The sequence below is a fragment of the Terrapene carolina genome, unplaced genomic scaffold, assembly GCF_002925995.2.
Source record: "Terrapene carolina triunguis isolate 2854851 unplaced genomic scaffold, T_m_triunguis-2.0 Scaffold629, whole genome shotgun sequence".
Taxonomy (NCBI): domain Eukaryota; kingdom Metazoa; phylum Chordata; order Testudines; family Emydidae; genus Terrapene; species Terrapene triunguis.
The window spans coordinates 14,606,705-14,678,793 of NW_020664980.1; the positions used below are offsets into that span (position 1 = coordinate 14,606,705).

At 45.9% G+C, this 72,089-nt stretch overlaps 1 protein-coding gene across 1 annotated transcript; it reads right to left on the minus strand.

The window, feature by feature from the left end:
- Positions 1 to 2,833: 2,833 nt before the first annotated feature.
- GLRA1 (glycine receptor alpha 1) lies at positions 2,834 to 46,802 on the minus strand. Its single transcript, XM_026659332.1, has 9 exons — positions 46,666 to 46,802; positions 44,650 to 44,780; positions 34,612 to 34,679; positions 21,292 to 21,515; positions 16,467 to 16,549; positions 15,294 to 15,431; positions 14,449 to 14,663; positions 13,064 to 13,210; positions 2,834 to 3,124 (listed from the first exon to the last, which is right to left on the minus strand). The coding sequence occupies exons 1-9, from the start codon at positions 46,800 to 46,802 to the stop codon at positions 2,834 to 2,836; spliced, it is 1,434 nt and encodes a 477-aa protein (XP_026515117.1).
- Between the last annotated feature and the right edge of the window lie 25,287 nt (positions 46,803 to 72,089).

Below are 72,089 nucleotides of genomic sequence, written 5' to 3' on the forward strand. Positions count from 1 at the left end.
GCCAAGGATGGATCCAGAATCCATTTCACATGACCAAAGACAGACAAATGCATGCAAGGCTTTTCCCTGTGCTCCTCAAGGGGAACACATGGGGGTATGGGGCGTGTTAGCTGCAGGGTCTGCCCTGGTGGCAGACAGGTAGGAAATTCCCTCAATCTGCTCATTCACTTCAGGTCATGACAAGCTGTTGAGAGCAATTCCCCGGCACACAGCTGGCACAACAGGCCATTCATGCCGCAGAAGGTTCAATAATTCAACAAGCAAACTCAAGCCAGCAGCAGTCTTGGTCCCCAGCCAAGACTCAAAGTCATTTTCAGATTAAACATCGGCTCTGCCCGACTGCTTTGTATTCCAGTGACTTCTCCCTTCCTGGGAACGCTCTGTTACCCGGTGACAGAAGAACAAAATCCTCAACGTACAAGATTTATGCTGCTTGAGTGGAGGGAGGAGACTGCAAGGGGGCTGGGATTTCACTCCTGGTCCCCATCCCAGCAATTATAACGAGCCCCTGAAGCTAAGCGGTACCTCTTGCCAAGGCGTTAGAAAATACTGCATTTTGCCCTATTCTGTGCAACAGACACACTTTTTTTTTTTTTGCCTTTTTTTCTTCTATTTTTAAATAAAGTGCATTTAGTGCTGGTGAAAGGGGCTGGCCCGGCACCCCTGCAGACTGATGTCTGTCCACAGAACCCGTAGCGCCTGGGCAGCCATGGGCAAGCTTTCCCCACCCTCCCTTTCCCAAGGTGCATCTGGTCTACGCTAGAGTGGCGTTCAGCCTCCACCCTTGGCCTCTCTGCTCTAAGGCTGGCAGTTGTGACATGGGCTTGTGGACTGGGAGCTGCACTGAGCCCACCAAACCCTTTCACCGCTCTCCCATCGGATGGCTGGTTGCGACTGACCTGGGTCAGATCCGAGTTGGTGTCCGAGGCGAGAGGCGCTCTCTATTCCATCCCTGGTCCAGTAGACCTGTATAAAACGGGCTGGCATTTTGCTTTGCGTTGCCTTGTATCACAGGTAGCGATGCAACTCCTGAAATCAAACGCCTGCCTCCTCAATGGATAGAAATGGATCAGTCCTGCCCCAGGCCAGTTGTTTCCAGCTGCTGAAAGGCAAATCCTGAGCAGGGGTGTTGGAAACCTCCCGAGGCACCTCTGATTTGTCTCCTTTAGTTCAGCATTCCGGGTCTCTACATAGCAATCAAGACCCAGCCCGGGTGCTTCTGTGCCAACTGATTGTCTCTTCTTTCCCGTTCGCGGCTTCGCTTTTCACCTGACACACTAAAGTGCGCAAATAAATAATAATAATAATAAAAAGATACAGCCAGGGCAGCTCGGTTACTGGATCGAAGATGGCCCCAAAGACAGGGATAGGACAGCGACTATTGTGCTCACCTGCACTGCTCCTCAGCCTGTCTTGGAAATGCCAGCAACAGAGCTGTATGAAATGCCCCATCCCTCCCCCTAACACCGACATTACGCCTGCATCACAAGCTTGCCTGAAGGGCAGCCCCCCTACCTATCTGCCAGCGTTCCCGTCCCCTCTTCGGATGCCTGCCTCCAGCAAGCCCCCTTCCCACCCCATGTAAATGTTAATGGCCTTCCCTTCTCCTCATCTGCTTGGCTTCCTCGGGGCTCCCACGGGGACCGCATCCACCCACCAAACAATAGAGGGGAAAGAAGCCTTGTTCCTCTTTCCTTGGACATCAAAGCTAAATGCAGCACTAAAAAGTTACAAAAATATAGTTGGGCCATCAACCCAGTCTCAATATTCTTATTACTGCTATGCAATGCCAGAAAATAACGACCGCCCTTTCTGTACAGTTACCACCCTCCTCCCCACCCCAGCCTGTACCAATACAACTCAATTCCACTTATTTCTCTATCTTCTTCCTCACTATGAGGGGTGCAGCATTAGAACACATGGATTTTTTTTAAAGCTCGATTGAAACACAATTGCTATTTGTTTTTCCCATTCTCCCTCCACCCCCCGTCCCAAACAAATACGGTTGAAACACAAATGCTGTTTTAAAACCATTTTGTTACTTGTGCTAAGGGTAATTTCTGCCTCTTGAGATTGTCATTCTTTTGGTTTGCTGAAAAGGACAGCACATTCTCGCCCTTTCTAATGCCCTCATGTTTTCAGATTTCTCATTGGGTTAGTCTCTAAAGGGGATGGGGACTATATTTGCTTTAACTAAGAGAGACAAAATATTTGATTTTCAAATCCTTGGCCAAAGGAATGACCCACAGCCTCTTCCTTAAAGTTCCCCCAATCCATCCCAACTTGAAAACACAGACACCAAACCTAGGGAAGCATAAATGACTCTCTTGTATTTATTTTTTTTTTTTTTTTTTTTTTTTTTTTGCGTGCTTGGCTGGAAACTGGTATGGCCTTTATATAGCAAAAATCAGATTTAAGCATCATTGCAATATCTTCTGCACATGGAATCATGAATCATTCCAGTGGCTTTAGAATTTAAGCTGTTAATAGGCTAAAAAAAAGTTTTGTTTTTTTTTGCATTATAATTAAGCATGAATATATATTTAATATATTACACTGCTTGGACTGCCGCTGTAGCAATCCGAACCTTCCTATGCTGTAAAACGCCTAGCCCTCGGCAATCCCCCAATTCAAGTTTTGGAAAACTTCCTTCCCCAGCCCCTGGTAATCCTCAGTTTGTATATTTAAAAGTCCCCCCCACCCCCATTTATTTTAAAGTAGATATTGCCACATTCTTAAATTCATGCATTGCTGCATTGCTATTGCACATGGGTATAGAGGATTGCTTTCTCCCCTCTCATCCCGTTTGGCTCTCCTCTCCGGGCGGCCCTGCTCACTGGTTGTGCACGTCCTCTCTGCGGACGATCTTGTAGATAATCCAGTAGAAAATGTTGAAGATGAGGAAAGCCATGGGGAAGCCGATGCGCGAGATCTTGTCGATCTTCTTGGCTCGCTGGATGAAGAGCTTGCGCATCTCGTCGGGAGACCTGCAGGCGGCCGGGGCCGGGTTGGTCGTGTTGTTGTTGTTGGCTCCTTTGACCGAGATGCCGTCCTTGGCTTGCAGGCAGGCAGGGCCCATCCCATAGGCAGAGAAGTTGAATCTGCCTTCTCCGGCTTCGTCCTCCTGAAACAGATTCATCATAGGGCTCTACTTAAAATAAGATGGAGACAATGCACCCTTGCTATAAGGCTCTCCACTGATGGCCTTCAACTCCACTGGTGGACACAGCTTCCTTGATGTATTGGACAAGCCCCTTGTCTTAGGAGATCAGCCTTATAGAGGGGTGCTCTCTGTATTATGCACAGATGCAAATCAGGGGATCCAGCTGCAGTTGGAAAATGGGATTGACTTCTCTTTCCTTAAGGCTAGTCATTGGGTTTTTTGTGTTTTTTTTCCCCCCAACACATCCCCTGTTTTGCTTCTGCCCTCCTCCCCCCATACCTTCTTTTTCGGCTTGCCCAGAAGGAGCGGGCTCCATGTAACTCGTATAGTAAGAGCCGCAACATGAGAATTCCTATGGAGTTACATGGACTTGGCAGTGTCAAGGGCCGTCCATGAAAAGATCTCTGCAGGTGTTCTGGAATTAGCAACGAGCCCACCTTCCATTTCTTTATCTGTTCCTCTAAGTCTCATTGTGGCCCTGATTCCCCTCTTTCTCGGGAAAGATGTCGACATGGTTTCATCTCCTCCCCATTTAAGGAAATAGTCATCCCACCTGCAGTTCAGTAGTGTGCTGACATTTAGTGCTAGGCGACTTGCTCGCTCAAGAGTCTGCGCTGCACAATCCAATGCCTAAATAACAATACTGTGTCCTTAGCTGTCACTCCTTTTATCTGCACCGCTTTACAAAGGAAGGTGTTGGCCCCATTTCCCAGATGGGGAAAGTGAGCCGTGCAGTGACTTGCCGAAGGTAATACAGCGAATCAGTTGCTGAGTCAGGAATAGAAATCAAGGTCTCTTGACTCCTGGTTATGTGTACTATCCACTAGGCCATGCTACTAATGATGCTCAAAATCCAACAGTCAGCCGGCAAGTCCATGTAACTTCTGCCCTAATCTCTGAAGAAATGCATCCTCTCCCGGTAGTGCTTTAAAGGGACTGAATCTATAAAAGTGCAGTGATGTGGCACCAGCCAATTCCAAGTCCTCCCTGATCTTTCTAAACATGTCCCCCCTCCCCTTCCCCGTCAGTCCTTCTTTGCAGAGTGTCTTTTATGGATGGCCCCTACCTTGGGCGTGTAGCTGCATGGCATGGGTGAATTACACACTCCCAGCTGGGTAACTACAAAGTGGAGCCAAGAGCACGTCAGCACAGCTGAGCAAACAATAAAATAAAGCCTTGCTTTTATTTTTTAGACAAGCTTAGCAAGCTGGGGAGGGGTCCGACTTACTGACATGATGTACCTAGTCCCCATCCCTCGCTGGGTTCCTTCTGTAGACCCTCACCAACATCCCCTCCCCTCCTCTCCTCCTGGGGGTGTCTATTTGTATGGCTCCCCTTGCTATAGTATCTGAATGCCTACTTATCGCCTCCATTTTACAGATGGGGAACTGAGACACACAATAGCTTGCCCCAAGTTGGGAATTCAGCCCATCTCCACCAAGTCCCAGGCTAGCACTCTAATCACAGGCCCATCCTTCCTCTTTTGTCTCAGGGCTGGGTTCTCTGCAGCCGCATTCCCTTCCTCGATACTCCACTTCCTGCCATACCAGGGAGCCCCTCTCCATTACTGTACTGCTTTCTGCAGTGGTCCTAGATATCTCCTATAGGGCCCAAAGCTCCTGAATGTCCAGCTCTGAGAGGAGATGAGAAACCTCCTCGGTACCATGCACGTTGTTCCCAGACGGAAGTAATCAGAGATGAAGGAAACTTTCCCATTGCCTGCCCCTTGATGTCGATTCCAAGGAGCCTCCACCCACATGGCTCTGTGCTGGGGTCAGGAAGATGAGCAGGGGGCAAGGCACCTTGAATCAGAGAAATGTCAGGCTGGAAGGGCTCGAGAGGTCATCTAGTCCAGCCTCTGGCACTGAGGCAGGACCCGGTAAACCTAGAGCATCTCTGACAGGTGTTTCTCCAACCAATGATGGGGATTCCACAACCTCCCTTGGACGCCTGCTTTAACTCTTAAGTTTTTCCTCACATTTAACCCATATCGCCCTTGCTGCAGATTAAGCCCTGGTCAGTTGATGCTGAAATCCATGGGAGTTAGGGTTGCCAACCCTCCAGGATTGTCCGGGAGTCTCCAGGAATGAAAGATTAATCTTTAATGAAAGATTGTCATGTGAAGAATCCTCCAGGAGTACGTCCAACCCAAATTGGCAACTGTAGTGGGAGTGAACAGGCCTGCGTGATAGGGGCCTAGCAATGCAGGTTTTCAGGGCCAAATCCTTCTGTTTCCAGTGGGGTAAACTTCTTCCTGAAGTCAATGGGAGTAACAAGGGACTGAATAAGGATCGACCTTAATGCGAATCAACTCAGGTATGCTGAGGCCAAATGCTCTGTTCTAAATCAGCCTTTGATTTCAGTTGGGAGGGTTTGCTGAAGTGCTGGGAGTTTTGCCAGTGTAAAGACCGCAGGCCGAATTCTCCTCTCACTTACCCTGGTGTAAATCAGGAGAAGCCCCCCCGGAGTGAGTGGCGGTACACTAGTGCGACACTGCGGTGGGATCTGAATTGGGCATTGAGTCGGAACATCGGGGTCTGGCTCACCGTCATTTATATTAAAGCCTAGAGGCCCCAGCTGATATCAGGGCTGCGTTATGCTAGTTGCTGTATGTACACCTTGCGAGATACTCTGCCCGAAGCACAAGCATTCTCCATGTTTGCTTTGGGAAGTTCTGTTGATACTTTTGAAGACCGGGATTCCTGAATCGTGGTGGTGCCTCCCCTTGTCCCTATCTGTCCCTCCATCAGGCGGGGGGAGAGACGGAGGGAGGAAGTGAAGAGCTGAGCCAACATCACACACAAACCAGGAACACACGGAATGAGTGAATCTGGGAGACAGTGAGCAGCAGAAACCCGCCCGAGGCCGAGCTTGTCGCAGGGATAACCCTTCATGAAACACATCCCGACTCTCTGCAGAGCCCATTAAAATCTCTGTGTGCCACCCCCTTGGGCATTTCTGTGCCTGGGTAACATTGGCCTTAATTAGAACCAAGAGAAAAGGAAGTGCCTAGTTCATAGAATTATTATTTCTACCATTTTAGTACCCCCCCCCAATCCAATTTGTTTACTAGGCAGATTTAAATTATGGAGACCCTGGGAAACGTGGTTTATCAGCCAGCAAGTGGATTTTGCTATTTTAATCTACGTGGTAGATGAGGCATCAGCAATTAGCATTGAGTAGAAACTGGAGCGACTGATTTCTGAAGTGTGGGGGCCACTTTTAACCTCCACATGACCCGGTGCCTCTCTCAAGTCATGGAGCTTCTCTGAGCCAGCACCGTCATGTTCTCCTTTGCAGCAGATAGGCGACTACTTCCTACTGTTGCCAGCAGGTGGCAGGGAACCAAAGCAAGAAACCCATGGCTGCCAGTTAGCACAGCTAGGGATGTGCTCCAACTGCAGGTGAGGCAGCTATCAAGCCGGGCCGGCTTTAGGAACTGCGGGGCCTGATTCGAATACCCGGCGGTGGTCCGGGTCTTCGGTGGCACCTCGGCGGGGGTGGGGGGGTCCTTCACTCACTTACTGAAGGACCCCCCCGCTGCCAAAATGCCGCCGAAGACCTGGAGCGAGTGAAGGACCCCCCGCCGCCGAAGTGCTGCCGAAGACCCGGAGTACCACCAGGTGAGTAAAAAAAAATTAAAAAGGCACCTAAGGCACGGGGCCCTCTTAGGCGCGGGGCCTGATTCCAGGAATCGGCCTAAAGCCGGCCCTGATATCAAGTACTCGATGAGCCACAGGGGCAGGCCCACACCTACATCATCTCAATGAAGACTGAAGTAGAAATCTCAATGCAACTAGCATGCAGTACAAACACCGTATGCCTGATTTTCAGAGGTGCTGAGAACCCAGACCCCTCCTCTAATAATCAGGTGCACGGTGCAAGACCCATCTCAGTCTTAACTTTGGAGTCCTGACTACCATCTCCACTACAGGTGTGTCAGGCAGGGACACACACACACAAACACACACATATATCAAATAATTGTGAATAATATTCACTGCAAATTTCGCCCTTTTTGTCCTTTATGAATCATTCATGGGCCAGTCTTGATTTTCTGCGAATTTATTCTTTATTGGGGAGCACCATGTCTCCAGGGCCAAATCAGCCAATCGGGCCTTTTAATGAACTAAAATGACTTTAACTGGATGAGGATGGCAGCAACAAGAATAAAACCCACAAAGGGATCAAGCTGGCATTACCCTGTTCAGTCTCCAACTCCAGCAAATGATGAAACGTCAATAGTGCTCTGTGAGACCAGAATGTTCTAGACCTTGAAGGGGCAGTAACTGCATTGTCACCACAGTTTTTAAAGCTGCACACACCATAGTACGTAGTTGCCAAAGGGGGCTTGGACAGTCAGTCTATGGCAGTGGTCTCCAAATTTTCAGGGTCGTGCCCCCCCTTACCCCTGTCTGCCCCCCATCCCCCTAGGGCTGGGAGCAGGGACAGGAGTAAGGGGCCCAAGGCTGGGGCCGCAGCTGGAGTGGGTCTGGGTCTGGGAATGGAGTTGCAGCCAGGGGCTGACGCCGGGGCTGGGAGCAGGGCCAGGTGCACAGCTGCAGTTGGGCCATGGTCGGGGGCTGAGGCTCGGGGCAGGGCTGGAGCAGAGCTGGGAGCACAGTGGGGCTGGCTGGCGCTCCCTGCTGCGCCCCGCAAAACATTCCTCCATGTCCCCCTAGTGGGGTGTGCCCCCCAGTTTGGGGACCTCTGGTGTATGGGGTGTTCACAACTTGTTGCCTTTGGCTGTTTGCTGTTCATTATTTGTGGTGTGTAACTGGTCATATGATATTGCTTCTGCTCCCTGATTGGCCAGCTTTCTCTCTCTCTCTCACACACACACACACACACACACACACGCTCGCTGAATTTCACAAAGTGCCTCCCTATATAAATTGTGACATTGCAAATAGTAATGGAATGAAAACGTCCCTCTTACATTGATTGAGCCAACTTCTCTATCTGCTACTGGCCTTGATTTACACCTGTGGCAATGCATAGCCAAGTTTTTACACCATTAGAAATGCGCCTCCATCCGAGTTGCACGTGCTCTTGGGGTAGTGGGGAGCTCAGCAACCTGACCGGCATGCAGAGATGCTTTTTCGCAGGTACAAAACATGACTGAAAACGTGGCTCGTTTAATCACTAACTGCATATTTTGTGGGCTAGATATTCCACCCTTTGTGAGGTCAGTTGTACCTTCTAGTTCCTATGGAAGGACTCCAACATGGAAGGGATCGGGGGGGGGTATAAGTCTGCAGGCAGCTTTACAGGCTAGTTGAGTCTCTCACACTTGTGCGTGCTGGGGGCAGGGGGTTATGAATTTAGGAGCACAACGTGGTGAAAGTAACTTAAAGGACTTACTGGTACGCAGAGCGGCCAGGCTCCTGGGCAAGGGGGGAACTCTGGGCCCCCAGAAGGGGCGGGGCCTTGGGAGGAAGGGGCAGGGCTGGGGCCGGACTCCCCCTGTCAGCCCTTCAGCGCTGCCTGGCCCACGCCGCCTGGGGCTCCGGCAGTGATTTAAAGGGCCCGGGGCTCCCAGCCACTGCCGGGAGCCCCGGGCCCTTTTAAATCGCCAGGCCCTGGGGCAACTGCCCCTTTTGCTCCCCACCCCCGGTCAGTGGCCCTGCTGGTCCGTGGCAGCGCTTTAATGTCGGCTATGTACCACCCTGTACCGGTGGCCACTTTCTTACCAGTACACCGTACTGGCCCATACTGGCTAACTTTCACCTCTGGATTACAAATGAAATCCGGAAAGAATTTTTTTGTGGGCAAGTGCCATTGCAGACAGGGAAGTCTAGCCCACTTACATCGGCCACTAAGTAAAATGAAAATCAAAATGAATAGAATATAGCCGGTGAGTCTAGATTCACCTATGAGAATACATCACTGAAGCACCTTGGAACATGTTGGTCACATGATATGAAGGGGAGGCAAGGGGGCTAGCCAGGGCCGTCCCTACCCATACGCAAAGTACGCAGCTGCGTAGGGCACCAAGGAATTTGGGGCACCACATTTCCTGGTGCCCTGTGCAGCTGCGTGCTGCTCCAGCCCCTGCACCGCCTCTTCCCCATGGCCCCGCCCCTGCTCCGGCCAAGCCCCGCCCCCACTCCACCCCTTCCCCAAAGCCCCTGCCCCACCCCAGCCCCACTCCCCTGAGGACTGCAGCAGGGCTGGGCCTGCACTCACCGGTGGGAAGTGCAGCGACACGGCACCAGCTGCGCTGCCGGTGAGTGCTGGGGGGCGGTTCCCCCCTACCCCGCAAGCCAGCCCCCCGCCCCCTCCCACAGAAGCCTGGGGCCAGCCCCTCCCTGTGTGGAGGCCTGCCTGCCCTCCCCCCCCCGAGTAGCTAGGGATGGCCCTGCGGCTAGCAAGTTTTGACCTGTACAGCCATAGTGGGCTGAAGTCCCCGTCAGCCAATCTGATCGCTCCTTCAGTGCTGCCCATTTTAATACATTATTTCATTCAGTGTGACATGTCAGTGCGTAGAAGAAAGAGATCAGAACCTGCCAGGGCACCGGGATAGAGCCATCAGGTTCTCCAGCAGCTGTACAATGTGCTTTGAATATACGCAGTCAACCGCAAGTTTTGATGAGCGTGCAACCCTCGCTTACTGGGGATGTTTTTATTTATGCTTTGTTCCAATTAAAATTACTGTGAGATTAGGCAGGGATTGTAATAGCAGCCTTGCGTTTGGTTGAATACCTCTGGCAAACAGATCTTTTGAAATGACCTAACTAGAGTTTTTATTATTATTTTGTCAACAGTACGGCAGAGCAAGCTACATGCAGCAGCGCGGCTCAGTAAAAGGGATGCTTGAATCTGCACTAGGAGATAAAAGCACAATGAGGCACCCGTGCTGGATGGCTGCAGCTCAGACTGCTTTAAGCAGGCAGTTCTCACTCCCTCAGAACCAGGATGTGCTAGTTTTGTCTAAATGACATGGCCTGATTGTGCACAACTGAAGTTAATGGGAGCTTTGCTGTTGGTTCCCATGGCCCATCGAGCACTTGTCTTTGTGCATTTATACGACATTCTTCATCCAGAGCTCTGAAAATGCTTTACAAAAGTGAGCCAGCATTATCACCCTTTTCGCAGATGGGGAAACCAAAGCACAGGGCAGGAAGTTGGTTGTCTAGATGTTAGAGAGCTGTGAACAAAACCCAGGTCTCCTGGCATCTTATCCACTAGATCATGCTGCCTCCTGAAATTGTGACAATTTCTCCGGCATGTGCGGAACCATTGTGCAGCTAGAAGTCCAGTTTCTCCGTGGTTTGACCTATTTTTCTAGAGTTCTGGGGTGATTCTTCATAACAAATTAACTCTTGCTATAGGCCAGTGATTTAGGCATGGTGCTGAAAATCCACTGCTTCTTAGTTGATTGTCCTAGTTAATTAAGTTTGCAGTTGTAGCCATGTTGGTCCTAGGATATAAGAGATACAAGGTGTGAGGTAATATCTTTTATTGGACCAACTTCTGTTGGTGAGAGAGACAAGCTTTGCAGAGCCAGACCCGAGGAAGAGTTCCGTGTAGCTCAAAAGCTTGTCCCTCTCACCAACAGAAGTTGGTCTAATAAAAGCTATTACCTCGCCCACCTTGTCTCTCTAGTTAATTCAGGGCACTTTTACACGGGCATCTTAGTCCTCTGCCGAGCTCTGCGCTGAAGTTGTGGCATTCCATTACATTCATGCCACTGCCCTTTGGAGCCCCCTACAGGACAGTGCCTGGCTCAGTGTAACGGGATGGGTCCTACATTCTTGTCTATGTCTTGTAAATGTTTACAATTCTTGGGAGAGTCCCATGGCACTTCGTCTAATAGGCTGTCTTCCTCTGCTGTAAGGGACGGGCCAGCTGGAGAGGGGGTTGTACTGTAAGACAACCTCCTGGAGAGAACGGACTGGCAGAGGTGTGGTTCAGCCAAGTGCTAAATCTTCCGGTCTATGCATAGCAAGTCCCCTGGGCTGAAGCCAGGGATCCCTGAGCAAGGCTGGCACTCCCAGTCTGAAGCAGTGGTCAGCACCACTAGCAAGTCAGGCTGATAAAGCAGAAAACAAATAAATCTCATTCTTTAGAGGGTCAGATCCCTGGGCTCTGCGACTGCTCCCTTCCACTTTGCACAGTGGGAAAGCCATAAGGGGCAGCTGGGAATTCCCCTTATAGAGGGGAATCCCTGGGTGATGTCAACCCGGCAGAGCCAGCTGCATGCTATGTTGTCCTCCCTGCCTCAAGCTGAGCGGGTGGGTGCAGAGAATGCTGCACGCTGCAGATCCTGGGGTGGCTGAGTGGCCCCTAGGGAACTTGTTCCGGGCAAAACAAATTAAAGCAGCCCTGAGCCAAATCATCCCCCAGCACTGGGGAGATGGAAGGCAGAAGAAAGGCAGCTTTGCCTTACCCTTTCCTAGCAGGTATGCAGCTGTTCAAAATCCCAGCTGGTTCTAGGCTAGGGATTAGTGCACGTGCAATGTAATTGCTGTAATGCAGTTACAAACCCTTAGTAAGCTGCTGTACACTGACCCTTAGAGCAGTCCTGGGGCACTGACACAGCCGCCCTTCCCAGAATATTCATAGCGAAAATGGAAGGTGAACACGGTTGTGCTAACTGCTGGGGATGATGCGTGGAACTGGGATGAAGGTAAAGTGCCCTGAGTTATTTTCTGAATGAGATGGTGCACCAATGGCAGAACGGCCTCTGTTCTTTTCTCGTACACTTATGAAGTTCACTGCCATGAAATCATACAGTTACATGAATACGCTGATCTGGACAGGTATTGGTGCTAACATAAATTGTGGAAGCTGGCTCCGATGGGCACTGCTTGCTTATTAATTACCATAGTGCGTCAACCAACCGTTTATCAGAGTCCATGCTGTTCCATTCTCTTTCAGTGGAGACTTCTATTCTAGACACTGACAGACACTTGGTTGAGTTACATAGGTGAGATCTGGTTTGATTTTGACTCTTCTGTTTGCACACCTGTAATCAAGGTGGGATCTCCTCCAGAAATAATTACTCACTTCCTCTCTAGGACCTTATCACCTACTGTTGAGTTGTTCTCTCTCAAGAGAGGCCAGGCACCTGCCATGGAGGAGATGACTTTTATCTGCTTATTAAGCTCAGCTTCTTTAGTATCTATTCATCTCTGCATTTAGAGCCAGCCTGAGACAACTATTCATATTTCTTTGCCTCTAATTGTATCTACTGTTCTATTTCTCTCTCTAGTTCATTCTGTGGCATAACATCTCTGCTGTGGGCACATTCCGAAAGGTTCCAAAGCTTCCAATGTGCAGGCTGTAGATTTCTACCCAACACAGGCATGTTCTGATTGATTTCAGTCATGGGGAACGTGCATGGAGCTTGGCTAAGGACATTTTAAAGGTTTTTTTTTTTTTTTTAAAGAGTATTTTAGAGAGGAACATCACAGTAAATCCGAGCAGCAGATGCTTCTGAACGTAGCGCTATTCGGCAAGGTGGCAGATACAATGAATGTGTCACTTACCTTCACGCTATGGTAAGCTGCCTCACTAGGTTATGCCATTCCATGATAGACCCCCCCTCCTACTGCCCCCAAACATCAAAACAAGCAGCACTTCCAAATCAGTCCCTGTGGAAGTCACTCTTGGGAGAGCTGTTTTTTTAGACATAAATCCCTGAACAGGCATCGTAAACAAAATAAAGGAGTTTGGTACACCCCGGGAGCAAGCTGAATATTGGAGGAGAAACCAGAAGCAGTAGAGCTGGCCATATGCTCTGATACTTGCCCCTCCTCACTATCTCACTGTATGTAAAGGACTTCCCTGAGCGCCACTTGCTAGATCCAGCTGGCCATGTGAGTGACCCTCTGAGGTTTCTAGAGGGTGGGGACTCCTTGGGACCAGCTGTGCTCTGCATGACTTGTGTATTACCTTGTGGTGCCTCCTCTTCCTTCTGAATCTGAGCAGCTCTTTGTGCTGCCGGGACACAAAGTTGACCGCGGCATACTCCAGAAGAGCTGAGAACACGAACAGCAAGCACACCGCCATCCAGATGTCTATGGCCTTAACGTAGGACACCTGTGGGTTAGACAGGGAGACTGAGACACCTTGTTCCAGCATCTGCCTTTCTTCTCGCTATTCCCCCAAGCTCTTTGGAAAGTGATAATGAAACAATTGAGGCAGCCATGATATGCTCAGCAAGAGCTCATAGACATTAAAACCTGTCTTACCGAGCGAGGGAATGTTGTCCAGGACCCAATGTTAATCCTTGTTTCCCCTTGAAAACAATCCCACATCTGAAATTATCTAGTGTATAGATGCAATGGGTTGTGCAAGGGAAAAATAGTAGCACATGCAGAATAGGAAGAAACCCGAGTTTCAGTTATTCTTCATGTCCACTGAAGGCAGGACAAGAAGGAATGGGCTTAATTTTCAGCAAGGGAGATTTAGGTTAAATATTAGGAAAAACTTTCTAACTATACGGGTAGTTAGGCTCTGGAATGGGTTTCCAAGGGAGGTTGTGGAATCCCCATCACTGGAGGTTTTTTAAGAACAGGTTGGACAAACACCTGTCAGGGATGGTCTAGGTTTACTTGGTCCTGCCTCAGCGCTGGGGGCCAGACTTGATGACCTCTTAGGTCACTTCCAGCCCTACATTTCTGTGATTCTGTGATTGTATCTTAGTGGGCCAGATTCAGTATTAATATTGAATGTAGGAGATACACTGAGTATATGAACTAATATAATATGCATGTTAAGAGTTTGTAGGCACTTGGGGCATGGCTTAGAATGCTGCCCCCTAGGGGGCAGTTACTGCTAGTGTAACTTAGCGCAGCTCAGCTTTAACTTAGGCCTGGTCTACACTAAGTCGAAGTAAGGTACGCAACTTCAGCTACGTGAATAACGTAGCTGAAGTCGACATACCTTACTTCGAACTTATCGCGGTTCAGACGCGGTCCACACGCGGCAGGCAGGCTCCCCTGTCGACTCCGCGGTACTCCTCTCGCCGAGCTGGAGTACCGCAGTCGACGGCGAGCACTTCCTGGTTCGATTTATCGCGTCCAGACCAGACGCGATAAATCGAACCAGGAAGTTCGATTTCCAGCCGCCGAACTAGCGGCTAAGTATAGACCAGCCCTTACATTGAGGCTGGCCTGGCCACTGGTGGCCCACAAATTTGGGAGCATACGAAGGTAGTGGAAAGCCCATGCGCAAGTTTGTTGACTGGAATTCTGGACATATTTGAAGATCTGGCCCTAGCTGTTCAATACATTGGTTTGAAGGAATTTCTTCCAAGTGTCAGAGGTGCTCCGTACCTTGGGCAATGATGCTCGGGAACCAGAGCTCTGGGTGGTCATAGTGAGCACAGTGGTGATGCCCAGGCCAACACGGGCAGGCGCAGCATCCATGTTGATCCAGAAGGAGATCCAAGACAGGATGACTATCAGAAGGCTGGGGATATACATCTGGATCAGGTAGTAGCCCATCTGTCGCTCCAGGTGGAAACGTGCTTCTATGCAGGTGAACTTGCCTGAGAATGACAGGAGTTAAATTAGAGGGTTACTGGTAGGTGGCATGATACTCTCATGGCATCCAACCTCAGCAAACAATGGCTGCCTGCAATTTTCACTCCCTGGCTAAGAAACAGTTCTTGCTGGGCAAAGAGGACATGTGGTAGGGGATGGCTGAGTATCACTAGGGCTAGCACATGCATTAATAACATCAGCATGACAACACCATGAGTCTCCCTCTAACATCTTTTTTTTAACTAAATGAAAGTGAATTTGTGCTAGTGAAAGGCGCCAGATTAACAGGCGTGTAGACTGAAGTTCCCCATTGAGTTTTAGAACAGACACAGCATGAAGGTGAGCTTGGGGAGAGGGTCCGAATAAAATACCCCGGCAGACGCAGAGACCTCTGATGGGCACAAGAAGGGTACATAGGAGACATAAGTTTTGGGTCTGTTAGCTTCTTACTGGCAATACATTTGTGTGACGATTGTATCTTCAGCAAGTCTTTAGACAGGTTGTTCTCCAGGATGTAATTGTTAGATAAATGCCACGAGCATGCAACAGATGATGTGTGGCAAATATACAGGGCCAAATTCTTACTGCAAGGAGCTTAGAGGATGGGAGATGGGCATTGATGCCCTGTTACTGACCTGTGTTGTAATGCTTGGTGCAGTATCGCAAATCTTTTTCTTCCTTCAGGATAAACTGAGGCAAGGTTAATCCATCAGCAACCTGCACAGCTCCTTTCTCTTGCCATTCAAATATCAGATCGTTCATTGTGTAGCCAACTGTTGAGAGTAGGGAACAAATAGGACACATGAGCAAGAAACCAAATGGTGGCGAAGACAGGGATGGTATTGCGGAGAAGGAAGTCCGGCACGGATGCAGGGAGTTAGACATGATAGGATGGGTTTCGTGGTTCTCCATTGCGTCACACAACAGGTTTGATGAGGCATACCTGGTGATGAAATCTTATATAAATGGTATAGGTGGGCAGTGGTGGTTATAGTGGTGCACTTCCTGCGTCACAGTGGATTCCTGTCCAATAAATCAGATTTTCTGTGGGCTTGGGCTATTCTTTTAGCTTAGCTTAGCCTTTCAGCCCCAGCCTCTTCCTCTGCATTAAGTTAATCATTGGCTTCCTTTCCTTTTAGTGAAGGAGGCACGTAAGGGTTCCTGTAGGTGCAAGCATGTATCCTAAAGGGGGGGGGAGCCCCACTTGCAGCTTGGAGAACCTTCACCTTTCTCCTTCAAAGCAGGAGGCCAATGCAAATGCAGATAAACAAGAGCGCTCCCTTTAGGAGTTCAGCAATTGCTTGAACCTGGATCAAGCTAAGAGATGTCAGGTCGTTTCCTGGAAAACTGCTCCCTGAGTGAGTGCTAGTGGCAGGAATGAAACAATCCTGGCAAAACTAATAAACAAGATTGTAGGGACCACAGTGACAGACAGGCTTATGTCTGGGCTCTTGGGGGAAGGATGCAAGGAAGGGAGGGATGTGGACCCCTACTTTGGCCTCTGATCCCTGATTTAAGAGCCCTCCCCTATCCATCTCCGAATGCCCTTTGCCTTTGACAGGGGCTTTATTCCTCCATCACAGGCACAAGAAATAGTTGTTGGTAGAAACTAGTGCTAGGCGGGGCTGTGTGGGTGCTGGCAGGGAAAGGAGTGTGAGCAGAGGATCATGCCGACACGCACATGCCAGGCAATATGTCCTGGCTTTTATCCCCCTTTGTCTTTCATAATTGGAGAACCAGCTGAGAGTTGAAGAGGGACAGAGGAAACATGGTGGTTATCTTTAGAGGGGAAACCCCTCAGGACTCACAGCTCTCTAACTGCATGATGCACGTCTGCACGTCCATGGGGAAGTTCTTCAGATCCATGGGACAAGCCAGCGTTAGTGTAATCCTGGGAGGAGAAGACAGACAGGGGAATCCCAGACTCAGTTTGAACACTGACAAGTAGTTACATTACATCTGATCTATTTAGGTGCCCACTCTTGTATAGATAGGCTAGTCCGCTACCTGTGCAGGGCCACACCTACCTGTTTGGGGGCATTGCCTGGATTATCGGCATCTTCCTTGAATGTAGTTTCAAGTGTGACATTGCACTGTGTCAGAAATACCGAGCAGTTGGGCCTGTGATTTAATTCCCAGCTGCCTTTTGCCGGTGGCGTGTTGTGACAACATCACTTCTTGGATTGTGCAGAACAGAAGAGTCCCACACTGAACTGTCTTGCTGCTTCTATCTTTATTTCACGCCTCAGGCTCATAACAATCTGGACCAGTCTGATATCATGGATCCACCAAATAGGATATTTCTAAAGGCTAGCGCTGGTTGGAAAATTTCAAACAAAACATTTTCCTGTTGGAAAATGGGGCTTTGTCCAAATTGAAATTTGCATGGGGGCGGGAGGAAATGATAGATTTCAACAAAATTTTCTGTTGGGAAAATTGAAACAAAATATTTTGGGTTAGGTCAGTGTCAAACTCTATATCTGCCTGAGCCGCTACAGTGCCTCGTGGGAGTTGTAGTTCCAGGTCTTTTGTGCCCCATTGTCTCCTCTAGCCAATGCCTCCTGGTCAGACTCCATGTCCCATGATGCACCACCGTGTCTCTCTGCATTATGCTCCATGCTCATAAGAATGGCCATACCGGGTCAGACCAAAGGTCCATCAAGCCCCATATCCTGCCTTCTGACAGTGGCCAATGCCAGGTGCCCCAGAGGAAATGAACAGAACGGGTAATCATCAAGTGATCCATCCCCTGTTGCCCATTCCCAGCTTCTTGTAAACAGAGGCTAAGGACACTTCAGAGCATGGTTTTGCATCCCTGCCCATCCTGGCTAATAGCCGTTGATGGACCTATCCTCCATGAATTTATCTAATTCTTTTTCTGAACCCTGTTATAGTCTTCACAACATCCTCTGGCAAGGAGTGCCACAGGTTGACTGTGTGTTGTGTGAAGAAATACTTCCTTTTGTTTGTTTTAAACCTGCTGCCTATTAAAACATCCTTCTGGCTGAGGAGGCCTGGATGGACCAATTGCAGGCCTCTCCATTGTTCCTTAATCAGCCAGCAGGGCTGCCGCTGAGCCCTGTGACAGGGTGTCAGAGCAATGCCTGGTTGCCAGTCAATTCAGGGCTGACTCTGGTTCAGATGGCCCTGGCTGTAGGGGAGCGAGAAGATACCTTTGAGAAAGTTGGACTCCACACCCAGTAGTTGTCAGACTGAGCTGATTGGGGATTAGCTGATTTACATTCCGGTTGTGTTCACATATTTTTCCTTCTTTGGTAAAGAGAAACCAGGGGTGACAACCTTGCTTGGATAGTGCTGGTTTTTCTTCTGCTGAGTCATCCCACCATTTTACGGAGTAACTCCAGCACTGCAGTGACTCAGCAATCCACCTTTGGACCCCTCCCAGCCCCAGCCAGAGAGGGACCATAACGAGGACTCAAACATGTGTCTCCTGCCCATCAGCTCAGAACACTAACTACTAGGTCATCTGGCGCTGATGGCTGGTTTATTACATGCACATTGTTGGTGGAGAACGGTTTCAAACTGCAGTGTGATTTAAAAAAATGGGGGGAGGCATCTGGTCTCCAAACTCTGCCTACACGATTGGCAGCTTTGATTACTGCTTTGGCTTGCTGTCTGGTAGCTGCTATCGGCCCTGAAACCATCCCCCATTTCTGATGGTGGCGATCTGCATTACAGCACTGCCCGTTCATTGTCCATTCCCCAGCACCACGCTGCCACCGGACACATGAGAGAGCATAATAGGATGCAGCTGCCGCCTGCCTTTGGGGATTGTAATGTGAGGTTTGAGTGACCTGGAGTTCCCAATGTAACACAAATCCACACTACGAAGAAGGCAAAATGTCTCTGGGACGTCTTTTTGGCTCCTTTCCCCCCCTAGCATTTTTAATAAAAGTGCATGTTCTTAAATGTATTGCTTTAAAAAAACGGGGCGAGTGGAATGGATGTTTTCCAAAGGCGAATTAGTGCAAGTAGTACAGAAGTGTTCTGGATCCCTATGGCAAATGAGTGACCCTGCGGAGTAATGCTGGGAAAAGGTTGTGAGGTTCTGGGGTAGAAAAATACCCCCTTACTCGCCCTCCCAGCTCTCCTGAGTGAAGACCACACAGGAGAATGGAATAAAGAGGTTAGGAAACCGGGTGATCCCCAAAGCAATGTTGGGGGGGGGGGTTCAGTATAAACTCTTAACTCACACTGGGTTTCTTGCTGCAGTGCCCAAAGTTCGGTCGATTACCTGGACCAGGTATGGAGCAAAATCTGGGCAGATTGATGGTTCTGGGCATCCAAACCATGCAAATTTGCAACTTCACTTGGTTTCAATGCAATGGCAGAGGAAAATGGTCCCATTTAGCCAAGGGTTTATCTATATCAGAAGTTTGCCTTAATTCAGCAATCAGTGGTCAGCCGCAAAGGTAATAAACCCCTAGTGGAGACAAGGACTTGAGGGCTGGGTTATTGTAGGTCTTGTTCATGTAACACTCCCATTGACCTCAGGGGGAATAGCATATATTTGAAGGCTGCAGGTTCTGGTTCTTATTTAATTTAAATCTAGGATAAGTGAAGTGCTTGAATTGGGGAAGAAAGAGATTATCTAGAAACCCCCTTTACCTGGCTTTCCCATCCCATCCCTATTAGTGCAGCCCTAATAATAGGTCGGGATCACATAGCAGAAGCCCCTCCGATTCTCTGCTCGCTTCAGTTTGTGTATTGAGTAAGTGAGTGGCTCTCATCCACCTCCCTTGTGTTGATGTGATTTCCTTCTCCACCCCAAATGCAACCTTTTTTTCAGGGAGCACTAATCCCAGCTACAGCACCTTCAGTAGGACTGAGCCATCTGTGATTATGGAGGGACCATGCCATAACAAACAGAAGTGCTTTCTTTGCCTGCCACTGAGACTGTCCTGCACATGCTGTACATTCCCCGTCCATTTCAAACACAGCGCCCATGTCAGAGCTTCCAAACTGTCTGTGTGTCATATCTTGGTAGGAACTGGGTATATTTAAAACAGAATCACTTAGCATTATTATTAGTTCTGCCTGAATGTCTTTCTCTTTATTGCTGCAAGGAGTATTATTATGTGGCAGTTTTAATTGTCAGGGTGCCTAGAGCTTTTGGATAGGTATCTAACTACATAAATCTAAAGAAAAATGATTTTATTCATATGCTTTTTTAAAAGGGACTGTATTAATATGGCTAGGCCTTGAAGCTAATGTGTTCTGATAGTTTGCCCTATTTGGTTACATTTACCTTAAGGATTGCATTCATCTGTTAGTTTTCAGATGAATACTGCTTCAGCAAGCATATGTGTGCAGTTCTCCTGTGCCGGAGCGGGCAGTTCAGGTACTGGCTTGTTCGTGGGTCACTGGAACATTCTTTTTTAAGTATGCAAGGCCTGCTCTTCAGAGATGGACACCTAAATGACATATGCTCATGCCAAGTGTCAGATGTGCAAACTGGGAAGTTGTGCACCTAGAAGTCTATGTGCACATGTAAATGCAGGATTTGTGTGCTCAGGTTAGGTAGGTGCTTTTTGAAAACTGGGCTGATTGCAGTTGGAGCTGTAGAAAGGATGGAACTATTAAAAAAAACCAACTATGGATAGGGCAGTCCTTAAGATAGAATCCATGTAATGAGACAAATGTCATGTTAGCTTAATGTCATGATTGAACAATCTTGGCAATACCCCTTTAAGTTTGTTTCATGTCACACAGTACGTGTATATAAGCATTTAGATGTATGTGTATGTAACATATATTACTGTGTGTATATCTAGAAGTGTAGATAAAATTGGACCAGTTTTGAGTATATTAGGTTACCTCTTTTTGCGTGTAGACACACAGTTCATTTGCACACATAAATATGAAATGGCTGTGACTTCCGGAAGGCTAGTGAACAGAGTTTCATTGAAAAAGGGCAGAACTCTGACCACCAAGGGAGATGTTAGTGTATGTAGGAGCAGGGAATGCAGAAGAGAACAATTTTATTCTCTGTATCTGTACAAATCCTTGGCAATTACTTCAGTGTGGCCTCTTAATTTCCTCTTTCCTTCAGACCTGGATAGCTGGGGTTTCTGAGGTTTCTTTGATATTCAAAACCATTTTGGTTTGTAGCGAAATATTGTAACGAATCTGTGTCTGTTTAAGAACGTCACTACTGCAGACCATTGCAGCAGCAGTGAGGATTGAACCATCCACCTACTCCAAAAAGCACATCTCTTGGCCTAATGGAGAATCTCCTTTTTCTGTTAGGGATGGAAGGCCTCTGACACACAGTTGAGAAGTTCTTATGTTCTCCAGTAGAAGGCCCATCCTAGCCATTTTGTTAGTGTCATGTGATTTTAAATTGAAACTTGTTTACAAGACCTGAGCTAAAGAGTGAAACACCAGTGTTTGCTGCTGCCTCCTTGCCAGCGCAGGGCTGCCATCTTGGATTTTACCTCAGAATTGTGAGGATGGAATCAAGTCAGTTTGCTGGGATTTGAACCCAGGGAGTTCAGTGGTTTGAAGGCCAACCCCTAATGCTCTGTTTATTTACCAGCTTCTCAACTCAGCCTCAAGCATGCTTAGGCCCACCGTCCCCCCACTGCCAACCATTCTCTTTATCCGTCTCACCTGATACTGTAGAGGACGTTGCCATTTCTGGAAATGCGCAAAAGTTTGTTGTCTGTGGTGATCTCGTGGAAATGGGCCCCCTTCTCGTTGGCGAAGAACAAGTCAGGCTTCCAGATGGAATCCAGCATGGAGGGGTCCAAATCCAGGGAGTCATCAGGGTACTCGTTGTACGCCAGCCGCGGGTCGTTCCACTGCTGCCGCAAGAAGATGTTCACCCTGTAGTCCTGCAGTAAGGGCACAAGAGTTAGCGGCGGGCACAAAGTTAACGGTGCCCAAAAGACACTAGCAGTGGCCAGAAACTGCTAAGTGCAGAAGAAAGGGACGCTGAAGGCAGCTGGGTTGAAACAAGCAAACAAACAATGTCTTCGGCGTGACTAGGACCTCACGCTTACTCTGTGACATTCCCTACTGGCATTATTTCTCAAGGAATAACTGCCTTGTATTTTTAGCTCTGTAGCCAAAAGACACAATGATGGGCAAACAGCTGCTCTCCACGACACCTGCTCTGTTGCAGTGATCCCCAAATCCATTAGCACGTGAGGCTACAGCCTCACCAGTGCTATAGGGCAGTGGTTTTCAATCTTTTTTTCATTTGAGGACCTCTACAAAATTTCAAATCGAGGTGCGGATTCCTTTGGAAATCACATAGTCTGTGGACCCCCAGGGGCCTGTGGACCCCAGATTGAAAACCACTGCTATTGTGCATTTAGCTTGAAGAGAAAAATTCCGTTCAAGGGTCTGCTACTGAACCTACACTCTCACTAAGTCTCCAGGACTACTAAAATATTGTTCATTTACTGAGTGTGTTGAGGGCTGGAATTATATTTGCAAGATGCATCTTGTCGAGGGCACAGAAAGCAATTGTATTCAGTATTCCACCTGCTTGTTATCTGTAGGCATGCTACCTCCTTGCTGAGAGGGACTCCACCAGGACCCCACATTTCTCTCCTTTTTACTTCATCATCCTCAAAGCTTCTGCTCCATGCCAACCCTTCCTTTGTCCCGAGTTTATTACCATCTTTAGCACTGATTGTGAATGGAGGAAAGGATCACTTAAGAACACAAGATGTCCACCCCTGCAATGTCTGTCGGGATGGGACTCTATCTATAGTCCCACTTTTACATAGATTCTTTGTAGATATTATCCATTTGATTATGAATCAACCTGGCTCTATCGAGTTACTTGTGTTGAGGCCGCGCTAATCATGACCGGAACCCCACTGTACAGACATGTGGTAAGAGACAGCTCTTCAGTGCAGAGACGTTCAATCAAAATCGGCAAGATGGGCAAAGGAAATAGCATTGAGGAAGAGTGAGATGAGTGACTTGCCCAAGATCCCACAGGAAATCTGTGTGACAGAGCTAGGAATTGAACTCTCATCTTCTGAAGCCTAGTCTAATTCCTTAGCCATAAGACCATCCTTCCTCTCGCTGCTAAAGCTGTTTAATTGTGGAGGGCAGATAGGTCTCAACACCCAGGGTTCCAGGATTTGGGCCACGCAGGGCGAAAACCTGCCACTCTTTCTGACTAGGATGGTGGTGGTGACACAGGGCTGTCTGCAGCTATGGCAGCAATTGGCAATGGGATGACAGAGGCCGCAAATTCCATCTCCAGAAGGACATTTAAAAGAGAAAAAAGCCCAACCAAGGTGTTAGTGAGAGCGAGCACTAAAGGGAATGATCCATATTACATGGTCATAAACATTAAAACTCTGGCACCAGACAGTCTCAACCGATCTCCCTCCAAGCCTTTGGCTCTGAGACTTTCTCCTGTGGGGTGGGTGGAGGGGACGCACGGGGGTGATGTCATTCGAGACCCCTCTCTAGCTCCTAAGCCAGTACATTTGGTTCTCCTCTCCAACCATAACTCATAACGAATGGTATTGATTTTATAGGCTTGGTCTGTGATTTCGTTGCACTGTGTCCCTTTAGCAATATCATTTGTCCCATAACCTCATATTTTACAGTTCTCCTGGGTTCTCCAGACTAAACTGGTTGTTGATCTCTAGCTCACATTCATGACCCGTTCTCCTGGACAATAATGGGGCAACTTTTGTTCTCTGTGTCTGACCCAATGGCTTTCCAAGGCCATCTGTCCCATTCCCTGCCTTTTGCATGAGAAAGGAAGCAGACCGATTGAAATGAGAGAGAGAGAACCGACTCTCAGGTGGGTGATAAAAACTCCAAGTACCTTGGCAGACAGTGCCTGAGGAGTGGCATGTCAAAAACCAATTTCACTGCCCTTGGCCAAACGAATTGTTAGTATCAGGGCCATGGTTTTATTTAGTGCCTTTCTTACTTGAAGTAGCCTGAAGCATTTTACAAAGCTGGGAGTCAGATACTGGCAATGAATTAACTGTGTGCACACCAATCATTATGGGCTCATCAGTGTGTATTGCTCAACTTGAACATTTGAACCAATTTGTTTGTATTTTTTCCTGGGAGGCAGTGTTTGCCGGGACTGTGGGGTTATTCCATGAGTCTGCCATCTGTTCTTTAAAGCCCACCTGTAGAACACAAGGATCCTCCCTTAAAGATTGCATCTCTGACAATGCAACAGCCCAACTTGCAGTGTTGTGCCTAAGACGGAGTTCTGATCAGAAATCTGAACCGATATAATCTCTTGTCCCAGGGATAAGAATGCTACCAAATGAGCCGGCTCAGCATGAGGGATCAGCTGCTATTATTGTGTAAACATGACTTGCAGTCTGATTACCCTGGGGCAAGATTAGAAAATGACACAGTGGGTGTGTCCTATAGTTTTGATTAGGGCAGTCAATTACCAAAGCTCCTCTAGAAATCAGTTTTAAGACTCTGCCCCCTACACACCCTTTGTGCATAGAAACTACTAATGACCTCGTAATTTTGCCAACAGCACACAGGCCAATGTCTTGATTAAGTTAAAGGGAATAGATTTCTGAACATGAATACAATTCGATTCTTTCCCCTTCTGCTGAGAGCCAGGATGTCACCTTTACAAGTTCTGGTGGGTCTTTCTCACTTCATGATCCATCTCCTTCTCCCCAAGATAATGTGTCTCTAGAAAAATGGCAAATAGCTGTGGCCAGCTAATAACGAGCGGCCTTGTGCAGAACTAACAATCATATCAATCTGAAAGAAGGAAAGAGAGACAGAGAGGAAAAGGAGAAGCGGATAGAAAATAGCCTTGAATTCATTGCACACAGTAGCAATCTGAACAAGTTGCATACATTGATTTCCCCCCTTTCTGTTTGTAAAGATCAGTGGTGGTTGCAGTCAGGGAAAATCAATGTAATTGGTCTAATAGGCAGAAAGCAAAAGGCTGTTTTGCTTATTCAGCTGCAAACCAGCGGAACGCTAGCAGGTCAGCTCCATCGTGGCGTCTATTTCATGTACGACATGAGTCAAATCCATGTTTGGAAGGAACTTCAGCAGCAGCTGCCCAGAGTGTGCTCAGCCTTGTGGAAAATGAACCAAGCCTCCCCCCACACAAGGGCTTGTGTTACTCAGAGTTCGTGCTACTGGGCTAAATTCATAGCTGCAGCTCCAAAAGTCGCCAGGAAGAAAGGAAATTGAGCCAGGAACGGCTTCAGACTAATTGTCCAACGGATGCTACAGGGTGGGAGGAGGCTGGAAGTAGAAGGATCTACTATTCCCCGGATGACAGGTGAGATGGTTTTGTAGGCAAACTTGACCACGAGCCAAATGAAAATGAATGTCCTTTTCTGGAACGTAGTTTGGATATGACAGGACTTGGCAGTGTGATGGAGAAGCCTCACTCGAGAACAAAACATTCCATGATGCCCTAGTTCTATTCTATATAGGTTCTTATACCACACTCATCACTGTCCTTCTCGTAGTGAATTAAGTGACATGACTGACATCTGTTTCCCATCACTTCTCACTGGGTGCCCCCACCCAGGAAAGACTCAGACCGTTTCAGCTCCCTGCTGTGGGTCTGGGCCACCTCTCTCATATGAGAGAGCAGTATCTCAGCAGTGCTGAATGCTGCAGAGAGGTCCAGGAGCATGAGAATGGATGTCTGCCCCTCTGTCTATTGACAGCAGGAGATCATCTATCAGTGCCACTAAAGCTGTTGCCTTCCCATGTCCTGGCCTGAATCCAGATTATGTTGAGTGTAGGTACTGGCTTAAATTAGATAAACTGGTAGTGGACCTTTGGCTAGCTTTTCTCTGAGCTTGCTCAGGAATGGGAGGCTTGACACTGGCTGGAACGGATGTATCTAGGGTGAGAAATAACCAATAGCAACCAGTTAGCTTCTTGCAAGGGAGTTGGCTAAAGCTTCCAAGCAATGACTGTGGGTCTGCAGCTTCAAATAGCTTTATTTAAATACCATGGTCTGGATTCTGCCCTCAATTAAACCTGTGCAGAGTGACTGGCTCTCTTGTCATTTCTGGGTTCCTGCTGGAGTTTGGAACCAGACAGGAAAGGGTTCCATGATTGAGGAGAAGGCTCAGCTGGGGCTCATTAAACTGTTTGGCGCTCCTGACATGTATCCGTGGAAGGAGAGGAAAGGTGTGGCCAGCATGGAAGAAGGCTGGATGCAACTCAGGGAGACGTGTTGCTGTCCTGCTTGGACTGTAGAGGAATTGGGGGGAGGGCTTTTTATTTTGGGCCATGCTTATATCCCCAAAAGGGAATGGGCTCCTGGCACCACTAGGCAGGGGTTACGGCACTCCCCAAAGTCAGTGCGTTACTCACTTCTCTCTTACTAGGTAGTGTGACTGGGGAGGGTTTATTTTTAATTCTGTACATTCATTATAGGCTGCAAAATTCAGTCCAAGAAAGTGATGAAGGCCGGTGGCGAAGGAATGCTCAACAGGGCTTATAAAATTATGGATACTAGAAAGGAATAGTGACCAGATAAAGATGCTGAGCACAAGAGTGCACCTGGTTATAGTGTCTCACACCCACCTCCTTACTGCTAAATGGAAGGACTGTTTTCCAGAGCTTAGATTACGAGCATGGGAGTTCGGGACTTTCTATCCCCAGGCTGGATGAGAGAGACAGACAGACAGAGCCACAGCTCAGAATAGCCAATAGCCCAGGGATTGGGGCCTTCACCTGTAATGTAGGTGACCTAGGTTCAGGTCCTGCTCTGCAAGGTGAGTGCCCTAAGCACCGGGCTGTAAAGTCAGTCTCTCTCTGGCCCAATGGATATTTATACATAGTGGAACAACTCCTACAGGGGAGGGAGGGAGAGTGCCTTATTGGCCAGTTGTGAGCATGCTCACCAAGGATTCCTAGGTTCAAGTCCCAGCTCTGAATCCAGCACAGCTAAGTCTCCTATGTCCCAGGTGAGCACTCTATTGTGTCTCTAACTCAGAAAGCTTTTAGATGAAAATTTCATATGGAAGCTGGTCCATCGCCAGCCACAAACCACTTTGGTTTTGTCGAAACAGCATTTTTCAGTGGAAACATTTTGTTGATTTTTTTTTTCACCAGTTCTACTCTCTAGCCAGATCTGCCACTAGTTTTCTGTGTGAGTGTGGACAAATCTCTATATGTAGTTCTCCATTTGTAGCATGGCTAAATAGTACCTTCCTCCCAGGGCTAATCTGAGGTTTAATATTTGCAAATAGCATGGGGATCTTCAGATGAATGACCCCATCTGCTATATGCACCATCAGCTGGATGCATCACTCCAAGTAACCCCATCCGAAACCATGTGTATGTAACACAGTAACTATATACCTTTGGTCTCTTTCTTTAAATATCTGTGCTGTGTCAGTATTATTTACTGCCACTAGTTACATCAAATAGAATTATAGAAGTGTAGGATTGAAAGAGATCTCAGTAGGTTATCCAAGACTAAATAATAACTAGACCATTCCCAACAGGGGTTTGTCTAACCTGTTCTTAAAAACCTCCAATGACGGAGATTCCACATGGAGCAACAGCAGTTCATTCAGCGTGATACAATAAAATGCTGTAGCCCCCGTCCCCCCAAAAGGTGCACAGACAAGCGAGAATCCTGCATTGCATCAACCATTTCCTGCAGAAGCGGAAGGAAAAATAAAACACCAGGCTGGCTGGTATCATTTGGAGTTCATAAAAGGGAGTCCAGTGGTGACACATTTATCTGACTTCAAGTACAATGGGACCTATTAGAGTGAAGTAATCTAAAGAAACCCACAAATCTGCTTCACTCTATGAGACAAGGCTCCCTGTACTTGGAATGCAGTGTTGTTATAGCTTTGTCGGTCCCAACATATTAGAGAGACGGGCTTTTGAGCTTACACAGCGCTCCTCCCACACCTGAAGCAGAGCTTTTTCGAAAGCGTGTCTCTCTCACCAACAGAAGTCGGTCCAGTAAAAGAGATCACCTCACCCACCTTGTCTCTCGATAATTGGAATGGCATTTTACACTGAAGCGGCTCAGGACTTTCATTATAATTTGGCTGCAAAGAGAGTGTTACTGTATCTAAATTCGCCAGCTTCTAGACCATTGAGCCTGGATCCCTTTCCTGTGAATTTCAAAAAATGTGACCCCCCCCCCATTAAAAATATTCCCCAAACCCACCACCACTGCATTGCTCTCCATCAATGGGGGGCAGGGATAGCTCAGTGGTTTGAGCATTGGCCTGCTAAATCCAGGGTTGTGAGCTCAATCCTTGAGGGGGGGGCCATTTAGGGATCTGGGGCAAAAATCTGTCAGGGACAGTACTTGGTCCTGCTGTGAAGGCAGGGGACTGGACTCCATGACCTTTCAAGTTCTCTTCTAGTTCTATGAGATAGAATCATAGATTATTAGGGTTGGAAGGGACCTCAGGAGATCATCTAGTCCAACCACCTGCTCAAAGCAGGATCAATCCCCAAATGGCCCCCTCAAGGATTGAACTCACAACCCTAGGTATATCTCCATCTAATAAAAAAATAACCACCCCAGCACTCCTACTGTAAGCTAGTGTGGTTTCATCCATAGCTGTAGAATACAGCAGTGCTTTCTTTTTCGATATACGTAAGAGAAGGGCAGCCTGACACGGCCTAAAGGGCACTCACAGAGTGGCAAACCCGATCCCTACTTCCTGTGGGCCTGGTCAAATCTGTGCCTGCAGTGGAACAGGTATGCGAGGGAAAAGGATGGCGAGGAGGGGAAGAATGTCTGGAGCACACAAAAGGCAGGAGAGCTGCATGTTACAAAGTGTAGCTCCGACCAGTCTCATTCAGTGGCAATGCAGGGGTGGGGGGAGTGTTGGAGCTTGTGGATTCACAACTAGGTAGGCCCACAGAATATTCCCGATGCAAAGTATGTGTGTGGGGGGAGCCCCAGGAGTGGCCTGGAAAGATTCCTCCCCTGGTTACTCAGGCTGTGAGCTCGGGGCAGGATGTATACCTTAAAGCATCTCACTCAAAAGAGGCTCTTCCTAACCTCGGCTTTTACATTAGTAAATATTTTTTTCTAGTAAAATCGGAGGTGCAAATCAGTATGATATCTTGCTATAAAGAAACTGTAAATACAGAGCTGAAGAGAGATTACTGATATGAAAAATGAACCTAAACTCCTGGTGTAAAATGCAGAGGCATATTTGAAAGATCTCTCTGCACTGGTAATTCACTGAGCTGGTAACGCCAAACGATTACATTCGCTGTGCAAAATATTCACAGCAAAACTGGGGGGCCCTCCGCATTGGTGGTTTTTGCATTTGTTTGTGATTTTCATACAAATAAACTGATTTACTGGGGAAAAAAAACAACCTTTTGAGAGTTCACCATTCCCCTCCCTGGTTAGTCAGAAATGATCCCCTCAGCATTTTTGATATTTTGAATTTCAAAATTAGAAATCTTGGTTTGGGAGGGACTAATATTGTGGAATTTTTGAATATCTGCACGTTTTGAGTAAAAAGTTCCAGTTCTGGACATGTTTTGAAAAATAAAAATGTTGCATGTATGAAATTGAAATTGAAAAAAAGAGAGCGAAACGTCACAAAACGCTCTTCCCTGTTTTTTCGCTGCCCTCCTTGTAACATGTGCAGCTGAGCCCGGTTCTGTCTGCAAACACTCATAACTCCTGTTGATCTCAGAGGCTATGGATCTGAGGTCTGAACGTGGCCCCTGGGTCGATAGTTTCTCCCGGTGTTTCATCAACAGTGTATGCTGGATTGAGGCTGGTGAAGTTGTGGTGGCTTGTTTAAACCTATTTACAGAAATGATTCGTTATCTGATTGGAGACATCTGTGCAAGAACTAGCCAAACAACTATATTACAGCTGGATGGTTGCACCCTCCAGGTTCTTGTGCCCTTATTAGATACTTGCTTAGTGGATATAGTTTTGCTGCAGTTGGCTATAAGGTTACGTTTAGTTTGCCCTTTTCAAATGGGATGAATCCTGTGTGCAATTCCTTTAAACAGCTGAAAAATATATATATGCAAAGGGCACTGCGGAGAATCAGAATCCCAAATGTCAGAGCATGATCTTTCCCTTAAACTCATTTATAACTCGTTCCTAAACTCAGCCCACTCAGCTGGGACACTCAATTCATGAGGTGTTTGGTTTCTATTTCCGTTTTGAATGAGGTATTTGCTGTTGTGTTTAGATTCCTCGGTCTGCAAATACCGCAACATTCAGTAATAAAAATGAGCTGGAGGAAAGGCGCATCTCCTAGCTTGTTAAATGCAGAATTCTATTGCAGTGTTTCCGGACAGAAGGGGGCCATCTAGACCCATCCACCCATCTGTCTGTACCCTTTAATGTTTTTCTCCTCAAAGTGCTTGTTTAATTCTATGTTGAATATGTTCCCAATTGCTGCTTCTCTTACCCTTGGGCTGGATTAAGAGCAGGGCTGATGGAGCTGTGATACAAACCTCAAGCTGCAAGAGGACCCAACCTCTCACACTATAACAGTGTCCCATCAATCACAGGGCATTGTGTATGCATACTTATGGTTCCTGTGTCTATGTCTATATTTCATTGGGTTCCTGTTCTGCAAGGTGCTGAGAGCCCTCGTCTACTACTGACCTTGAAGGATCATGCCCTTAATCTGGTTCTGCCTTTGGGAGTCCATTCCACACATTAATTTCCCTCTATGCATTCTCCTAACCTCCTGGAACATTTCACCTCTTCACGTCTTGCCCTTTGAGCCCCCATTAGAGAGTTCATAGAAGGCTGATTGCTCTTCAAATGCTCTGCACCTTTATTACCTTCCTTCTTGCCACTTACTTTTCTAATCAATGGAAACCGGAGTTTCACAACTTCATGTAGCTAAACCCTGCTCCTATATCTTCTCTTCCTTGTTGCCCTTTTCCATACTTCTCTGATTCTTCTCACTCTGCTATGGTGCCCTCAACTGTGAACTGGTGATCTCATTAGCGGTATGCATGTTGACAGTAATGATCCCCACTGATTTGTGGGCTATGGAGCTTGTCGCTAGAGTCTTTAAATGTCAACAGTAATGGCTTATGTGTGAACGAAAAGTCCCAAAACATATTTTAAAGATCTCTCTAATTAAATGAATTGATAGATCTCTGTGGTTATGCTTCCCTGGGTACCAGCGATGTGGTTACTTCTTACAGCATGCTAGAGTGATCCAGCCATCCAGGAGACTTTAGCTGTAGCATCTCTTGAACACTGAGCTTTCTTGTTTTGTTTGGCCAGTGATTCTACAATGCTACCATAACCAGTCCAATTTGGGTCAACAGTGGGATTTGAACCTGTGACCATCAGGGCTAAAAGCTTGAGCCTGCACTACTCCAGCAAAAGAATTAAGTCCCTTAGCTGGGAGCTGGAGTCAAGGCTGGTTGACTTGTTTTCTTTGAAAAATGGGGTTAAGTCAAAAATTGAATTTTTTTTTTCATGAAAAAAGTTTACCAATTTTTTGGTTTTGGAAAAACATTAAAAAATGAAAAATGTTGAATTTTTAAAAAATATTTTGTTTCAACTCAGTGGACGGAGGGAATTCTTTTCTCATTTATTTAATTTTTTCCATTGGAAAAGTGTTTTTTTTTAAAGCTAATAGTTGATACTTTCTCTCACTTTTGAAACCCCCCCTCCCCCGACACCTTTGCCCAACTCCACACTTTTCTAGTGTGAAAAAAGGGAGTAAAAAGAAATGACAAAAAAAAGGGGAACAATTTGTGTTTTCTTTCCAAAATGTTTGTTTTTAATTCTCTGTTTCTGTTGGGGAAAAAAATGAAAAAATTTGAATGCAATTAAAGTGATTTTCTTTTCCAATTTTTCATGGAAATTTTTTTCCCCACCAGCTCCAGCGGTAGTGGACTCCAGCCTCCATGTGGACCAGCCTCTGGACTGGTGACAAAGAGCCATGCTCTCCTCAGGTCAGCTACACTGTTACTTGAGAAGGGTGCTAGGACTTGAGCTGCAGGTGTGGCAAAACCCCTCCCTCATTCATGTGGCAGCCACCTTAGACTTAGGGCTTGTCTACATCAGTGGTTCTCAAACTAGGGCCGCCGCTTGTTCAGGGAAAGCTCCTGGCGGGCCGGGCTGGTTTGTTTACCTGCCGCATCCGCAGGTTCGGCTGATCGCAGCTCCCAGTGGCTGTGGTTCGCCGCTCCAGGCCAATGGAAGCTGCAGGAAGCGGCGTGGGCCGAGGGACGTATTGGCTGCCAGTTATGTACTGAAGTTGCGTAACTTAGATTGATCCCTCCCCCTAGGGTAGACAGGAGCGGCGCCAGGGTTTTTGGCGCCCTAGGCGGGGGTCCTTCCGCGCTCCCGGTCGTCATCGGCAATTCTGCGGTTGGGGGAGGGGGGTCCTTCCGCGCTCCCGGTCTTCGGGGCACTTCGGCGGTGGGTCCTGGAGCGAGTGAAGGACCCGCCGCAGAATTGCCGCCGAAGACCCGGAGCGCGGAAGGACCCCCTGTCGCCAAATTGCTGCCAAGGGCGGCAAAATGCTGCCCCCCCAAATCCTGGTGTCCTAGGCGACTGCCTAGGTCACCTAAATGGAAGCACCGGCCCTGAGTGTAGACCAGACCGTACCCAATCACAAGCAGGTTTCTATAGTTGTTTTCAGTAGAGCTGTTTGGAGAAATTTTGACAGAGCCATACTCTGTTGGAATACACAGTTCTGTCAACACTGAAATGCTTCACGTAATCGGGTCGATTTTGCCAGAATATAATTTCAGAAGAAAATTAGGGACGGGGGGAGGGGCACTGTTAGCATCAAAATGTCCCGTTTCAACATTATCAGACCAAAACATTTTGATTTTTCGTTTTGAAGCTACTTTCCATTTCAAAGGGTTATTTTGTTGTAATGGATCATATTGCACACGGTACAAAAGCTGAAATCAAAACATTTTGGTCGGTTTGAAATGAAACATTCTGGCTGACCAGAACCAAGTTTTTGATTGGCATTTTCCTGGGTGGAGAACTGTGGAATTTTCTGGTTTTGTACTGATTCAGAATAAGCTGCATTTTGAAATCTCAAAATCCTCTGTGAAATGGAACGTTCATCCTCCCAGCCCGAGTTTGGAGACAATGCCATTCATGCAATCTAGCTAATCTGCTACATTTAAAAAAACAGCTGTAGGGGTGGGGGCCAGCTTATTAGCAGGGTGATGGAGAGTTCTAACAGCTGCTCTCCGGTGCTACACGTCTGTTTTTTGATGCCTGCTTGAGAAGAATCAGCATCTGTTGCCTTGAGTTCTCAGAGGCACTCAAACCTACGCTTTCCAAGTGGTAGTGGGGATTTTTTCTTCAGAGGAATGGATTCCAAAATGGTGGACCCTGCAGAACAGAGCAGATCCCCATAGTGTGTTCAATAGGTCTGCATTGTGTTTCTCTTTGCTGGGCTAGGCTTAAGACGCCCTCGTTTTATGGCATATCCAGTTCACCAGGGTGCCTCGGGATTGTTTCAGTGGATTGTGAAATGCCTTGGGGAGCAATATATAACAGGTACGTTATGAGAGCAGGCTGTTCTGCATGATGTCTTTCTGTATATTGCACAGGGAGGGCTAATGGGGGCTTGCCCCATCTCCTCTGCCATTCAATGGGATGGCTCCACTGAATTTTATGGAGACAAGCTCCACATCATGATTTGCTTATTGCACCTCACGCCCAATGAAGTTATCCAATAAAATAACACATTAGTAATAGTTCCATTCTCCAATTCATGGACAAATAGAAATGTCTAGGGAATGGTAATTTATTCTGCAAACGAATGTGGTGAGTTTAGGCACACTACAATATAATGTGTGCTTCTAGGATTTGAGATGTTATTGACAAGTGCTGCCCTCCAGCTAAGGATTGTATTTCCTTAAGAATTTAGACCAAATATAATCAATGCCAACTCGTGTCTAGTAATAGGACTAAATGTACATTGCATTAGAAAGAATACTAAGCTACACATTCTGCTGTACTGTAACTAAGCATAGATAGCGCCCGATTCTCCTCTGATTTCTGCTGTAAATCTAGAGTAACTCCACTGAAGTCAATGAAAGTGACACCAGTGTAAAATGGTGTCTGTAAGACCTATAAAATCCTCTTCTAAATGCACAGGACAATTGGAGTTGGGGCATTTTACATACTTCAATCAACATCCTTCTCTAGAGAGACTTACAAAAAGAGTAATTGAACATCATATTTCTGAATTATCTTTAATTAATACAGAGGGATGGCATTGTACCGCCAGAGCTTGGGTTTGCTGTTCACTGATTATGTCGCAACTGATCTTTAATTGCTCCATCTGAAGACTATTATCTCCTTTCCTCATGATTGTCTCCTTTTAGCTCCTTACAAATTGGATACAGCTATTGCAATGTTGGTTAATTTCCCCCAAAGATGGTCTGAGCTTGCAAAACCTTGCAAATGTTGATTCTGATTAAATGCATTTTAAGTTTTTTGTGTGCGGACAATGGCTCCAAAGAAAATCCAGATGTGAAAACCCTCTCCAATTCTGGGGAATTTGAGGATTGGTTCAGATTGGATCTGGATTGAGCTGCTGCCCCTTAACTCTACAATGGGCTAATTCAAAATCCCAGATCTAAATGCTCTTGAATTTTTAGAAATCTTGGGTGCATCTCTGAACTATGTGGCTTGGTGAAACCTTTTGCAAGTGGTACTAGGAACAATTTTTTCTCGTTTCCTTACTTCTATATACTCTTCTGAGAACGTCAGCCTCTTATTGTTGCCTGTTCAAATGCCTATATTTGTGTGCAGATGCATACAGATAGTACAAGATCTTAGTCTTTGAACAATGAAAATCTTGTACACTAAAGCCTTTAATTTAATCACCCTTCAAATACAATCCAGGAACAGAGGAGCAACCGTCTCCTTTAGCAGAATAAGAGCAGTCTGGAAACTTGCCACATGCACTGGAAGTAGAACGTGACCGAACAAGTTGAACAGCTATACTTAATTTTACTTACCATCGTCGTTTCTGCAATAGAACCAAAGCTGTTGATGAAAATGTTGCAGCTGACGTTTACTGCAGGGCCTGCGCAACAAATTAAGAGCAGATCAGGAATCCACCATATGATCACTGGCAAACATACTTCCACACTGCAGTGCTAAATCCTATTGGCCTGGAAGTTTAGCTTTCTATATGGCACCATAACCTCTACACTGCCCTGCGGCTGTTTGAAAATCTGAGTGGGTCATACGTATATCCCCTGGGTCATAGTCCACCCTCTTCCATGTTCTGTAGGGCCAAATCCTGCAGTCCTTCTTCGTATTTTATTCAGTCAATACTCGAGAAAACTCTGCTTGTGCTGGCCGGAATTTGCCTGAGTAAAGATCCAATATGCTGGTTTTAAACAATAAAGCTCCAAATGGCATGAGACTATGAGGGACCGTCTCATGGAATCTAGTCATACTTCCATACAGAGACACGCGTGAGTGTAAGCAGTTGGCACGGGTGGCCTGTGAGGGGTCCTGAATTCTGGAATGCTTTTCTGTTTGGTCCACCAGAGCATGCATCTGTTAACCTTCCGTGCAGGCTGTGAAGTGTATTTTAACTTACAAGCAGGAGGGAGGTTGGGGAGAAGTAGGTGGAGGGGACTGGAGATGAAGGATGAACTGATAGGATCTCATGATATGGTTGGATAGAAGGTCTTTGGGGATTTTTATGTAGTATGAGCTACAAACGACAACTGGTGCATCTGGAAATGTGAATCAAAATATTGCACTGATCAACTTGAGATCGTGTGATGATGAGTTTGGAATTTGGGAGTTACCAAACCCTGCAGATTGGACCCAGGTAAATAGAAAATAAAATTAAATATAAACCATGAGTAAGAACAGAGTTTGAACCACACACGTAAGCCTTGAATTTTCTTGCACCTTCTGCTTTCACCACCACATGAAAATTCCTGACCTTTGAGTGTACTCAGGGGGATAAACTGGATTTTGGTTCCTTTAGCTCAGATGTGGTGTTGGCTAGATGGTGAGTAGGGCTGGATGGGAAATGTTTTTCAAACCTCTAAAAGCTTTGTGCGACAGGAAACCTTTTTCCATTCTGCCTTGGGACAGAACTTGGGAGGCTACTGAAGCCAAACCGGGAGATTTTAGCCCGCTTAAAGTCCGGCAGCGCAGGGGGGCTAAGGCAGGCTCCCTGCCTGCCCTGGCCCTGCGCCGCTCGTGGAAGCAGCCAGAATGTCCCTGTGGGGGTAGGAGACGGAGTCTCCACACGCTGCCCCTGCCTGCATGCACCACCCCTGCAGTTCCCATTGGCCGGGAACTGAGGCCAGTGGGAACTGGTGGGGGGCGGTGCTTGCAGGCAGGGGCAGCGTGCAGAGCCCCTTGTCCCCCTCATCCGCTGCAGGGACGTGCTGGCTGCTTCCACGAGCGGCGCAGGGCCAGGGCAGGCAGGGAGCCTGCCTTTACCCTGCTGCACCGCTGACCAGGAGCCGCTCGAGGTAAGCACCGCCCGGAGGCAGCCCACACCCCTCACCCCCTCCTGCACCTCAACCCCAGCCTGGAGCCCCCTCCTGCACCCAAACTCCCTCCCAGAGCCCACACCTCCTGTCCCAGCCCTGAGCCCGCTCCTGGAGCCAGCACCCCAAACCCCCTCCCACACCCCAACCCCCTGCCCCAGCCCTGAGCCCCGTCCCAAACCCAAACTCCCTCCCAGAGCCTGCACCCCTCACCTCACCCCAGGCTCAGCCTGGAGCCCCCTCCCACACTCCAAACCCCTCAGCCCCATCCCAGAGCCTGCACTCCCTCCCGCAACCCAACCCCCTGCCCCAGCCTGGTTAAAGTGAGTGAGGGTGGGGGAGAGCGAGCGAGGGAGGGGGGATGGAGTGAGCAGGGCAGGGCCTCAGAGAAGGGGCAGGGCCTCAGGGAAGGGGCGGGGCAAGGGTGTTTGGGTTTGTGTGATTAGACAGCTGGCAACCCTAAGTGGCGGGCATATCCAGGTCTTGTTGGCACGCATCATGCAACTCTGTACCCCCCCGTAATACATTGAGGGGGAAAAAATCCCTTCCTGACCCTCCTGCTGGTTGGCCAGGGGAAACTCTGAAGCATGAACTTTTAGTAACATAAGACAAACTGGAAGTGAGCCACAGGGCTTTTGACAGCCCTGCCCCCCACCATCGCAAACAACCCTGTCATTGAAGCAGGAGTCACAGGTACTTCTCTGTGCCCTGACAGCTCTCCCTACATAAGTCGTTCACACAGACATCTAACGTATGCATTTCTGGTTTCTTTAAACTGGGCTTATTTTCAGTCTCTGCAACTGCTTCATGTGGGGCAGTCTTCAGGGGGAAAAAAAGGAAAATGGCATATGGTGGTTGTGGGTTTTTTTTAAATCCCTGTTGGCTACCAGGATGATGTATTAGCACTGCTGATGGTGTCAGATGGCTTATACTTGATGATAAGGGGAGGAGAAGTGAAGCATCAGAGGCCACATCTGCTATCCAACAGCCGCTAAAAGATGAAATGCTCCTTTTTGGCCCAATGATTTTAACAAGAAGCTTGTGGTCTGTAATCAATGTAAACTCCCTCCTGTGTAGAAATTAATGGAATTTCCTGATCGCAGAGCCTGTTGTTTTCTGTCCTGTCCCCTTCTAAAGCTTTATACCTCTTACTGAGCAAGGGCAGCTTTGCAGAGACACAGCCACCTCACTTTGCATAAGTGCTAGGCAGCGTCATTAGGAGTTTCTTTGTAAAGATTCCCAGAAATCCAAACGGTTGTCTTCTTGCCAGCTTCCGGACAGCTCCCTGCCAACTCAACAGCAGCTCTCAATCTGCACTGCTCCTTCTCCAGACTAGTTAACGCAGGTACAGGCTAGAACAGCACATGCACAAATGTATCTTTTCCCTGTTACCAGCCCCTCTTAACCAAGAGAAACACAGCTGGCATCCCAGTGTTTGAAGGAGCCCATGTGAAATGGACCTGGAGCTAATCAACCCTTTAGTGGTTGGGTGAACTCACTATGCAAAGCACATGTCTAGGATAGTCCTCTTGCCGTTTGGTGGTGCTCAGTTTGATCCTTCTGTAATGCTCTGATTGGGTTGGGAAGTGAGTGACTGGTTTCCCAGAATCAAACTCAAGGGCATCTGTAAAAGAACAAAGCGTGCGTGTGTGTGTGTGTAACTGCTGCTAAAACACCAGGCTCAAAAGTGTAGGTGATGACACTAGCAAATAATCCATAATCTCTGGCGTGTGTGTGGAGCCTTTCATCCCAAAGGGGACTGCGCGCGAAATGCTAAACTAACATGATAAACGACTGCATGGGCAACGTTCTCCTCTGATGTACATGAAGGATTTCTGCTCTGCTCTTTGACTCTCGCCAGTCCACGTGGAACTCCTCACTGACACGTATGTTAGTGTAGCCGAATGTGAAGCAACATCTACCCTCTGGATCTAAGAGAAAAATTTTGCTTTCTTGATTTTCAGAGGTGCTCAGCACCTGCAGCTCCAATTGAAGCGAATGAGAACTATGAGTACTCAGCACCTCTGACAACCAAAACCTATATGGATAGCTGGGAATCTCTTCACTAAAATGCAGCCACCTCTGGGGTGGAACACAGCTGTGCAGGAATCCAGGCCTGGAACAGCAGGGAAAGGTACTGCAGTTCATGACAGAGGCAAGGCTGTGGGGGAAAGGGGGCGATGGATGGATGGATGGAAAGGATGTCCAGACTGTATGTGGCTCCTCCATAATCTTCCCCCTTTTTTACTCTTAACCTCCCCAACGATCGATCCAGCACAGTCTTGGTATTATTTTCAATCGAAACCATTAAAGTGCCTTTATGAGTTACTGCCAGTTAATTTAAATGACGTGCTCAGAGAGCTACAACCCCAAGCTCTGCAAAGCTGCGGCTGTGACCTCCATATAAATTGGATACTGATTTATGTGTGGGAGACTAAGCAAGTAAACTGCCCCCATGGGGAAGGTGTAGTTCATTGAAATAAATCTGAAATTAAATTATCCCGAATAAAATTACAATACAGCAGCCTTCAGCAGAAGGATAATATATATATTTCATTAAATATTAAAGTTTAATTTCTTTTGTGTGTGCAACATGGTGGTAAGAAGTTCCAGTGAAGCATTTTTTAACCCTGTGTTGTTTCACTGGTATTACGGAAGGTGTTGCCTTTTGCTGGTCACCCCGGGGATGTTCTTAATGCGAGCATCTGAATGTGAAAACCTGGGATAGAGCCTAGTGCTTGCAACTGGACTGCAGAAGTTATTGCAATGATTAATTGCTTGTAGGAGTTTTGCATTATCACAGACCAATTATTCCTGGAGAGAAAAAAAGACCTGATGGTAAGGGACAAAAATAAGCAACAGAAATTAAAATCTAACCGACAGTGGCTTTGCGATTGCAGGTCCTAGTTTGTCTGGGGGAACAGTCAAGGACAAAGAACCTGGAAAGGAGAGTTTAGAAATGAACAATAGTCACTGTAAGAGCCACTGTAAGAGCTATTCAGGAATATTTATTGTGATGAGTGAATAACTGATTTTTTCTGTTTGGGGGCCAAACCAAAAAATCAGGAAAAATCTTTGGCTCCATGGAAACAGAAACTGATTTTGGGTTTTTTTTTCCCCCAACCAAATTGAAAAAAATCAAACATTTTATTGAGTTGAAGGAAATATTTTGCTCAGCCCAAAACAAAGGGTTTTATTATTATTTTTTTACGTGAAATGACTTTTTTTTCCCAATTACTTTTTGTGGTTTTCTTTTTCCACTTTTTATGTGAATTTTTTTGGTGATTTAAACCCCCCCCCACATTTTGAAACATAATGTCTTTTAAAATGAAAAACTAACTATTTGCTGAAATTTCCCCCCGTCTCTAAGAATGCCTTACTTCAGAATGAGAGCATCCACACAGGGCATTAAGTAGGAATAACTATTCTTCTTTAAATTCAAACACCCTCCCTTACCCCGAATGAACTTTCATGTGTAGACAAGCCCTTAGAAAAGACGTTTAGAAAAAAAAAATCTAACAAATCCCATAATTTATGGACCATTTCCCAGGACCTTGGGGAATACTTGCACCACTGCAAAGTCGGTGTAAAATGCTACAATTTGGAATTGGTGGCATTTTGCTCTGGTATAAATGACTATACAATGCCCAGGACAGTGGTGAAGTGGGCCTCTTAGTATCTAACACTGTTTCTCCTTAAGTCTATGAGCAAAGCTCCCATTGGCTTCAATGGGGGCAGGAAAGTGACCCTTCTTGAGCTTATGAAAATGTAGCCAGTAGATTGGAACCAGGGAGTCAGCTGAGTGGCCCTGCTTTTATCATACAGGAGGCTAGAGTCCCAGGCTGTCACCCACTGGGCTGGTGGCATCCATCTGTCTAGCCATTTAGCCCACGTTCCCCACCTTTGTATCTGAGCACCGGGCTCAGCTGAATTATTCGTGAGAGTTCACTGGGCCCTTGTAATGAAGATTTGCGGAACCTGCTGCTGGGAGACCATTCTGGTCCCGAATCCTATTTTCATACTTTATTACCTGTCTGTCGTTCTTACTTGGCTCATTCAGGGGAAGAGGGTGATTATTTATTGTTTGCTGAGCATCAGTAGTGTGCATGGTGCTGCATGCAACGAAGAGGAGACAAAATCCTACTCTCGAGGAACATAACTGAATAGCAATGGCAGTGCCCATTTCCCGCACTTCTCAGATTGAGGCAGGGTCCTTGGGATTCAGGCCCTGCAGTGGATGAGGGCTCCAGCACAGCAGGGAGCAGAAGATGCTACAGTACAGGACAGTTTGCTTTTGAATAGCCACTTGTGTTGCCACAGGACGCACAGAACAGATCGTTCCCCTAGGTCATGATGTCCCCTCACAATCCCTCAAGTCATGTCACAGATTGGCTTCACGGAAGCAGCAGCTGCAAATTCATAGGGACCATTGCGATCGTCTAGTCTGATCTCCTTTATAACACCTGCTATAGACCTTCCCCAAAATAATCCCCAGAGCCGAGCGGTTAGAAAAACATCCAATCTTGATTTAAAAATGGTCAGTGATGGAGAATCCACCAGGACCCTTGGTAAATTGTTTCAATGGTTAATTACTCTCATCATTAAAAATGGACATCTTATTTCTAGTCCGAATTTGTCTAGCTTCAACTTTCAGCCATTGGATCATGCCATCCCTTTCTCTGCTAGATTGAAGAGCCCGTTATTACATATTTGTTCCCCATGTAGATAATTATAGATTGTAACCAAGTCACCCCTTAACCTTCTCTTTGTTAAGCTAAATTGATTGAGCTCCTCGAGTCTATCCCTATCAGACATGTTTTCTGATCTTTTAATCATTCTCATGGCTCTTCTCTGAACCCTCTCCAATTTATCAACATCCTTCCTGAATTGTGGACACCGGAACTGGACACAGGATTCCAGCATTTGCACCAGTGCCCAGTACAGAGGTAAAATAACCTCTCTATTCCTACTGGAGATTCCCCCGTTAATGCATCCAAGGATTGCATTAACTCTTTTGGCCACTGCATCACACTGGGAGCTCATGTTCAGCTGATTATCCACCAAGAGCCCAAAATCTTTTTCAGAGTCACTGCTTCCCAGGATAGAGTCCCTCATCCTGCAAGTGTGGCTGACATTTTTTGTTCCTAGATGTATACATTTAAATTTAGCTGTATTAAAATGCATATTGTTTGCTTGTGCCCCATTCACCAAGCGATCCAGATCACTCTGAATCAATGACCTGTCCTCTTCATCATTTACCACTCCCCCAATTTTTCTTCCACTAGTCTTCTGGAACTTCCCCAGTGCTCCAAGATTTGTTGAAAATCAACATTAACAGTCTAGCCTGCTCCTCAGCCAGCTCTTTTAAAAGTCTTCGATGTAAGTTGTGTGGACCAGCTAATTTAAAAATATTTAATTTTAGTAGCTTCTGTTTAACAACCTCCAGAGATATTAAGTGGAACGGAAAGAATGTTATCACCGTGTGATGAGGCTATATTATCTGTTTTTGTTCCCAAATACAGAACAGAAATACTTACTGAACACTTCTGCCTTTTCTGCATTATTATTGGTAATTCTAACATTTCCATCTAGTAATGGACCAATACCATTGTCAGGATTCTTTTTGTTCCTGATACATTTAAAAAAACCTCCTCATTGTCCTTAACTCTGCTGGCCATAGACTTCTCCATGTGTCCCTTGGCTTCCCCTATCAATTTTCTACAATTCCCATTTCTGATTTATATTCATGACTATCAATTTCCCCTTTCTTCCATTTGTTATCTATTATTTTTTATTTTTTATAGCTGCCTTCACTTCCCTTCTAAGCCAAGTTGTTTTTTTAATCAGTACAGCCTTCTTCCTCGAATGTGGCTTTTTGGGCAACTAATAAGGTGTTCTTAAATTATTCCCAATTGTCATTCTTTTTTTTTTCTGATTAAATTCTTCCTCCCAGCTCATTTGACTCATAATTGGCTTTGTGAAATTGGCCCTATTAAAGCACCAAGTGCATATATATTACTGGTCTGGACTTTATTCTGCTTGCACATTATAAATCTGATCAAGTCACATTCACTTGTACCTAAGCTACCATTAATTTTTAGTTCTATGATCAGTTCCTCTTTATCTGTTAGGACAAAGCCTAATAAAAACTTCCCTGGTGTTGGCTGCCACACTGTTTGAGAGCCCAGCTCAGCTGGCATCTGGGGAACCATAGTTTGCGTGGGTGGATGCTCAAAGGTTTGATGGGACAGGGTTCGCTATAACACTGACCCACTCTATAAGGTTTTGAGGTTGTCTGGAAACAAGATCTTTCCTGTTTAACAGTTAGGGCCTGATTCTTATTTGCATTAAGGTCTTTTTACGCTCTTTGCACAATGTAAATTGCATTTACACTTGCACGGCCAGCGTAAATGGGCCCTTGTTGAAATGAGAATCAGGCCCTTAATATACTCCAGCGCCTGCTTCTCCACTTGAAATCGCAGCGCTCTGCCAGTGCATTTCCACAGCTATAATGCTACAGCCAGAGCAGGGTGATTGCAGGTGAGCTGTAAGAGACTGGAACCGATGAAATCTTAAGCGGCAAAGAACCTGTTTGTGTCTGAATATCCCAAATAACAAAGAAGGACGGGAATAAATGAAATCAACCAACCACACAGGCGGATGTGGCATTAAATCAAATGCAACGACAGGCCTGTGTGATTACTCCAGCCTCTCAGAGGGAATGTCCTGTCCTGCATTTACCTGCGCTAAACCTCAGTGCTTATCACAAGCAGTAGGTGGCGCTCCTCCCTGTGGTTCAGCACTGAACTAATAGCTGAGGATAGACTGGTGGCTTAGGAGGATGAGATGGCTACATTGCTGGTGCCGTCTTTTAGATAAGCCGAGTGACCAAGGTCCTGACCATGCTGAGCCTTTGGGAAGTCCAGGACACCGTTCACAGAAGTGTGTGTATACCTCACAATGCCTCTAATACCGCCCCCCTTCCTGCCAGCCCCCCACTGCACATAGGGAGCTATGGCCATCCATGTGATAAAGGGGAGTCCTGTGATCAAGCTACATTTCCCGGCTCTTTTCACTGCCTCACTTCTCCGCCCACTAACCCAGCTGCCCTGGGATTTAGTCTAATTTGCCAAGCCCCTCTGCATCTTCAAATAGCTCCCTTTCAAAAAACCATCCTGCCACAGGAAAGACTTTCTTATTTCCCCTGATGTGGAATTGCTCCTTCCTCACCATAACAATAAAAAACCTTGCGCCAAGACAGGAGGGATGAGGTCTTGCATCACGGATGACTTTTCTCTTCATAAAAACATCATGACTTTAATGGCTGCAATCTTGTATCCTACAGAGCTAGAAGCAGGACTTTATCCCCTTGGAAAGGGAGATTTCCAGCTTCCCAGTGGGCCCAGCTGTCATTCCTAGCCCCAGAAAACCCCAGGCTATTGGGCTTACAAACTGCAACATTGAAGTTGTTTTTAGAGGTAGTTAAGGCTCCCTTTGAGCCTTGTTCAGACAGACTGTCTGGGTTTGTCTACACAGCAAAAAACACCTGTAGCAGCTTCGGTCTGGCAGAGCTTGCGCTATGGGGCTAAAACTCGGCGCGTAGACATTCCCGTTCAGGCTAGAGCCCTGACTCTGAGACCTGCCTTCTTTGCTGGGTTTCGGAGCCTAGGCTCCATACCAAGCCTGAACGTCAGCACTGCTGCTGTTAGCCCTGTAGCATGAGCCCCGCGAGCCTGTTGACCCAAGCTCTGAGATTTGTGGCCGTGGGGTGTTTTCGTAGCATAGTCGTACCCTCTGTAACCAAGGCACCTGGCTTTCCAAGAGGTGGAATATGAAAAAGAATCCCAATGATTTTTTTAAAAACTCTAAAATAATAATTCTGTAATGTGGCAGATATGACATATATGATACTTGACATGCATGACGGGGAAGCGTGGGCTAAAGGCTTCCATCAGCACTCATTTAGGACAACCCATGTAACTCTCTTATGGCTTCACCGCTTTTGAAATAACATGGTCATTTCATACCCATTCACCATATATATTCCAACACCCTGGTTCATAGCCCTTTCTATAAAGAGACCCAGTTTCCATTCCTGGGCCCTCTGCTCCACTCTAGGTGGCATCTAGACAGGCCCTCTTTCTTGTTCAGTAATATGGGGATGGGTAGCTTGGTTATGACCCCATGATCTAGGGAGTTATATTCTGCCCGCCTAGATCTCCTCTGCAGTTTCAACTGGGTGTAATTTTCATCTTTGTGCTCTACCTTTACCTGGTGTTCAGTGTTGCTGAGTGTACCGCTTGAAAGCCATTACATTCCACTCCAGAGGTAGCTGCACTTCAGTTGGAAACAAACTGATTCCTTTATATACAGTGCTATAACAAGTTAGTAAAAGGCTTTTGGGGGTCCCAAAGGATGGAAGATGTACATAGGAAGTATTTGTACTTCATTTTCAACCGGAAAGACATTCATGGGGTTGCATGTAAACTTTGTCCTGAAACAAACAAAATAAAATAGCTGGGTTGTGCCTACCTTTAAAATTTGGTCTGATTCTGGCATCGTATCCTGAGGTTCTGCCCATCAACTTATCCAGGAAATCCGAGGGGGACATGGGTTTGGAAGTCGACCGTGCTGCTGCTTCGGCTTCTTTGGAAGCTGCCAGGCTGAGTGATTGAAAAGAAAGGAAAGGTTTAGTTTGTAGCATTTATAGAGACTGTGTCCCATGTTGTGCAGGGCTGGGGATCTGTAGGCAGAGCAGTCAGTGCCTCGTTCCCACTGCAAGATAGGCCAGATATCTCTGTGGATTCTTAATGAGGCTGGTCTCTGCTAATTTGTTTGCCAAGCCCAAACATCTCTGAATATAGAATCCCAAGTACCGGCGAGATGACGAATGAACAAAATCCTGTTGCTAATGTAGGTACGGACCCTTGGCGTCTGACTAAATCAGAAGTGTGACCTCCAGAACTGAACCCCAGTGGGAAAACACACTTGGAGATTAGCCTAGTTTTATTACAGGCCACCATATTACCATGTAATTACATAGCAAATAGCATAGGAGCACGTACAGTGCGCTGACATTCTCAGGGGAGATTTGAGCTGCACGACTCTCATTGGCTTGAATAGGTGTTGCATGGCTTCATAGTTCATGAAGAACTCTGGGATGGTAGGGGAAGGGACTTTGTTTTCTTCCACACTTTCTGGCCAATGCAGATGAAGTTCTCTGCAGTGCAGGGATCTGAGTTTGAGACAGCCCCATGGTCTTTCACTGCCAGGGGCCTGGAGCATGGCAGAGTCTAACACTGGAATGATACGCCTTGTCAGATAGGTCTTTGAGGGTGGGGAAGGCAAGGACCACAGTCTTATTGGGATTTAAGTGGTGTGCAGGTCTGGAAGGCTGAAGTGGCGTTAACTGGTGCATAGGCCTTGGATGAGGCCACTTATGGACAACTTGGTGACTTGCTAGGATGGAATAAGTGAAGTCATCAGTTGTCCCATAAGGGGTGAAATTCACCCCCGAGAAGAGGCCTAGCCCAAGGCCTATGCACCAGTTAACTCCATTTAAACCTTCAAGAGCTGTATACCACTGAAATCCTATTGAAGTCCTCAGGGTAGGGCTTAAGCAGGGCCTACCCCTTGTTACTGCTATCCACGCAGGGACGAATTTCACCCAGAGAGAATAAACCTTAGACTCTACACTTTCAAGTTTGCAATAAGATTTAATTTCCAAGATAGAAATGAGCTAATATATCATTCTAGATGCTGCCATAATGTGCCCTGTATTCCCGTGCACAGTATATCCTTGAGTTCTGTATTTTGACATTGGGGGGTGTCTGTTTTCATGGCAGTGGGGAGGGAATGTGGTGCACCTGGCTGGTCCTGATGCGGGAATTGTTGCGTGTTCATCAGAGAATCCTGCTTTCCAAATGAGGACACAGGTTGGGACTCTGAGAGCAATGAATGAAATTTACCCCCATGCAGATGGCCAGTACCAGACCAACGTGCTCCTTAAATGCCCCAAGTAGAGCTCAATGGGTGTCTGGGTTTTGTGCTGACCCGCTGCGCAGGGCTGAATTTGACCCCATAGTAAGATAAATGTGGCGGTAAGGCACCTCCTACTGGATTATTAGTGAAAGGGGCACACTGATGGGAGGTAGTTGTCACTTGTCTGGTGAAGGGAAAGGACTGTGGTAGTAGTTGTGTCCTGTGCAAATCTGACTGTTTTCCAGGATCAGGATGTCGACAGGGGTTGGGAGTTACTGTTATTTTATGATATATTTATAGAGGGAGCATGATTTTTCTCTACGCTCAGGGGACTCCTCAACATTTACTCAAACTGAGTGAGGGTAATTCACCAATGGAACAATTGACCAAGGGTCATGGTGGGTTCTCCATCACAGGCAATTTTGAAATCAAGTTGGGATGTTTTTCTGAAAGGGCTGCTCTAGTTCAAAGAGAATTAATTCGGGGATGTCCTAGGGCCTATGTCCTGCAGGAGATCACACTAGATGATCACCATGATTCCTCCTGGCCCTCGACTCTATGAAGTACTAGATTGGGCTCTTCATCTGATGTTTGAACGCCCCTTGGAATGGTGCTTGGAAGTCTCTGTGAACATCGTCTCCATTTCCTCCTGCTCGGTAATTGACGTTACCAGATGCTAATATTGATGGCATGGTGGCTGCCATCTTGGTTGTTACACTGGGGATTAGACCTGGGACCTCCAGAGCTAAAAGTGTGAGTCTCTGCAGCCTGAGTTAATGAGCCAGTTCTGGCTCTGTGGGCTGTCACAGATGCAAATCCTCTGAGGACGGGGCATGGTGGGGTGGCACCAAGCCCACACTGACCAGGGGTTAAATGGTTACAGCACAAACCATCTTTGGACTGCTCTTTCCAAAACCGAAACTCCTAGATTGGCATGGCATGAGGTTAATTTACTATCATTACCCAGAACAAAATGGAGGTTTACTAACATCTAAAACAACATGCTATATATCCTGATGGGTCAGGGGACACTGGTGATTTGAGGTGCATATAATATGCCTGTGTATAAGGGGAGATAGCATTGCATTGACTCTTGTCTCTAATGGCTGGCAAATAAGTAAGAGCAGGGTTTCAGTTTCTAGGCCTTTAACCTTCTTGAACACAACGTTTGATCTCCAGAAGATTATTAATGGAATAATTTTCTGCAAATTGCAATGGCTGGGGTTTTTTTCGCCTTAAATTTGTTTTTGTTCTATTTCAGCAGTAAAGATGTTGGTCTGCCGACGGGGGAGAAAATTTATGACCAGAAGTGATCTGGAATATGAAATTAGGAGGTTGTTTATCTACTCGGCTCCTTTACAGCCTCTATGCTTTAATCCTCTCTCAATCTAAATCTAGCCTGAGCTATAGGTTATACAATAGAGTATATCTAGTTTTCATATACACCTCTACCTCGATAGAACGCTGTCCTCGGGAGCCAAAAAATCTTACCGCGTTATAGGTGAAACTGCATTATATTGAACTTGCTTTGATCCGCCGGAGTGCACAGCCCTGCCCCCCCGGAGCGCTGCTTTACCGCCTTATATCCAAATTCATGTTATATCGGGTCGCGTTATATCGGGGTAGAGGTGTATTTCAGACTAAATTGTCTGACCCTGATTCCCATGTCTGATCTAGCAAATAGCCCCACCCCAAACCAAGGTTTCAGATGAGATTGGACAACGGGATGGGTTGCTTTAAAAAAAATTGTATCCTTAATTTGCAAACTCAGGAGAAAAAGTGTGTATGGAGGGGGGTGATCAATCCTGGACTATACATCTGCATTCAAAAAGAGCCTCTGCATGGAAATTAGTCTGGAGAAAAAATTTCAATTAAGCAGCAAATGGCTCGGTAACCAAAGAATCCTGCCATTTCAGCACAGAGGTGCCAGCTAGTGCAATAAACTGATTTCTTCTCATTAACCGTGGGCTTTGGGGAGAATACAGGGAGAAAAATGCAATACGAGTCTAATAGGTTTTTTTTAAGTATAAAAAGATTATTCAAAAAAACCCTTCTAGTTCCATTGGAATGTACTGTACTTTAAAAATGAGATGACGGAACCGAGAGATTGAACATACAGGAAAACTGATAGCTAATAAAGCAGCCTTGGTTGTGTATATATACAGAAGGAGGCTTTAATCTATTGCAAATGAATGACTACACTAGCTTTGAATGGATGCCGTTATTCAGATCCTTTTCAGCTTTAAGCCACAAATGACACAAGTTGCCTGGCCTCATCTCACATGCAAAAATATCTTTTCTGATAGGCTTGCTGCAATCATTCACGTGCAAAATCCAACAATAGTTTGCCTAATCTAATAATAATACTTAGAAATAATTGAATTTAGCTAGATACCTTTATGGCTCCGATCCCCCTAGTATCTGAGCACCTTCCTCCCGGCACACTTTGCAAACACTAATTCTCACAGCAGCTCTGTGAAGGGAGGGTATGTGCAAATGGACATGTTATAGCTGAGACTAGGTGGGGGAGGTAATATCTTTTATTGGATCAACTTCTGTGGGTGAAAGAGACACGCTTTTGAGCTCCCCGGAGGTGGTCTTTAATTCTTTCACCAACAGATATTACCCGTATTTGGAAACAATATCATGGCTGGTATTTCAAAGGGAATTTAAGGGAGTTAGGCTCATTGAATTTCAATGGGATTTGGGCATCTAGCTTCATTAGGCTCCTTTAAACCCCCCCCCCCCCCCCCCCCCCCCGCTCTTAGGATAAGGAAATTCAAGCAGAGGGAACTTTAGTGATCTGACTAAGGTCAAAGAGTGAGTCACTGGCAGAGATGTGAAGAGAACCCAGAAACTTAATTCTCAATCCCTTGCTCTAGCCACTGGGAAATGGTCTTTCATGTTTAAAACATGTCGAAACTGACCACTTTGCATAAAATTTAAAATATACGCCATGGCCTAATCAATTTGAAATGCATTTACAGATCCATGTCAGGGAACGAAATTATTTGCTTCTGCATGAGAGTAAGGCATTAGGGCGAAAGTGATGAAAAATGTACACCATATTCTTCTGCATTGTAGCCAGGGACGGTGCATTGTGGTGAAGAGGATCAAGAGAGAAGTCTAGATAAGATCTCAGGGCTGGGCTCGGACAGCAGAGGATAAATCGTGCGTGGCATCCAGCTGCCTGAACAGTAAACAAAACTGTGTGACTTGGCGTGTAGCTAGATAAGTCTGGAGCAGTCGGGTAGGTGGAGGCAGGTGCTGCTAAATGAGAGAGCTTCTACACAGCTAAACACGCATCCCGATAATGGACATGAAAATAGAGAGAAAGTGTATGTGGCAAGATCCTCAGCTGCTGTAAATTGGGATAGCGCCATTGACTTCGGGTGAGGCGCCAGCCCTGTCTTTTTAAAGTTTGCTAGACCTGGAAGGCAGGTGGGGGAGAGAGAGAGAGAGCCCTTTACCTGTTTCCCTGCCCTCTGGAGCTTTAGTGTGCATCTCAAAAAGTAGCTTCTCTCTCTCCCTTTGGACACACATTAAAATTGCCAGTGGCATTTTGTGCAGGCTGTTAGGCACCTGAGGAAACCTCATAGCCCGTCTGTGTTTGCTGCATGTAATAGTCAGGAGGTTAAGGAGCACTTGAGTGGGCTACTAAGTGTTGCCATGTAGCCAATGGGCTGGTGTGCGCTGCAGGAGCTCACCACTGCCAGCACGGGCTATGCCAACTGCTGCTCCCTATAGGGTTGCTCTGGGCAAACGTTGCGTTGGGAGCTCAGATCAGACAAGCCCCCGCAAGTCTGGTGGTTTTCTGAACTCTGCCTGAGCCTCTTGCGGCTCGAGATGGAAACTCTCGAGGAGAGGCTTTCTTGTGCGATATCTGGGATTTCCGCCTTCCAAGTGGGCTTGGAAATGCGACCCTAAGTGACCCTTTCATGGCTTGTTTCAGAACCTCCCCTTGGACAGCACTGGGTCCTCCAGATACAAGTCAGGGGAAATCGTCCAGTTAGTCTAAAGTTATTGACGATAAAAAGAAGTGAACTTCGGAGCTAGTGTTGGTTGTTGGGTTATCCAAACCAGCTCGACTTACCCCTAGTAAATAGAACCATGACACTGCTTCAGTTTCATCGGCACCATACCACAGAACCTATTCATGTTAGTTACTCGTATTACATTAATGCCCGGAGGCCCTACCGACATTGGAGCCATATTGTGCTAGGTGCTTCAGTACACCTCGTGAGACTGGCATTGTCCCAAAGAGTTGACAATCCAAACAGGCCAAGGATCTCAGAGATCATAAAGAATGCAGTGTCTATAATCACAGTGCGGTTTGCAGGAAGATGGAAGTCTGCTGTGTTTTAGTACCGGCCCAGGGACAAGAGGACAAAGGAATGCTCCTTTCATTTAGAACAGTTGCAATCCCAGGTGAATCTGGCCCAGAATGGCTGTTAAACAATCCTAACAACAAAAAGGGTCAGTGAACCAGCGTTAGCATTTGTGAGATTAAATGCTAGTGCACAGGGAAGACGCGGGCTCTGAGCTTTACGAGTTCCAAGCAGCAGAACACATCTGAAGGTGAAAATCACTGGAAGATGAACTGGGCTGGTTGGGAATTTGAGGCATCCCATTTCCTAAAATGGACTACCCAGGCTTTCTGAGGCTTCAGTTTTCAGAACCCCTCGGCATAGGCTGGCATCTGCACTGACCCGGCGGCTGTGTTATTCGATTGTTTTCTTTTGCTAACAAACAGAGGGAAGATTCTTATAACCAGGGGTCTGAGGTAGGAAGCAGCTCTCTCCCAAAGTCTAGACATGTCCCCAATCCAGCTGCTTTCTATCCTTTTCATTTATGTGGCCACAATGACGTATTTTGATGCTTGTTTGTGGTTGTGGCTGGGGCTGTCCCCCGATTAAATCCGACATCCCAAAATCTCCAGCTATGGTGGAATGCTTGTGCAGAGAACTATCAATTCTCTCCCCACAAAGAGGAAAAGCCTAGGAATGTAATCAGCACCCCGCTCCTCTTCCCCCATTAAATAGCAGGAAGGTAATTGTTAATCCTTAATACCAAGAGCAACAATAACAGTTGGCGGCAGCAGCAGCACAAACTGGTGCAAAGCAAGTGTTTGTGGAGGGAAATGCACAACTAAGTAGTACACGTTAGACAAATCAGCATGGCTCCATTAACTTCACTAGAGCAACCTTTGATTTACACCAGCTAGAACTTGGCCCCAGGATATCTGGACAATTCAGAGACGTGGTACAAGGTGCATCTAATATGTGCTACATGATCATTTCCTACAGGTCAGTGCTGCGTGGGAACAACGTCTTGGAGTTTGTTAAACAAGAAACAGCCATGCAGAGGGAGTGTGTGAGTGAATGTGAATGTGTGAAAGAGAGAGACACACTTGGGGGTTGCTTTCAACTGAGGCAACTCACATTCCTCTTTTTCTTTAGTCTCTGTTTATAGCAGAGAGAAACAGAAGACCAGGTCCTCGGGACTGGCCATTTGGTGACCTGCACACAGCTTAGGGGAGGGTGTTAGTCCAGCAGCCTAGCAGCTGAGGGACAATGGAGCAGAAGGACTCTCCAGTCATACCTGTGCCCCAGGGTCTCTGAGAGGGGAAGTTATGCAGAGCAATACCAGCTCTATCCTTCGCTAGCCACTCAAGCTGACTTTGAGTCTATGTGCCACTGGAGCTGCGTAAACCAGACACAATGGGGGCAAGGTTTCGGCTCCTAATATTTATTTGCAATAAAATCTGCACTATGAAGCAAATCTTTTCCCTCCTACTTGCATGGATGCGAGAGGTCTGGGATGCAGGAAAACCAGCGTGGGCCTGCTGGTGACTGGCAGTGAGAGTTAGGCTCCTAAGGCGGTATTACATAGCGTGATCATAAACACGGTATGCATCAATATAATGGCTTGTAAGAACTAGATTTTTATCGGCAAATGTCAATTTCACCCTACCGCACACAAGTGCATGAAAAAATATTTCCATCAGTGATAATCGAAATTTACAGACAGGCAAAGTAAGAAAAATGCTGCTTCAGAACTTACTCGAGTTTGATTTGAGGGTATTTACTCTGTGCATTTTGACATGTGATGTTGACAATTTGTGTTTTAACGGTTATAAAGCTTTAAAGTTTTGAATCTCAGTGTTGACTTTCATTACATAATTGTTGTCTGATGCCCCATAATTTCCCGCAATTGTGAAAATTTAAAATGGATAAAAATAGAAAAAAAGATAAGCATCAATATTATCCGTCAAAATTACAAAAACATTAAAATCAAATTCTGCCAAGCCTAGCCAACAGTGAAAGGAAAGTTATCCTCCGAGGCTTATTTCTATTTAATATGAATCTGCTGTGTTATGTGTATTCCTCCTAGGGCAAATTCCTGCTTTCAGTCACACATGTGCATCCTCAGTACTGCAATGCCTGAGCATTAACCGTGAGCAGAATTTGCCCAATTATCTGTAAGTGAGAAGATGAATAGAGTTCCTATATGAAACACCCAACTAAGGCTGTCACCCGTTTTAAAGTGAGGAAGACAGGAGGGTGCAAATGATGGGGAAGTCCCTAGAGAAATCAGGAGGAATTCTTTGGGATCAGAATGATGACAATACTGCTATCACGGCACTACTCAGAAGACATCACACGCTCTCCCAGTGTGAAAGCATAGGTTATAGATGGATTTCACTGGAACTCGGCCTTAATGAATATGTAATTTTAAAAAAAAAGTGCAATTTCAGCCCAAGCTAACTGAATGTACAACAGTGGGATGTTTAGTCCCATGGGTAATTTATTTTTCTGCTTGCTGCAATCCAGAGTTGTCCGGCTGCTAATTTTCTGAAGCTCCAGAGAGTGAGTTTGTTACCCTCTCCACCTTCCCGCATGAGGTGTGTGGTGGGGAGGAGAGAATCTTTGTACTTCCTGATTCTGCTTTTGACCGGGAGACTGGGAAACGGATCGAGATGCTAAACTCATTTCATGCAGGCTGGTGACTAGTTACAGAAAGAACTTTCAGGCACTCTGGCCCTCAGCTGGATTTCAACCAGTGATGCAGAGATGCAAGAGTTTTAGCCCACTATTAAGCCCTTGAGTCATCTACTAGCACCTCTTGCAATATTCTCTGTGTAGCGAGTTATAAACAGTTTAAAAAAAATCTGTATTTGCTGTTGGGTTATGTGTGATAAATAACGTATGAGCCCATTAGCCAGGAGGACCTCGGCTGTGTTTCCCAGTGGGTGTCTGAACACCAGGGCCGGCTCTGGCTTTTTGGCCGCCCCAAGCAAAAACAAACATAACCGCACAGCAGATAGAGCTATGCACAAAGCGGCGGCGGCGCAGCCGGAGCGCGGGTGCAGGGGGACTGGCTGGGGGGGAAGGGGGAGGAGAGAGAGAGAAGGGGGCGGCCAGGGTTACAGCAGGGGCGCTGCCACGCGGCCCCTCCTGCTGCACCGCCTCCTGCCGCCTGCCGCGAGGGCTCCGCTCCGGTCGGCGGGGAGGGAAGGAAGAGGACTGCCCTGCAGGGCGCTCCGATCCGCCGCGCCGCCGCCCCCTACAGGGTGGCCGGAGCGGAACAAAAAAAATAAAAATAAAAGCGGCTGTGTCGTCCTAGGATTGGGCAGAATGCCGCCTCCAACAATCTGCCGCCCCAAGCATAGACAGCAGCTCTCCCCAGTGTGCCGGTGCCAAGCTACCCATCTAGCTTTAGGTCTCTCTCATGTAGAGAAGCAACAATTCCATTGCAGGGGATTTCTCTGAGTGCCCAGTCTGCGCCTTTGCTGCTGAAGGCAATGCCAAGCTGGGTCCCCTTTGATTGACTCACAAGCCACGACAGCTACGCTGGGCCGCGGCACTGTCCTGGAGTTAATGTGGAACTGAACAGGAATTACTCTGGAGTTCTGAGCTAAATGATACACTGTCACTGGAAGTTTAGTGTGCCAGACTCCTGTCACATGCTGTGCCATACATGTTTGCCCGAAGCCCCTACCACATCCAGAACCTGGAGAGCAGTCGTTTAAATGTAGCAGGTTGAATTTATTTCCCTCCTGGCTGAATAGGGTTTCAGATCACTCAGGCATGCGAGATGTTCTATAGTGGCAGATTAATCAGGTATATTTTTCTTGGCTAACATCTCTGGGCTGGACAAGGAAGCCACCAGTGCCTTTTGGAGTGTCAGCCTGGGGATGGTTACTCAAGATCAGCCTGAGTTTGCCTTCATTGTCCTAACACATACACACACAAGCATCCGTGAAACAGTTGAGACAGACCTCCGCACCTCATCTTCACACAGTCTCCTTTAACTGTCAGCTATTTTCTTTCTTTCCATCATTGCTGATTATCATCATATTTGGGGCTTAAAAGCTTCCTCCTGTCTAATCAGCCTGTTCTGGCGAATTTATTTAGAAATGTCACAACAACAGAGCGCTGTATCTCAGACTTTACATTCTACGTACTGCTCTGTTCTGGGGTGGTGAGGGAAGAAGTCCGCTTGGATTTCCCCATTTCCTCCATGTTATTCCCCCTTCAGCACTCTTAAATGCCCCATGTCACAGTGCCCCTCCCTGGGACCCAAGGAAGGCTGGGCCAGGAAGCCACCAATGCTTTTAGGAGCATCAGCCAGGGGATAGTTACTCAAGCTTGGCTTGAGTTTGTCTCCAAAGTCCTGGGGGACCAAACTCCGACTTCCACATGGCAGTGCACAGTGTCGCCAACAGACTGCTGGGTGGGGCAAGCACAGCGAGCGGTGATGTCATGATGACCCCGCTGAAGGATTCAAGGCAGAGGAGCAGGCAGTCGCTAGGCTTATTCTTGGACCACTGTAAGATAAGAAACACTGACTCCTGTTAAGTGACAGGGCTATTAACCTTTATAGCCTGGAGCTGGGTCAGGAAATAAATACAGTCTCTTACCAGCACCCCTGGGTGTCACACCCTTATTGAACTGTACCTTTCTAGGAGGTATAAATATAAACAGAGCATTGGCATCCATTGGTGACAGAAATACATCCTAGGGGCCTGATATTAGCTATAGAGATTAGGACTACCAGAGGCCATCTGCCACTAAAGTGGCACTTGGACTCGAACAACGGGAATGGGCCGTATAAAAGAGGCCGGATTCAGCCTCGCCTTGGGCCCTTCCGTCAGCCACCATTTTGTGCTCCCTTCCTGCCTGTCCCTTCCACACAAAGAGGGCATTTGATTATTTCTAGACTAGGTGAGTTTGCCACCTCGGCCCCGACATGGCACTTTTCGGGGACCTCGGCTTCTGATTAGGAACTTGAATCCGGCAGGCTGGCACCCCCTTCCCCTCAAGATAAAGAAAAGTCAGCTAAGAGTTGCTAACAATCTCCCTGGAGCCTTTCTGAGCGGCTTTGCATGGCCAGTTCCTTTCCCTTTCACCACTGCTTGCCTTCCCGCCTGCTTCCCCCTTGTCTTTCTCTCTGGTCCCATCCTCTCCTGCTGCCAATCTCACACCTGACCCCTCCTTGAAATATCTGGTCTCCTCTCCCATTTCTGCCTTCCCAGCTGCTCCTCATCCCTTATCTCCCCCGGCTGGCAGTCTGGTCACCTTTCCTCCCACCCCTACCTTCTCAACCCTCTCTCTCCAGTTAATTTCTCATCTTCTTCCCTCATGTCTGCTGCCACTGCTCTCCTCCGCCTCAGCAGCCGGAAAGAGGGAGGCTAGAGTCTGAAAGAGGGTGAGGGATCTTAATTGCTGCATCAGGTTGTCCCTGATTTTTGCAGCACGTCAGCACTGGATCCTGTGGCAAACCGTCAGACAGACAGTGGCCTGGAATGCCTGGAAAAACCCTCCACAAACGGAGGTTTTTATTAGATTAAATGTTGAAATGAAGAGCTCAATCAATATTTATATGTAATTCAATTAAAAAGAGCCACACTCATTTTCTGAACATTTGTCTCTGCAACTCGCATTGCAGGAATCGGGGGACTGGGATGCTGAATTCTTGGGCAGGTGGCCGCAGAATGAACAGAGCTCTGAGTATCTCTCTCTCGCTTCATGCAAAGTGTCAGATAATGCTGCGCAGCTGATTGTAGCCCATGCAATGCAGTTAACGGGTGGTGGTTACAATATAGCATGCTGGTAGCAGCTGTGGAGGTGATGGGGTAAGGGAATGGACTTGCAAAGCCAAGTTTCAAGGAGCATCTGGATTTAGTATTTTCATTAAAGAGCTGGGTAAGAATCATAGGCCTTGGTCTTGAGAGAGGATGGCAAGGAGGATGTTGCCGGCATGAGGACTGCAAAAGAGAGGGACGCATTAGATGCTGCCAGGGGTTCTGCATGCATCTCTTAGTCATGCAAAAAAATTTCACACGAGTCTTATCTTTGTCCTAAGATGTTGTGCAGTGTTGCTATGAGCTGTATAAGCAGTGTCTATGTTTCACCCCAGAAGTGGCTGCATTGCACTAGTGGCAGAGTTTTTAAATCACGTTAGGATTCTTTAAGATGCAAGACGATATATAAACGTAAATTATTACTACATACTTGCATGGGCATATAACAAAGATGGAGAAAGTTTGCCACTTGGCACCAGTAAATTAACCTTCCAGGGGATGTTAATATCCACTGGGAAACCAAAGACCCTCTAGAAAAGGTCGAGGAAAATCATTTTCAGGCTGCAGCATACAGGTGTCTGCCTCCTTCAACAGCACATCCCTGCAACCGCATCTCTTACTTCTTCCTGCAAAGGGCCTCATCCAGACCTGTAAAGTATCCCAATAAAACTGATTGAAAACCAAGCAGAGCAATCAGTGGCTGGAACAATCTCCCACCCTGGGTGGACAGAGCAACTTGAGAGCAGGTCCAGGTGGCCAGAACAGAAGAAAAAAGCAACCCCGGGGCAAAAAAGAAATCCCTGGGCTATATACAACTTCATAAGGAAAGGCACAAGGAAAGGGGCAGACAGATTGTATGGGACAGGTCCTTTGTTGCTCTCACAATCCCCACTCTCGTGATTAATGACATTGTCCAAGCCGCTTTATATTCACCGTTTTAATTCAGTGTTGCCCGTCATAGTTTTTCTCTGACTAATGAACATGCATTGTCATAGTGCAAAAACAGTGCAACCTTCCGGGGGAGAAGGGGGTCCCAGACACACCACAACAAACCAGGAGCTACCTCTCCATTCCTAATTATGTGTATGACAGATATATCTTTTTAATTGTTGCCCTTGTATTGATAATGCTATTATTTTCATTTTAATTTGGGTTTATTCTCCCTATTTGAGACTCACTTAAATATACGGTTGTGAAGCTACAAACTCTCATTACAGCCTGTCTGATGACATTCAGACTTCTCGATTGTCAGTTTGTCAGGACAGGGATAAGGGTCTTTGTGTCTTGTGCAGCACTGGAAACACTGTTATTGACTTTCAATAGGATTTACAATCCTAATTCGCGTCTCTTAAAAATCCCTCTCTTAAAAAAATAATGAAGAATAATAATTCAGAACTTCATACAATATTGTTTTTAATTGGCCGTGAATTAGGAAACAAATCCAATAAATCCATGTGTGTGTGTATATATATGTATATATATACACACACACACACACATTTAAAAATGTTTATGATCACTTCTTCATATAGCAAAGCCTTTAAAATCAATGGGACTATTCACATGCTTAAAGTTAGGTATGTGCTTAAACACTTTGCTCAGATAGGACTATGGTGAATACATTTAAGCATGTATGTAAGCCTTTGCAAGGCCAGGGTCTCAGACTCTAGGTAAGTATATTCTCATCATTTATATGTGCTTTCTGGGCTTGGAATCTGTGAACCCATTTATTTCACAACTAGGAAATGTGGGGCCTTTCCTTTGACTTTGGATCCGGCCCTTGATTTCTAACAGCTCTCGAATACTCATCTGAACATAAGAACATAAGAATGGCCCTACTGGGTCAGACCAAAGGTCCATCTAGCCCAGTATCCTGTCTTCCGACAGTGGCCAGTGCCAGGTGCCCCAGAGGGAATGAACAGAACAGGTCATCATCAAGTGATCCATCCCCTGTTGCTCATTCCCAGCTTCTGGCAAACAGAGGCTAGGGACACCATCCCTGCCCGTCCTGGCTAATAGCCATTGATGGACCTATCCTCCATGAATTTATCTAGTTCTTTTTTGAACCCTGTTATGGTCTCGACTTTCACAACATCCTCTGGCAAGGAGTTCCACAGGTTGACAGTGCGTTGTGTGAAGAAATACTTCTTTTTATTTGTTTTAAACCTGCTGCCTATTAATTTAATTTGGTGACCCCTAGTTCTTGTGTTATGAGAAGTAGTAAACAACACTTCCTTATCTACTTTCTCTACACTAGTCATGATTTTATAGACCTCAATCATATCTCCCCTTAGCCGTCTCTTTTCCAAGCTGAAAAGTCCCAGTCTTATTAATCTCTCCTCATATGGAAGCCGTTCCATACTCCTAATAATTTTTGTTGCCCTTTTCTGAACCTTTTCCAATTCCAATATATCTTTTTTGAGATGGGGTGACCACATCTGCATGCAGTATTCAAGATGTGGGTGTACCATGGATTTATAGAGAGGCAACATATTTTCTGTCCTATTATCTATCCCTTTCTGAATTATTCCCAGCATTCTGTTAGCTTTTTTGACTGCTGCTGCACACTGAGTGGATGTTTTCAGAGAACTATCCATAATGACTCCAATATCTCTTTCTTGAGTGGTAACAGCTAATTTAGACCCCATCATTTTATATGTATAGTTGGGATTATGCTTTCCAATGTGCCTTACTTTGCATTTATCAACATTAAATTTCATCTGCCATTTTGTTGCTATCCTGCCTGTGTTCCTACAGTTCTGGTATCACTTGCATTTACATCAGAACAGCATACATAGAGAGTTCACTACAGATGCTTTTTAAAAATAAAGCCACTTTCAGTTTAGGGATGGTTAATATTTCTTAAGACTGGATAACGCTATTACAGTTGCGGTTTGTGATGAATCATAGATTAAATAGAGTTCCTTTTCATTAATAGAAATGTAACATCCAACACAAAGAGTCGTTTATTCTGTGAAATTACACCACAAACATTATGAAAAGGCACCCTGATACCAGACACAATCCATTGCTTATCTGTGAAATTACGCAGTCACTACTGGAACATTGGCACTCCATCTGAAAATTACATTGTATTGAGGTAAAATGAATTTACTGAGCAATAAATTCAATTCTATCAAAAATAATCCTAGTCATTTAGGGCCCTTTGGGCCCATGGAAAGCCCAGGTGAATGAAAACAGGTTTGGAAAGCTAGATGAGAGAGAATACCTTGCTCTGAAAAGGGGAACTGACGGTAAATGTTTCCTCTGCTGTTTCTGACTCCTGGTGTAATTAACCAGCTCGTTCATGATCTCTAAGGAAATGTAACTTTTTAAATGAACGGTGAGGCTTTGAGGCACAACTGTGAGAGCTCCCCACACTGGTTCCTTGTGCACCCTCCAACTTAGATCTGTGCAGTTTCCTGACAAAATCAGGTTTTCACTCCTGCCAGCACTGCAGGGCCAATGCTGCTATGGAAGAACAAGCTGTATTTGACTCCGCTGCACACTTCAACAGTGCAATTGCCGGCTAATTTCTAATCCCAGAATCTTAATGGCAGGGGGCGATGGAGGGAGCAGAAAGCATGGGAATGGCTTTGATTTTTGGATGGCAGGCATGTGAGGATCATGGTGGGGGGTGGGGGAAGGCCTTGTGTTGATTCATACACTGAATAGATCTGAGCTAGGAGTCACTGAAAGGGAGACTATGGGCTTGCTTTAGTGGAGTAAATCAAAAGGAATTGCAGTGAGGTTGGCAGAGTTACCCTTGTATTGAAGTGGTGGAACTGACTGGAGAATTGAGCCATGTGTATAGAGGCCAGAAGATATCATTTTAAGAGTCACTATCCTGGCCACAGTCCTTTCAAGTGCTTCAAAGTAGACTTCATATTGCAGGAAAGGAACCTCATGCCAGGAATTTGACATTTGTGTCCCACTCCTTCTGACTCTGCTGCAGTCATAAGTGTCTCCCATGGGTACCTCTTTGTCTTTGACTTTTATAAATCTCGCACACTGGTTTGGTTTTTTTAATATGTATTAGGCCTGATCTTGTGAGGAACCGAGCACCCTGTCAGAGCTGCTGGATGCAAACAGCTGCCTTTCTCTTTTATTGTCTCCGAGGTTCTTCTACTTTTCCCACCCCTGAAGAGTGTGGGTGCTCGGCACTTTTCAGGGGGTTGCTTCGTACCGTCTCACTCAAGACCACAGCCAGAAAAATTAAAAAGCAAGGGTGGCTGAGAGGCGATGGAGGGGAATTTTCTATCTGGTGCGGATTTCTAGCTATGCTGCGCTTCACTGCTGACATGGGCCAATGTTATAGGCAGTCCTGCTCGGTATTTTCGGATCTGCATTGTTAATGAGAACAAGTACCGTGGGCCATTGTCTAGGGAGAAAGAATGTCTTTGATTTTGGTGTATCTCGGGTTGCTGCTGCCAGCTTGAGTCTGAAGGCAACGTATGCAGTGATTGATTGCACTGCAAGAACCACTGTTCCACACATGTCATTCTTCGTCTTGGGAACCCCGTGGTTATTTCCCCCCCCTGCCCACAATGAGGCACTGATAAATACAACAGAGCCCACTGTAGGCTGTCCGATGAGGCATTTTATTTATGGGCTCTCCGTTTTCTAGCGGGCAGTGAGCCAGAGAGGAATTGGAGGGGGGAGGAGGAAAAAAGGTGCAAGACTATGAGAGGGTTTCTTGTTTTATTGTTTTTGCTTTTAAATCAAAATTCCATGTTGGTAAATGAAGGTTTCTCAGGCTTTTCTCCGTTGGAATTGGCTCTGAGCAAGACATATTTATATGATGCCGGCTATGCCTACGGACCAACCAGATGTGCTGCAGTACTGAAATCGGCAGCTTACCGTGGCGCAATATATGGAATGAATAATTGTCTGCATCATGGGTTGTGCTCCGTCCGTATAACTGAAGACTGCATCTCTCTAGATCTGTCTCTGTTCTCTGCAGGGTATTTCGGTGCGTGCTTTGTAAAAAGGCTGTTTCTCAGAATCGGTGTGTCGGTCCATTGGAGCATCAGGAGACTTTCAGAAGCTGTTTGTGTGTGGATGTGTAATCTGTAGCATGCGGCTCTATGGGACCAGCACATCAGCTCGAGTAAATCAGCATAGCTCCTCTGAAGTCAACAGCGCTAGGCCAATTTGCACCAGCCGAGGAGCTGGTCCGTGAGCTCTAAGAATGAAATCCTGGTGTAAATCTGTGCAAGCCTTTCTCTGTCGTGAAAATGACCTTTCTACCCTAGGGGTATCTAGGCACCAGTATATTTTTTAAGGTTTCATTTGTTAGGGGAAGTGAACCACTGATCTCAGCAACACAACCTTTTACTATGCAAGGTTTGATGACATGGATGGTTTTCTTTCTCTCTGTTTGAAGACCAGTACAGCAGGCATGGGAGGCTAGCTCGTAGACAATATGGTGACAGGGTCTCTGCAAACATGATAGATAGTGATTTCTGTCGCATATAGCAGGACGCAGGCCATTTCTTTCTAGTAGAATCGCCTCTTCCGAAAGCCCTGGCTTTTTGCTAAACCACCGTGGAATGATGGTATTAGCAGCTTTTTATAAAGCTAATTTCCCCAAATCACTTGAGGTCAGTCATTACAGTCACAGCTGGTGACTGAAGTCATTGTGGGAAGGGGAGAGTGGCTTAGAAAAAAAAAATAAGAAAAGCCACGCATGCTTAGCTATGGGGAGAGCACATGTAACCTTAATATCTAAGGGGAAGAATAGAAATGATTATGCCTACACCCTCAGCCAAAGGCTCTCAGTCAGTGGAGGGTATGTAAGTCAAGCTGTCTAAGGTAACAATAGCAAATTAAAAGGGTTACTACTGCAAATAATGAAAAAAAAGGTGATTTAATGTGCCTTCCTGCAGTCTATGAGAGCGGATGCAAACAAAACAGAGAAAAATCAAAGCTCCTTAGCGACCTAGCTATCCCTTTAGTATCAGTCACGTGGGGTTTTTAAAGTAAGTTAAAAAATGTCCATGAATGAATAACTGAGACCTGGTATGTGGATATGCTCTGACATGGTCTGATACGGTGAGGGTGATTTTTGTGAGTATTTAAATACCAGTTATATTAATGAGAAGGTTTGGGTTTATGCTCTCAAGTGACTATTAACAATGGCGTTTGCAGAGCCCTGTTAACCTGCACTCCGGGTAGAAATGAGATCAGACTTCTCCGCTGGTTTTACATCTCAGATTAATGGCCATCCGTCAGCGTTAGTCAATGACTGGACTGAAATTACCGTATCATCCTAACATCTAGTTCAGATGCTGAGAACATTCATTTTATTCTACCAAATTCCCCCTGTGTGAGTCTGGCAATATGAATTTCACGAGGTAACACAGGAGTATGGGAATGGCAACATGCTGCTTCTTACAAGTGCTTCCATTCTGGAGTTGAATAGCTTTGTGGCTAAAGTAACAAACCCCTCAGTCTCCAGGATGGTGGTTCAAATCCTGTATGCTTTTAGAAATGAATTGGAGGCTGTTCTCCTCTTACATCTCAGTTGCAACGTTAACTCAAATGCAAGGCCTTCTCCAATAGAGACACCTTTTCCTACATGCGTCTGACGAAGTGGGTATTCACCCACGAAAGCTTATGCTCCAATACATCTGTTAGTCTGTAAGGTGCCACAGGACTCCCTGTTGCTTTTTACAGATCCAGACTAACACGGCGACCCCTCTGATACTTTCCCCCTGGGGAGTGGAATTGGGAACATCCTGGACACTGACTCAGATGTTGACCTTGAAGGTGGTCTTGTTTTCAGCTAATCCCTGGGACCACAAAAGATCTTACATGCTCATCATATGTAACGGTCAGATTCTGCCATCTGGACTCTTAGTGAGCACTGCCTTATTCTGCAGGTAGCCCCGTTGAGGCATCTGAACTAAGTGATGGCAGTTGAACTGCTTTCAGAATGAGGAGAAGAAGGGTGGCAAAAACTGGCCTTTAGTAACTCAACAGTGGACTGTGACCATGCTGTAGAAACAAGGCTTTTTTGGGGGGGAAACTGGCTTTTTTGCAGCATTCTTTTCAACTGGCACAGTTACATTTTCCCTCTTCCCCATTTAGACTCTTAAGAAAACATGGTTTCTATTTGGACACCTATCGATCCTTTGATTTTTGTTTGCTTTATCATGGGGTTTCCTTCGGATTTCACGGCTAATCGAGGAGAGACCCAATAATCCACACAGTTGCCATCCTAAGGAAGTGATGCTGGTGATTAGTTGAGAGGCATCAGGATGCAGCCTGTTACATATTATAAAGCGTTCTGTGTATTTTTAAAAATGACCTTTTCTTTCCCCCCATCAAAATGAATATTACAAATATAATTTAAAAAATCTCTATCAGACAACATACAAAAGTGCCTCACGCTTCTAGCAGGGGTGATTCCAAATCGATCTGTTCTAGTGGAATGATTTGAAAGGTTTCTTTTGGCGGAGCTGTCCACCTCATCACATTTTTAAGCTCTGAAGATGTAACCCTTTTAATGGTCTTTAATGGAGCTATTATAGGTCCTAGACTAAGTAAGTTAAAGATCCTCTTTACAACCAGTTATTTTAAGGCTTTGCTCATTATTCTTCTTCAGTGATAAAATGAATAATCTCAGAACACAGGCACAACAGGTCTTGATGCAAAATTCTCAGTATGTTGTTTTCTTTAGTGTGTGGAAATTGCTCCTTAACTTAAGGAAACAGCAGCTCATCTGTTCAGCCTATGACTCTAGAAGCCTTTTAGTGCCCTGCTCACAGATTTCACTGCAATGCTATTCAGCATTGCAGAGGTGAGGTGGAAGTTTGGACGTATACCCCCCTCCGCTGTATTTTCATGAAACAGAAGTGAGTGGCTCAAAGTGCATATTGCTTGTTAAAGTCCATAGAGCCAGAGCTGGAAGAAAATTTGTGGGTGCCTTGGTCTCTGCGAGGTTAACGGGGATTTCATATTCAATCTGGGAACTTCTCATTGTTTACAAATACATTCTTTAAAGGAATTTTGATACTTTGAGATGAGTAGGGGGTGCAGGTAGGAAAATATTGGATAAAGCAGTCCAACAGGTTTTTCACAGGGGCAGCAACTTTCAGCATGCAGATTACTCAGAACAATAACCTAGTATCATTCCTGTTAGCGCAAAGAACTCTCTGTTCAGGCAGGGCCTGCATCTGATTTTGTTTACACTGGTATAATTCTGTTGACTTCACTGGAATTACTCCTGATTTACTGCAATATAAGCGAGATAAGAATTGGGCCCATGTTATTTTAGTGGATCATTTCAAAGCAATGTCCATCTCAGTAAAAATATATTCCAGGTTCCCCTTATTTTCTATCCCATCCCAATATAGCCTAGGTGCATGGACACTCTCTGTTGACATCTGGAGTGATCTTTCTGCATCACTAGGTTTAGTGCAGTGGTACAACAGGCAGGAAATACAGGCAAGACCATTACGGGTCACATTTGAAAATACAGCCTCTAAATTTGTGTTTTGCATGATGGAATTTGCAGGATTTATTCATGCAAATTAGTCAGTTTGACTCCTAGACACATTATTTTAATATGTCTGCATAAAGGTATGCACAGATTAGAGGGTGTATTTGAAAATGTGGCCCTATCCATTATCAACTCAAGAAATATTATTCCCCCTTACGGAGTTCAGTTTAGAGAAATGTTAGAAAACAAACCCAACAATTTGTCTGATATAAACACCACTCCATTCTGTCTTCCCTAGAGACTCCGTAATTGTCTTAGTCACAGTAAAGTGACTGCACTCTGTGAAGGCAGGTAGAAAAATAAAACACCTTCTTCCATAAAAAAAAACTTTGGATCAAGCTGCTTATGGCAAATCTTACTAAAACACCCCAACTGTAACAGAAACAAATATTATATTGGCAATATCTTAATGTTTGCAATCAGATACCAGATGTTATTTTTTCCCACAGGATTTTTTTTTGTAAGGCTGGCAGAGGCCTTATGGCTAAACAGCAGATCTAATTTTATTTTCTGTATCTGCTGTGTTGATTTTCCCCCCCATCTGTCTTTATTGGTTTTTTCTTTATTATTATTTTACAGTTGGCGTGCTGACACATCACAGATCCTCCTTCCACAATATTTTTGACAGACTGACAATAAAGTGGGCACACCATATAATTTAATGTAATGCATTCTTCTGTTTTGGATTATTGGATTACCAGATTGGTTTTCTTGGATTACACTATGCATGACTTCTGCATGGGTAGTTGGCATATTAAACGGCGGTTAATGGAAGTTATCTTATTAAATCTATTAATCTTAAATTACCTTATTAAAGCTGAAATAGCAAAGCTATTCCTGCCTTGAAGGGCTGGTGGATTTTAGCCTATAATAAATAAAGTGTGTGTGTGTGTGTGTGTGGGGTGGGGGGGAATATGCAGAACCTACTCTGTACAGGAATTGTTGATTTGCTTCTTATTTAGAGAATAATTGCAGGTGATAGTTTAGTTCAATTCAAATAACTTCTGTTGTTAAGGATAATTGTCATGAATATTTTAAAATATTTTATATTACACCTAAAACTAAAGTACCCTTTTTGTATGAGTGACACAGGCACAATTATGTATGTAATACACAGCATTATATATTCATATATATTAACACAGGAGCCTGGTTTTCAAAGGTACTGCATACCCAGAAGTCCAGTTGTAGTCAACAGGATCTGCAGATGTTCAGTACCTCTGAATATCAATTCCTCCCCACTCACGCACACTGTGTGATACATATCAAATGCAGAGTGTGCAGAATTTGTTTTAGAACAAGATAGGCAAGAGGTAAAATGGGTATACACAAATATGACTCTTAGAGGAGATCAAGGAAGTAGGACTTTGGAAACTTAGAGGAGAAGCTGTCATTGTCTATGATATTAGGACCACATCAAACTTTGGTTTAGGTATTTTCTTCTGTTCTTACCATCTAGGTGTTTTTGTTGTTGTTGTTGTTGTTTTTCCAGAAGAGGGTGGCCAGCATTCCAGAAAGTTTAGGGCAAAGTGGGAAGATGTGTTTATGTTTAAGTAATCTTCTCTTTCATCTCTCTGGTTCACTGTTGCCTACTGCTGGCCAAATGAAGGATTTAATTTGCATACAAATGTTACCTATTTGCCCACCCTCACCATGCTTTTCAGTGCCGCCACATGGGAGTTGAAGAGACACATTTTAAAGTACTGAAGGTTGGGTTGTTTTAGAGTCCCAGGAAAGTTGTTTCCAAAGTCCTACTTCCTTGATCTACGTTCTAAATACCCCATTATGAAGCACTCTGCGCTTATGCTGCAAAATTGCTGTCCATTTTCTGCATAGTATTAGCAGGTGAACTGTGGTTTCTTATCAGGGGTTCCTTCTCTTTAATTCTGATTGTGGAGGAATTGGAAAAGGTTTCAAGTTTTATGTTTGGGAAGACCTTGGCATTCGTAGGGAAAAGCCAGTTAGCAAAATCTGGTAGATAATAATTGTCCCACTACTATTGTGAAAATAACATAATTAACAATGACCCTGGCAATATACATTATACCTGTAGAGAATACTATTCACGGTCCCTTATTAAAATACAAGACTGGGCATTAATATGTTTAAAACACACAGAGGTTGCCACATGAGAGCCATGCAATTTCAACGAAGTGTAAGATTGATGAGCCCTGCAAGTCATAAAAGAAGAATGATTTTCCAAATGCATGTATGTGACATCTATCGTTATCATCACAGCCGACTGCATTATTCATTCAGATACAGCAGTGCTGTTATGTGCCAATATTTCTCTTGATGTGTTTAATAAAAGCATTCATAAGAGGTGAAACAGAGTCCCTTCAGAGAGTTAGAGTGCTCATTCTCCTATCTTATTCTGTAAACAAGATATAGCTTCAAAATAGAGCTGATCAAAATCAAGATTTAAAGTGCATCATGTTGCAAAATGACCTTATTCATCACTTGGGTTTTTTTTTTCTAATTTTAGGATTTTTTTTAAAAAAAGTGGTTTGTAGGAAGTTTAGGAAAAGAAATGATTTTACTCCTGTGTGTCCAGGTGGTGTATACATTACAGGCTGAAAAACAGGAGGTTGAGGATTCCATAATCAGCAAGTCAATTATTTCTAAAGCTACCATGAGAACTGAACATGGAAACAGATCCCCCCTCAAGCCTGCAATTTTAAGAAGAAAATAAACTATTTAGTCGTGCAAGTTGAAATGCAATATTCTCAGCCACCACTAGTTGTCACTTTCCTACCAGTGTGAGGACCTGGTGTTTTCAGCACTGCGGTTAGAGAGAGAGAGAACGCAGTGCTAATTAAACGGAGTAACTCATCAAGCCACCTAAAGTCTCCAGCCTTGGAATGTTAAATAGTCAGACCCAGGGAATCAGCAGAAAGGAAAAGGGAGGGAGGCGGGGGGCGGGCAACTGATGGCTGGAGAATACCAAGCCCAGGTATTAACCCCAAGGAAACATCAGCACATCCATCCATGCAAACTCCGACGCACACATCCGAGCCCAGTGGGCAGTAGAAAACAGCCTACCTGAAGAATACCAGAGTTTCCCAAACGTAGACTCCAAGTGCATTGACGTTAAACATTGTTTACGATCTGGTGATTTGTAGTCCAGGAGTTTAAAAATAAAATAAAATAAGCCAGTGATTAAATTTCCACTTAAAAATAACAACAACGGCGGTAATAAAAACCAACCCCCCAAGCCAGGCGGAATAAAGTGCTGGAACTTCCTACGTGGTCATTTTCAGACAATCTTCCGATGAGCGAGTTGCGGGGGGGAGCAGGAGGCTGTGAATTCAGGACCCTGGACAGGGACCCCCCGTGTCAGCACCTTGGAGAGAGACTTGGTGTTTAAACTCCACCGCGGATTTTTTTCCGCCCCCCCACACTGCAGTGTGGTTTGGTTGGACGAGCAGATTCCTACACAGAAATCTCCTTTCCCTTCAGTGGGATCCCAGTCCTTGCATTGAGTTGCTGGAACAGGCAAGATGCAACCAGAGTATATTTGCCATGGGGGAGGGGGGATAGGGGGAAAAACCAAAAAAACCCCAACCCCCCCCAAAAAACACACCCCACCAGCCCAACGCCTTTAATTTCCTCCTCTAGCTGGGGTGTCTTCTCCAGTTAAATCCAAGGGAATTTGTCAGTGCTGGGCATTTGCTGTATTGTCCCGGAAATCTTGTTCTCCTGCCTTCTGGGGTGTTCCCCCCCGGAGTAAGTTGTTGTTGCTGCAGGGAAAGTGTCCCATTGCTTGGGGGCTCAAGTGGAGAGGAAGCCGAGGGCAAGTTTCATGGGTCTGGGACTCCCCTGGTGATCAGAAATAAAGAAAGGAAAGTGCCTCAGTGGCCTCTTAATCCATTGCATTATCCTCCTTGCCCCATCTCAGCCGGATAGAGCTCGCCAGATCTTGGGACTTTCTTGCTGCATTAATTTACAAAAAAAAAAAAAAAAAAAAAAGGGGGGGAGGGGGGGGGGGGGAAAGGGGGGGGGGGGGGACCCAACCTACCCAGCATCCTAAGCCCTTCCCACTGGCTGCACTCATTGGTCAGTGTGCTGGAAAAGCGACTCTGGGATGTGGTTGGAGAAAACGCATGTTGTTCAGCAGAGGATGTTAACCTTTAAAGCGCTGGACGACTTTTTTTTTACCCCCCAGCACTGGCTTTTGAAGAAGTCTCTTAAATCCTTCTCATGTGTAACGCACCTGGGCTTAGGAGCTTTTAGAAAAGGAGCCGCCTTTTCCACCCCACCCACCCCCTTTCGCATTTTTAACAGAGGGTTGGCAAACATCAGAGCTAAGGAACCCCAGACAGACAGGTAAGGAGCCCTCGTCAGTTTCAAATCACAGCATGATCGCTCGAAATCCGCCTGGGCGCTGGGCAGGGCAGCTCAGTTCTCCAGGACAGAGGATGGCGGGAGGTGGGTTTTTTTTTTTATTCTGTAGCCAGCACGGAGATCAGGAGAGCTGGAGGTTTGGTTCTGCTTGATTCTCTGAGTGAAACTGACAACTCGATAGAGTTAATAGAAAAAAAAATGAATGAAACCTGTTAGCTGCTGTCTAAGTGTAACAAGATTTGTCCTCGGGTTGTGCCTTGTTTCCCCCTCTTCTGCTACATACAGCGGCAAAGACAGATACTTGCATCCAATTTCTGACCACTTGGTCAGGTTTCTTACAGCAGGAGTGGCCATGCCCCGCTACTACCCACAGAAACGAGGAAGAGAGATTCTGTTTATTCCATTGCTCTTTCTTTCCAGTCTGTGAAAGAATCAAGCCTCTCTCAGTGGGGAAGATCCCTTTATGGAGCTCTCTCTTAGGAGGCGTCCACCTCAAGCTTTCAGTCCTTGTTTTCTAAAAAGTAATGTCCTGATTTAGACAAGCCCAGGTGCAAAATATCCCCTTGCTCGTGTCATTCCAAAATAGTAAAAATCTGGTAGGGATTCCAGCAGCTGCTGGGGGAAGTAGGTTAGTCAGATTTACTCTAGCTATTGGGTTTCAGTAGCTGGCCTTGATTAATAACCTGCTCTGATTTGAACTGGCAGTGACTCCTGGGGGTGTAACTATGTGCAAGGGCATCATGCATGCTGCTTGCTGACTCATGAATATACATTTACCTCTATTATCCTTCTGGGGTGGGTTAGCCAGTGTCACGAAGCAAACTTTCCTCTTTTATCCCCGAGTAATCTGAAGGCACTAGGGTGGATCTCCAGGCGGTGAATGTTAAATAGATCGCCAGTTAACAGTTAAATCATATTTATGTTGGCTTTTGGTGACTGCAAAGGAACAACAATAGCAGAGAAGGACACGGTGACTTTCGATTTATGGGCCAGCTCCAAGGACCAGCAAACCCCATTGACTCTAGCAGAGATCTGATTCCCCAGTAGGACTGAGTATCTCTTAGGATTTCTCTCAATATCCATAGATTCACAGAGGCCCCTTCTAGCCTCATAATCTATGCTCATCTAGTCTGACCTCCTATATAAGGCAGGTCCTAGCACTTCACTGAATTAATTCCCCTTTGAACTTTTAGAAGAAACAATGCAATCGTGATTTAAAATTAAAGATCAAGTTCAAGCAGCAAATCAGTGCTAGAGCTGGGAGTAGACTCGGGGACAAATTCAGTAGTGCTGTCTCAGAGTGGTGTAAATTACACCCCTGTTCATTAACAAGGCCCTCGGCAACCCAGCAAGGGAGGGTATTCACCCCAACAGAGTGCTGGTGGCAGGTGACTCCACTGTCCTCCCTCAGGTGTTCCACATTGGGTGGATGCGTAGGGAGGATGGCTTTAGTTTAGACTCCTTAGGAGCCCTGCCGGTGACGGTTATTGAGGGGTTGCCCTGGATCAGTGTTTTTCTTGCTTGCCCCTTAACTAGCCACAGCCACCCATGTTTTGGACTGTTTTATCTTCCTTCAGTGCCCTTGGTGCAAGGGAGATTTCTGCCTTTTTAGATCAGTGCAACCTTCTCCATCCTCCACTCTCCACTCAAAGGCTCTCCATTTCAAGGCCCTCTGCCAGAGTTTTCTCCAGTATAAGCTAGCGGAAGCATGGGTGAATTTGGCCCCAGGTCTCATGACTTCCAGTCCTGTGCTTTAACCCAGTTGCATCCCCGGTGATTCTGAAAATAGCTCCGGGGGAAAAGGGAAGTGCCCATAATGCAATTATCCAAATGGCTTTTGGACACGGTGTTTTGTTTTTGTTTTGCTCTCCCTGAAGGCGAGGGCAGTGAGACTGGAAACCTTCTTCAGTATTATGTAAGGAAATATGGTTGGGAAAAAATCTAATCCTGACTGCAAGCCAGTTCTTCTAACATTAGAGTAAGTAACCTTTGCCTTCAGGACTCCTTTCCCCAGGTTTGTCCTTTGTTACTCTTCAAAATGTGTTTAGAATTATATCCCATTTCTGTGTGATCACTTCACCATTTGGAGAGGTTCAGTTGTCCTAGTTTTCTAGTCGGTTCAGTTGCTCGAAATGCTTTTGAAAGATATTTTAAAAAAATCTGTCATTGATGACACACGCGTGAAAACCCAGGGAAGTTGCAGAGGGCAAGAAATATACACAAGAACATAAAAACAGCCATATTGGGTCAGGTCAATGGTCCATCTAGCCCAGTATTCTGTCTTCTGACAGTCACCAGTGCCAGATGCTTCAGAGGGAATGAACAGAACAGGGCAATTTCAAGTGATTCATTGCTGTCTTCCAGTCCCAACTTCTGGTAGCTGAAGGTTTAGGGACACCCAGAGCATGGGGTTACCTCCCTAACCATCTTGGCTAGTAGCACTTGATGGATCTATTCTCCATAAACTTATCTGATTCTTTTTTTGAACCCAGTTATACTTTTGGCCTTCACAACATCCCCTGGCAATGAATTCCACAGGTTGACTGTGCATTGTGTGAAGAAATACTTCCATATGTTTGTTTTAAACATGTTAAAACTGAGCAATTTACATCAAAGGCAAGAGAAACAACATATATAGGGCAGACTTCTTAACTTTGTGGAGGTATGAAAAAATGATGTTGGGTAAAATTCACCCCCATGCATAGGGGAAATACAAGACCTCTAGCACCACTTTGGCCTGTTGGCAGGGCCGCCGAGAGCGGGTTTGGGTCCTGGTGAAAAATTTTTTTTGAGCCTCCCAGCAAGGCTAAACAGGGTGGACGAGGGGGGGGGGAGAAGCTGGGCCCCGGGCCTCCTTCCAGACCACCGGGCCCCGGTAATTTGTACTGGCTTCCCCGCCCTCTCGTCGGCCCTGCCCATCGGAGACATAAGTACTATCTACTCTATGTGCTTTGGCTCTTTGTAGGGATGAATTTTTCACTCTTTGGGAATAAAACTAAAAATGATTTTGGATGAAGGGATTCCTATTTAATAACACTTTACACTTATCTAGGA

Coding starts and splice junctions, on each gene's coding strand:
- GLRA1 (XM_026659332.1), bottom strand. CDS start 46,802: ATGGCAGCCACCATGCCATCAATATTAGCATCTGGTAACGTCAATTAC. Junction 34,680..44,649: donor AATCAGACCAAATTTTAAAG/GTAGGCACAACC, acceptor TTTGTTGCGCAG/GCCCTGCAGTAAACGTCAGC. Junction 21,516..34,611: donor CTATTGCAGAAACGACGATG/GTAAGTAAAATT, acceptor CCCTTACTGCAG/GACTACAGGGTGAACATCTT.